This window comes from Chondrus crispus, genomic scaffold, assembly GCF_000350225.1.
Source record: "Chondrus crispus Stackhouse genomic scaffold, scaffold_306, whole genome shotgun sequence".
NCBI lineage: Eukaryota > Rhodophyta > Florideophyceae > Gigartinales > Gigartinaceae > Chondrus > Chondrus crispus.
The window spans coordinates 47073-114462 of record NW_005179191.1 but is presented as its reverse complement, the minus strand read 5'-3'; the positions used below and the strand labels follow the sequence as shown (position 1 = coordinate 114462).

The window sequence follows — 67390 nt, the reverse complement described above, 5'->3', positions numbered from 1 at the left end:
ACGGACCATGACGCCCTCCGATGGCTCATGTCACTCACCGAGAGTTCCGGAAGACTCACCCGGTGGCGGCTACGTCTGGCTGAATACGATTTCACCATTCAGTACCGCCCCGGACGCGTGCATCAGGTGCCCGATGCCCTGTCACGACTCGTGTCGCCGAAGGTCGCCGATGACCCTCGCCCCACCGTCGAGGTGGATGACGACATCCCCACTTTCGACGGGGGCACGACAGTTCGAGACGTATCGAACGAGCTCGCGGACCACTCTTGTACCGCCAGTTGTGATCATCAGGCCGTCCATGTCTTCGTAACGACACGGAACCAAGCCGAAGCCCGAACAAGGTCGCGCGCACGGACGCGCGACGAACCGAGGGGCGACGACGAAGCCCCCGCTCTCCAAGGACCCAATTCGTTTTGGGAGGAGAACGACGAGTTCGACGCCGCCGACATCCAGCGCGCCGAAGACCCCGAGGCTGGCGTGCTCGATGCCACGGTCGCCCCACCGCAGGACGACCTTCCGGCCCCTCTTACGATAGAGGAGATAGTCGAGGAGCAACGCGTGGATGACTTCTGCCAAACCGTTTTGGCACGACAGTCAGAGTCCCGGGACTCCGCGTTCTTCGAGGACCACCAAGGGGTGCTCAAACGGAGACACCCCTTCGACCCTGATATCGTTCAGGTGGTGGTACCTCGGACGCTTCGCGCCAGGCTCCTTCGCTTGTGCCACAACCCAGCCATCGCAGGGCACCCGGGCCAGAACCGTATGTACTACGCACTCCGACGCGAGTACTACTGGCCCCACCTGGCTGCAGACGTAGCAGCCACGGTGCGAGGGTGTCGAACCTGCGCGATGAACCGGGTCAAGCTGAGGAAACATCTCAACCGATTGAGGTTGTTTCCAGCTACGAGGCCCCTCGAGAGCCTCGCAATCGACATCTTGGGGCCGCTCCCCAAGACGAAGACAGGCAAACGATTCCTGCTCGTGATTACGGACCGCTTCAGTAAGCTGACACAAGTTGTTGCGCTCCGCACGATAACCGCATACACGGTCGCAGTTGCGTTCTGCGAATCGTGGGTGTTTAAGTACGGCGTCCCGCGCACGTTGCTGTCCGATAACGGACCGCAGTTTAACGCCAAGTTCTTCCACAGCACGTGCCGCGTTCTGGGGATAACGAATTTGTACACTTCGGCGTACCATCCCCAGACGAACGGGCAAGTCGAGCGATATAACCGAACAATCGCCTCGATGCTGCGGAACTACGTGGGTGAACACCAGGACGACTGGGATGTGTACGTGGGGCCGCTTACGTACGCGTACAACTCCCACGTACATCGCACCACACGCACCACGCCGTTTGAGCTCGTGCTCAGCAGGCCACCGCCGGAGTTCTCTCTCCGACGGGCGGACGGCGACGCGCCCCCTTCCGATAGGGGGAACCAACGTGCCGAGTTCCTCAAGACATTGGACTCGACTATCCAAAAGGCCTACGGGAGCCTGCGTCGGACGCAGGCTCGCTACAAGCGCGACTTCGATAAGCGCATACGACGTATTAATTCCGGGCTCCGTCCCGGAGAATACGTATATCTCAACCCCACCGATGGGGCTAAGACGTCGAACAAGCTCGCCTCGCTCGCTGTCGGACCCTACTGCGTGCTCGCCAATGACCGCCGAACCATCATGATCGATCGTGATGGGGTCACCGAGCGAGTCTCCGCCGACCGCTGCGTGTACGCGCCGTCTTCGATAGACGCGCCACGAGCAAGTACGACGACCCCACGGGACCTCGCCGATAAGGTCACCGCGGGAACGCAGTATGCCGTCGAACGGCTACTGAGACATCGAGTCATGGGAGACGGAACTACGGAGTTCCTCATCAAGTGGGCGGATTACGACACACCCACTTGGACTGCGCGGACTCATGTCCCGGAGGAGTTGGTGTCTCGTTACGCCCAACGCCTCCGGAGACGTACCGGCAGAGACCTCACCCAAACCGTGAACGCGGACGTTCACGCTTAAGGGGGGGGCCCTCAACCGCTCCTTCGCGGATTAACCGCAGCCTGCACGAACAGACTAAAAGTGGAAGCGAAGGAAGTCGTCGGACCCTATCGGAGGGTCACAGCCGGGGACGCGCTCAAGTCAAGTCGTCTTGACTTCTCGGACGTCAAGAACGCGAGACATAAGAACAGGACAGTACTAACTGCCTGAAAAAAATGTTGGGCCCTCGTAATGACCGACTTACGAGGACCGCAAAACCCCGTTCGGATCGGAAAAGTCGAACGACCCCCCCCCGAACAGGATTGCCGGACGATCCGTTAAGCCCAGCAACCACGGCGAGGAGGGGCGCACGACGAACGAGGCGATCAGCGGTGGAATCACGAGAGCCGTCGGTGGGCAGAGTAAGCGACCAGAATGCTCGTCACTTGTGTCTCGGAATATCCGAGAAGGTTGAGGCTCACTTCAAGGCCTCAGTCCGCATCAGGGTCCGATAACCCGACGGACGACGTGGTCATGACCCTATCGATAGGGATCGTGCGCGAGGAAACGCGCAAAAGGCGTTTTCAGATGAGCAGGCGAGTGAGGCTGCGTTCGCCTCAACAATCGCCAGGATATTTAGGGAAGGGGCGTAAGCGCGAGAGCAACTCGGTCGGAGGGGCACCAATATATGCGCACACACGTGTACTGTCAGCCCCAATTAGAACTTTTTGTCGCTAATCACGGCGCATGCCATGATTTAATTTTGGGAAGATTTCTTCCTCAGACGACAGCGCACCAATCAGGAACCGTGCTCTGATTTTTTGGCAGAAATTGTTTTCGCGGGAAATTATGACAATTTTTGGGATGATTTTCTGATTGCGCGGCGGACGGAAAAAGGTCGCAGTACACGTGTATTACGAGAAAAAGTCCCAATCCACGGCGCTGCACGGGGGTACAACGGGTACCAGCAGGAGGTACACACGTCCGCCCCCTGACCGGAAAGGGAGGCCGGCGGGAGGTTGAAGCGTACGCCCGCATCGACCGGGTGACTCGAAAGCCCGACGCGCCACAAGCCGACCGATCGGCCTTCCCTCCTGGTCCCCTCCTCACGCGGACCGCGGCACATCGGTTAAGCGAGTGGCCCGAGCCACCCTCCTGCAAGCGACGACGCCCGGTATGGCCACGGCTGAGGAAGGGACGAGCGCGAGTCACTCACGCGCTTTCGAGCCCTCGCTACCGAAGTGGAGGGGCACAGTAGGTTGCGCAACCGATGCGACTGTTCGCCGCAAGGGCGTGATTACGCCACCGCGTGCACTCCGCACGACGCGTCGTAGTCGCGACGTAGAGTGCGACCACGGATAAAGACGGTTCCGTGGCCGACCACGTCGAGCCGGGTACCCGCTTCGGGGTCTGCACCTCGAAAACAACGGAGTTCACATACTCAACGGACAACACGCCGCTGTGCGGGACTTCGACGGGGGTCTTCCCGAAAGGCCCTGTGCTCTTGCCCCAGACGAAGGGCACGCGATGTCCCCTCGCGGCACGACTGGCGAGAGGATCTCGTCACCTACGCTTTTCGCGGAGATGCCCCCAACCGTCGCGAGGGCGTATCCCGCACTAGAGAGAGTGACTGTCGAAATAAGGGGTTGGATACGGCCTCCCCGAGATAGCGTACAGAGAGAGAGCCGGCCTCGGAGAAAGAGGGAGACGCCTCACGAGGGGTGGCGGACGAAGACGGAAAAGGGAATACGGCTCCATCTATGCGAGTAAAGTAAGTACCGAAGGGTCAGGACGGACAGAGACAAGCCAACGGAACGAGTAATACCCGAGAAGAGAAAAGAAATCTGGAGTTATGAGGGAACACGGCCCCGCATCCGCAAATGGAGGTCTCCATCGATGATCTCTGCGGCGAGTCCAGCAACCCCCTTGAGCGAGACGGCGTGACGGCTCGCCCCGTACGAGAGTCGGGCCGTGGACGGTAATGAGAAGCTGCAAAGCCGCAGCAAGGAACGAATTTGTTGACGAAAGCGACCGACTCGCACCACCCCCTCACTTCCATTCTTTTTCGTGGAACCTTAATCTTTGGCGGGAAACGCCGCAACTCCCACCAAGAAAACAGTTGGAACCCGAAATCGTCCCAGCACAGTCCGAAAGAAAACCGTCGTCCGCGTCGCAGAAGCGCAACCACGCCGATTCGAGCATACAGAGACGCGCCAATTACGAAAACACCCAACGCTGTCGCGTCCCACCGTCAACGACGAGGAGCGACAAGTCTGATACGCTATGAGAGGCGGCACCAGCCACGGATGCCGAGACGAGCGGCCGTGAGTGCGTCCGCATAACGACAGCCACCTGTCCTCCGGTTAATGGAGGGAGTGGCGCAGACCGGGGCAAGGCAATTCGGCAGAGGAAGAAGGGGAAAACGCCCGAACCCACACGTGCTTCGTAGCCGAAGAATCACGAAAAAGATGGACCTCCGTAGGTCCAGCCCCAAGCCCCTCCGCTTCAGTTCTCATCGTAGAGGAGTGCCGACGCTCCTTCCCCTTTGAATCACCGGCCACCTCGTCAGCGTAGACCTCGTATCAAAAACATCGACCGTCCTCACGGACAGCTCGCGGTACTGTACGCGAGGCAGCCCGCCATCGCATGATGGAGCATCGGCGACATCGCTTTCCAATTTTTTGGAAAAATCTGGCTGGCAGATGACAGCGCACCAATCACCGCTCGTGAGGGGATTTTAGCCAAAAATTCGCCGAGGAATTTTTGGTGGCTAATTTTTGATGATTTATTTTCGTGATTGGACCAAGGGCACAGGACTGTGCACTGTAGCGGCGCATGCTCATGCCCCAGGCCGCTCTCGCCGTGAGCGCAGAACCGCGAATCGCCTACGCGCGCGGCACCGACACTATCCCCCTCATGGAGAGGCCTTCCACAGACTCGCCTACCACACGAAACGCCCCGACCTACCGCTACGTCGCGTCGTCCCCTTGTGCGTGTGCGATGTTATCACGAAGACCCCCGCTGCACGGGAAGCGGGAGGACACCAACGCCACGTACCAGAGCTCGCGGGAGGATTAGCGGAAGAGGCCCCCGGCTCCGACGAGAAAGAGGGTCGATGTGGGGAAGCAGGAAGGGGAAAGCGGACGGGTAAGTGTGGCATAACGAAGAGCCACGCACCATACGCGGTAAGAAGTAATCAAGACAAGTAGAGTGGTCGAACGGACCCCGAACCCAGGGGAGGATGTCCTCCCCCCACTTTGGCGTGCAGTACACCCAGGTCCTCCCTATCCGTCCGGACGCAAAGCGAGACCCCGACCGGCGTCCAGAAGGGACGGGGACGCAGTGTGCGCGAAAGTTCGAGGGCACGGCGCCCCCGCAGCGTGCGATCGCGAGAAGGAAATTAAGCGGCACGCCCCCGAAGGACCGACGAGTACCATGAGTGGAAATGCCACTTGTCCCCCCCCCGTCGCACGGGTCGGCAAATTGAGGTGGGGGCAATTGTGGGACGGCCGTACTCGTGCGAGAGTCATAAAGGAGACGGCGTGTACGGGGACAGGACAGCAGCGGATGGCTTGGCGTACGGACGTGATGTATCAAGAGAGTCGAGATGCTGTCGGAGGGCTGGTGCCAGGGGACCATGGCGATGACACGAGCGACTGGCTTGCGAGAAGACACCACGAACCCACATTTTGACGTGAGGCTCGTGGTGCACAGCGGACCCCGAGCGACCTCATGAGGGAGGTGTATGGAGCTCTACCGGCATTGTGCTGGTGAAGAAAGACACCGGCGAACCTGAGTTTACAATTACGGGCGGTTCGAAGAGGATTCAAGGGGAGCGACCATCAAGGAACGGATTGCGAAAATAAATGGAGATGGCAGGTACCGTGAGCTCGGACGGGGAAGCTGTTCCAGAGAAAAAAAAGGGGGAGCGTGCTCGCGAAGATAATTGCGAGTCATGAGGCGCTTACCGGGCCGGACCCAGCATACCATTCGTAGTGGACCGGCACGGGGTAAACTCTCGGTAGGGTATGGCGACGGAGACGGATCGGAGGATGCCAAGACAGATTGGTACGACGTAGCCAACATTATCGACAGGAGGGTTGTCACGTTGGCGGCCGATGGGACGATGAATGAAACAAGGTTGGATCACAGAAGGAACGCGAGAAGGCAAACGCGTAGAACACGGGAATTCTGTCGTGAGTTAAAGGCGCTCACAGGACGCGCGCAAGGGGGCGCGGGGCGGGACACGAAGGACACCGACCGGAGATCGGGATCGACGGAACGGACGGAACAGAGGGAACGGACCGCAGCAGCTACTCGGTCGGACATGGCTCTCTATACAAACACCCGTGGACGCGGACGTCCCCGCTTAAGGGGGGGGCCGTGTAGTATAACCCCCCTTGGGGCTTTATTTTAGATTAGATCAACTCAGAATCGGATCGGTTACTGTAGGGCTCGATGCTCTACAGTACCACCACGTGTACCCCCAAGTACAGGGGGCGCACGTGTACACGTGTACGCGCGGGACCGAAGAGCGCGCACCCACGTGTACTGTCAGCCCCGATGGCTGACAGTATTACAGTGTCGACCGACCACTACAGTACGTCGCTACAGTACATCGGTACTGTACTACTATGATAGGTGATTATGTACATTAAATATGGAGGGGACCGGCGGCGGTGGAGGAGGACAAGCACGGACTTGTGACCCACCGACCGTCAAGGTCCGACTTCCCGCTTATTCTAAGGTAACGCTCGCTAATTACCTTAGAGCGGCACCGAGCGCGGGTTGAGGACGCGCGCGGTACGCCCACGAGTCGGCTCCGCCTCCGCCCGTCGGTACTGGATCGTTACCCAGTACCGCGCCGGGGCGTCGAGGCGTCGAACCGCTCGCGCGTACCGGCGTCCTCCCCGTTCCCGCTCTACCACGCTACCCGGGCCCGCTGCCCGGTGCCGTTAGCCGGTGTCCTGCTTCACCCCCGTCTTCCCGATCGACAAGGGTCTCGGTCGAACTGCGCATACACCCCTATCGCTGGGGGTGTTTATGCTACAATGAGAGCCATTGCCTCCGACATTTCTGCGTTGTCGAAATTCTCCTTACACCTAGCCAAGAAGCTGATGACTTTGATCGGGTCGGACCCGTTAAACTTGTACTCTCCCATTACGACGAGGAGATATTGCACGCGCTTGCGCGTCGTGGCGTACACATTTGCATCGAAGGTGGGGTCTGTATTCACGAGACGGTAAGCTCGGTAATTACACGCGCCCCGGAAGCCGTGGTTTGTCGGTTTCCACACCGTGACACCCTTCGCCTTAGGGCCGAATGTCGGTAGTGGTACCGTGAATGCCTCGGCTTCGGAGTGCGAATCGGAGTCGGTCTCTGAAGCGGAGGGCGAGGATCCGCCCGAGTAACGGGAGAAATCCTCCGGGTCAGGTCGGCTTCCGTGGCCGGACTTGTGACGGCGGCCTTCGGTCTTGACCTTCTTGTCGCGGCACGATCTTGGCGACGGACGTCGGGCGCCCGCTAGGTCCGGAATAGGACCCCGTTGTCCCTCCATCGTCAGGGGATCGGGGAGCGGGATCCCGGCGGCCGTGAGAGCCGATTTGGTGACGTCGGCGAACAGTAGATTTTCGTCCAACGGTTGTAACGCATGTAACTGCGGGTTAGATCTTGGCTTCGACGCCGTCGACTCGTCTTGTCTACCGGGGAGGGGTCGTATTTGCGCCGATTCCAAGGCGAGGTTACGCCGACGGAGGTCGGTGACTTCCTGCGTCAGGCGAGTTACTTCCTCTCGTAGAGGAAGGAGTGTCTCGTCGACGATGGACCCGATGTCCTTCTGGCACGCTCGAGTGAGCACGCATTCTAACGCGGCGAGGCGATCACGTCCCTGTTGGAAGTGTACCTCCGCCTGAGCGGCGATCTTACAAGCAATAAGGCTGTCCATCATCACGCGTATCTTGGCGGTGTGCGAGTTGCGTTTCTCCTCGATTAAGATGAGGGAAAACCTCTCGGCTCACGGAGGCCTTCGCGACGGTTCCGCGTGATCCACGCTGCGACGGGCGCTGGGACGTCTCTCGAACAAGTGTCATGGGACAACTCGGAGCCGGTCACCATGGCGAATACACCTAACGGTCAGTGCGTGAGGGAAAGTCGCAGGGAGGAGAGATAAAAAGAGAAAGTAGGTCAGGGAAGAGGACACTCGGATGCACGAGAATATCGACTGCTTCCAGGTCGGGAGACCAAAATGTCGTGCACTGCAGCCACGTGTGGCGGTCTGTGGGCAGAGGGACGCGCGTTCGGACGCGTAAGGGGATAACGGGAGACCACCCGGTGGATGACCGGAACCGGGATCCGGGCGCGGCTTGCGCAGTAGAAAAGTAGAATTACAGTCAGAAATAAAGAGGAAGAATTAAAGGAAAAACAGAGCTAACGGAGCGGACAGCACAGTAGTTAACGTAGGGCTCGCGCGGTTGGGTCGACGCGGGCGGGGAAGGCAGTTGGGATTCTAGGGGTGTAGATGGCTCGGTCGGTATGGGCGAGCCAGTACAGAGTCGAGGCTACAACCTAGAATCCAGAAACCAAGGTAAAAAACCCGAGGCTTCGTGCCTCTTTACTTTGATTATCCGGTTGACTACATAGTCCCCGTCGCCGTAATGGCAAAGCAAAATTACACTATAAATTAGAGTATCTAGAACATACGGGTGTAGGCCCCAGATGTGGCAGAGGTATTACACGTGTCCACCGGCGGAGATCCGATCTAGGGACCGGGGGAGTGCACGCGTACCCAGGGTACACGTGATGGCGGTCCGGCGCGATTTTGGCTGGTAGGGACAGCTGTCCTGCTATAGGGTACAGTGCACTACATGCTGACAAAAAGGATGAATTGGGGTAGTCTTGGCGCTATAGTCGTGAGAAAAGTTCTTTTCTTGGTGTGGATTGCCAATGGAGCGGTTCAGATGCTCACCACGTTGCACGAGGTTGGTGGTGAACATAGAATTGTGAAATTGAGACCCTGCTCCGCAGTACCTCGACCAACGGAGCAAGGCCGAGGGAATTATTTGGAAACAAGAAGACAAAAGATGATACTTATTCCGACTGATATCAATGATTACAACACGAACATGGGCGCAGTTGACATAGCTGATCAGCAGCACAGCGCGTATCGCACGAACCTCAAACGTCTACTCAGCTGGCCGCCTGTGCTTTTCTGGCTTCGCGATGTATCACTGCCGAATTCCTACCTGGCAATGGCATCGAAGCACCCGGGCAAATGGTAATCAAAACGATCGGGGTATCGGGAGTTCCGCATTGCTCTCGCGTATTCTCTGATGAGCAGTAGACCCTCCAACACAAGCAGTACCATGCCGCCCGCAGGCGATCCTCCGACCCCTTCAAAGGCTATTGTGAATGGTTCCGTCCGGGCTTTGAAAAGGAAGCGGCGTCGCAGGAGCTCAGAGTTGACAGCGAGCGCTGGCAGACTAAACACTAGCGTGCAACAAATCGCCTCTTTAGTGGAAAATGCCAAAGAGCGATGCACTTGTGTTACGTGTGGCTCTCGGGACCAATCGCAAAAGATCTTTACATACTGCACTGGATGCGGAGAACGCACATTCCTTTGCGTTGCCGCCACGCTGAATTGCTTCTACGAGTTCCATACTATGCCAGATAGTCGCACCTTCAATGTGCAAGGAGGCAAGTTGCCTCTAGACTCGGACGGTGGAGATACTGATGACGAAATGTAGAGAAGAAACACGTTCTAGGGAAGTGCGCAGGCTGCCTACAGTCTATTCAAACGCCTCTCCCACCCGCATAAAGCTGTGTCATGATTGGTCGAGTCGTTTGTACCCTATTTAGAGGTTGCTGAATCCATCTAGCTTGATTTCGTTACTTAAATACGACGAGAACACTGAAGTATTCGCATTTGAATCTGTTGTCGGTGAAATGGGGGAGGCGGTTCTGGGGAGCGTGCCGTTCCTGGTGAGGGTTCGCCGAGTGTCGTCCCCCCTTCTCCCATCGCCCGTCACCCTCTCTCTTTTATTTCTACGAAAATCCTTCCAGAAGCGTCCACGCGTCCGGCCCGGATTCCGCCGGGCCGTACGGGTGCGCTTCTCTAAAATTCAAATAAAATCTCGGTCTACAGAATAAAATCTCCCTCTACAGTAAAATGCAAATATTTCCCTAAAAATATCTCACATGACCCCCTCGTCAGGGCAGACCACGGGGCTGCCGTTGCACGTAAATATACTGGCCCCGCTTCCTTGCGTAACCGCTCTGGCCCCCCCCGGCCACCGTCTCTCCACCTTCCACCGCACCAACTACGCCCGCATCGCTTCTTTCTCGCGCTGCCTCCGGCACTTCAACCTCAACTTCGGGCGGTGTGGTCTCCGCGTCGCCCGAACTTGTGGTTTTCGCGGTCAGCGTCACCGTAGCCCCGGGTCGCGTGGTCTCCGCGTCTCCCGGGCCTCCGGCCGGTAACCATCCCACGCCGTCTGAGCCTCAGGCCGCGTGGTCTCCGCGTCGCCTGAGCCTCCGTTTCTCGTTGTTCCCGTTTCGGGACTTCGTTGAAACGCGCCGCGTTCCGAGCCACGCACGAGAGGTCTGTGTTCCTTCGGGCGGTACTCTCTGTGCGACATGGCTCGGACCAGGCAGACGGCAAGGGCTTCCACTGGCGGGAAAGTCCAACATCTTGCGCTTGGTAGCAAGGCGGCCAGCGTTCGTCTCGCGTCGCCTTTGCCTCAGGCCGCGTGGTTTCCGCGTCGCCTGAGCCATCCTCAACGGCTACTCCCAGGCCTGACTCCCAGTGAAAGGTTTCCAGAACCAGATCGAGAAACAAGTTGGGCATGCTTTCATCGCCCTTTGGCTCGACAAACTCGTCATTTACGTGACGGTCGCATCAACTGATCAAGCCTACGACCTGTGGCTCGCATGCAAGGCTGCATGCGGTCAGAGATTCACCAACTCACGCATGAATTATGCACTAATCCATTTGAATCATACGCTGCCGTAGTTCCAGTGTCTCTCAGCCGCATATACACCGACGCGCCCTGCATGTAGACGTCTTCTGTAGTCGTTCCGACCATTCCGCCGCCCTCACAGCTCACAATGCCAGCCCTTGTGTCACAGTAACTCCTATATCATCGACGTTCCTTGATCGAACGGCCTCCTCTTTCCTCATTCCGCTAGAATGCACATTGCCCCCTCTCCATCGGACAACCTTGACTCCCGTTGAAGTCTCATTTCGACTCTTTCCGTAACCCTCAACAACTCTTCTCACAGACTTTAAAACGCACAGAGAGTCCAATCCCAGCGAAGTTTCTCAACTACATCGTCTCTGTCCTCCTACTCCTCGTAGTCATCCCCGTACCAGTCCATGGGGCAATTCCCCCATGCATCACATCTACATAAGATGTGCGGGTTTCTGAATAAAGGGGATTAAACGCCTTGCGTGTATATCCCGTCGACTGTAACGCAAACCCGGCGACACGAGTGTGTACCGCGGGTGCTTTGCCCGTACTACCCTGCAGGGGCCGTAGTACTTCGATTCTCCTAAAGGCCACTTCCGTAGCCCTCCCAAGGCTGTTCCTCTGGCAACCAGGACTTGATCGTGTACGTCGAACTGGCGTGGCGACATAACCGTCATTCTCTTGCTCCTCTTTTCCAACTGTTTAGCCGCCCTCGTCGATCGGAGCGCGAGCGTCGCTAACAGTTCCAAGTTGCGCGCCTCAACGCCGCCCCACCGGATTTGGTTCAGTTCGGTCTGGGGTTGCGCGGGCGGCTTTACTCCATACATCAGCTCAAACGGGGAGAACTCGTCCGACAGCCGGCGTCGGCGGTATCCGTACAGGATCTGCTTCAGCGCTGATTCCCACTTGTGGCTAGCGGCGCCCTGTCCCAACAGAGTCTTCCGAATTGAACGCTTGATGGTCCCGACCATACGCTCCGCTTTTCCGTTGGACATAGGAGCATAGGCGAGGACCGGTTTCCATGAAATTCCCTGTTGTACCATGAAGTTCTTCAACGCTGTCGCGCTGAAACATGTTGCGTTATCTGAGACTATGGTCCGAGGGGGACCAAACGAATGGATGATCTCCTCCTCCACGAACTTGACAACTTCCGCAGACGTAGCAGTCTCGGTTGCCCAAGCCAGGGGCCAACCAGTCAGATGTTCGACCGCTATCAGGATGTAACGTTTTCCGTTCTTCGTCTTGGGAAGGGGTCCCGCAAAGTCTATCGAGAATGTCTCAAAGAGCTGAGAGACTGGTATCACCGCCGTGCTCTTGTACGTCGGGATGGGCGCAGCCTTTTGGCAGCCTTCGCATCCACGAACGTAGGCGTAGATATCACCATGAACTCCCGGCCACCAGTACCTGTCAAGGACGAACTGCTTCGTAGCTGTAGCGTCCCAGTGGCCAATGTCGTCATGCAGCGACCGCAATATCTGCAGTCGAGTCCCCCGAGAAGGGATTGTTCTGATCTCATTCTTCATCCTGCGAAACAGCCTTCCGTTCCAGGCGAGGAACCGCCTGGAGTTCTTCTTGATTCTGCGCCTCTGCGCAGCATCTTGCTCAACCATCTCTTCTCCTTCGAGATAACGGTACGTGTCCCGCACATGAGGTTCCATGTCTTCCAGCATACCTCCTTTCGCAAAAGCGGCACCACATACCAGGTCCCCCTCATCCTCCTCGCGCCTGCCATCGTCTTTTCGTAGACGCGAGAGAAAGTCAGCGGCACAATTCTTTGAGCCGGGGCGGTACAATATCTCGAATTCGTACTCCGCCAGGAAATCCAACCAGCGGGCAAGTCTACCGTGGATGTCCTTCTTTTTGAACGCATACTGAAGCGCTTGGTGATCCGTAATCAACTTGAACTTTTGCGTTGAGAGCAAATACACCCGAAATTTCTTTAGCGCGAAGATCACCGCTAACGCTTCTCTCTCACAGGTGGGGTACTTCTTCTCAGTCTCCGTCATCGTCCTGCTGGCGTATTGTATCGGGTGAACCTTCTTGTCTTCCTTCTTCTGAGCCAGAACTGCTCCCACTGCCATGTTGGATGCATCTGTCTCGACCACGAAGGGTTCGTCAAACTTCGGGAGCGCCAACAGCGGAGGAGTCGTCACCCTCTTCTTCAACTCCTGGAAGGCGGTCCGCATCCCTTCCGTAAATTCAAATTCGACTTTGGTAGAAGTAGCAGCATGCAACGATGCAGAGACTTCTGCGAACTTAGGGATGAATCGGCGGTAATACCCCGCTAGCCCAAGGAAGCTTCGTAACTCCGTCTTGGTGCGCGGCTCGGGGGTGTCCCAAATGATCGATGTCTTCTCTGGATCCACCTCAATCCCCTTCTTTCCCATGACGTGCCCCAATAGCTTGGTCTGTGATTGCGCGAAGGAACACTTCGCAAGCTTCAACTTCAATCCACTGCGAGCAATCAGCTCGAACACTTCAATTAAATGGTCAACATGGACGTCCAAGGACTTTGAAAAGATAACCACGTCATCAAGGTATACTCGGACGAATGGCAGGTCTCTGAATACGCCATCCATCATCCTTTGAAATGTTGAAGGAGCGTTCATGAGCCCGAATGGCATCACTTCAAATTGAAAGGTCCCGTACCGACAGACAAACGTCGTCTGTTCTTTGCACCATGAAGCCATCCGCACTTGCCAATAACCCGAGAACAAGTCCAGGGTAGTGAACACTTTGCTTCCTTCAAGGTCGTCGAATATCTCTTCCATTTTGGGCAACGGCCACTTGTCGGCCTTCATCACCCGGTTAAGCGCGCGGTAGTCAACACAGAAGCGAGGTTTCCCGTCCTTCTTCGTTGCGATGACGACCGGAAACGACCAAGGAGCTACAGAGGGGGTAATGATCCCTGCCTTCTGCATCTTCTCGATCTCCTCGCGCACTACCGCGTTGTGTCTCGGAGGGAGCCTCCGAACGGCGTGCGAAATGGGTCTGTCGTCATTTAACTCAAAAGAATGTGACACAGGGACATCTGCCGGCCTGAGGTCGTCCAAAGACCATGCAGCTATTCCCATACTCTTGATAGAACATATTATGCGGTCGGCGTTCTCTCTGCTGATATGGCTCAGCTTAGACATGAGAAGTTCCTCCTTCTCATCTCTTTTCTCTTTCTCATCTGCCGGCTCGTACTCTGAGCCTTCCTCAGCTAGGTCCGGAAGTCCAGCATGAGGATCTTCGTCCTCAGTGACTGCTCCCGCCCAGGCAAGGTCTGGTTCAAACGGCACCCTTTCACGCAGCGAAAGGACGAAGTCTTCATCCGTGTCAGTCGAGTCAGCCGGCACGGCCCCCGAGTCTGACGTGAAGTCCTCACTGTCGGTAGCGGATCCAGGCTTCTTATGGTTTTCATCCATCTCAAGACTTAGTCGAATCGTCTCCGCACCCACAGTTACTTGGACATGCTGTTGCCCCAAATCAATGCACGTTTGGAGCTCCTCTAACGACGGCATCCCCACGATGACGTCGTACGGTGTTCCCGTAACGACAAGGAAGTCCATCATGCTCACCAGTCCCCCAAACGAGACGGGGACCTGGCGCAGTGATCCAACACAAGGGGAGCTCTTCCCATCTGCCACAGTGATGTGTTTCTTCGTACTCTCTGGCGTCAGAGAAAGTCTCCTCATGAGGTGCGGCGACATGATGTTCGGCACCGCACCCGAATCCAGTAGTGCTTGAGCATCAGTTCCATAAACTTGAACAGTAACTACCCGAAGACGCCTCGGGAAGACATCCGTGTGGCCCGCAAACCCGCGAGAACGCCCTAATCTCCTGGATAGAAGGCGCTTCATCTCCTTCCTTGCTCCTTCAGCGTCTCCACGGACAAGTTGTCCAAATGTTAGACCAGACGGCGCATTCGCCAGCTCTGATACGACGTTATACTTGCCGACGTGCTCCTGGAGTGCCGCCTTCTTTGAAACATTCTTCTTCTTCTGGCGTGCAGGCTTCACTCTCGGCACTCTTAGCGACTCATTCCAGGGGAGAGTTCCCCTAGGAGCTACTGGAGTGGGATTCAGCAGCCTCGGGATCGAAACTTCTTCACGGTTCTTCGACTGCTTCGGCAAGGCCTCTCCTTCGGCGTTGCGTTTCGTAGCTGCCACCAATTCTCCCTTGGTGGTCTCAGTTATGACCGTGACTTGCTTTGAGTCTCTGGTGGCCTTGTCACCGGCGTCGTTGGCAGAACCGCCTGCTTTGGGGCCATAAGCGCTTCCTGCGCCAGCGTTACCTTGAGGACGTGCATGAGCCACATTCTTTCTAGCAAAGCGGGACCAGCAAGTCTCCGTCGTGTGTCCAATCTTCCCACACGTTGGGCAACGAGTATCACGGTGTGGGTTGGAACGACAACGAGTCGCTGAATGCCCTGGTTCCTTGCAATAGGAACATGTCCAACTCGTATCACTGTCCCCTGGCGTCTGTCGTTTCTTCATCATTAGTGACAGTTCCGCCAGCTGGTTGGTGATGGCGTCTACCTTGTTCTCCAGCTTTTCCTGTCGAGGATCCACATCAGAACGCACCAGTACGCGCTTGGGCGTCACAGGTTCAACGGACTGCGCAGCAGTTTTCGCCGCCTTGAAGGCGTCACGGCCTGCAGCAAAGTCCTTCACGGTCTTCATCAGTTCTTCGTACGTCGTCGGAGAACGATAGATCGCGAACTGAGCAACATCCAAATGTGCCATTACGGCATTGCGAAGCAAGCCGTACTTTGCCTCGTCGTTGAAACCAGCCCTTCTGTAGAGCTTGTCCATTTCATCCATCGAAGTAAGCAAGTTCTTACCATCCAGTCGGCAACTCATAGCCTTCTGGATGCTTTCTTCTGGCCTCGGTGCCTCCGTAAAACGGTCAGACAGGGCGCTCTTCACACCGTCCCAGTTACTGGCGGCCTCGGTCAGACTCCCATTATGACTATACGTTTCATAGTAATAGTCGAACGCGGCACCCTCGAGGTGGCATAGGATAGCTCCTGCCTTCTCCTCGTCAGGCTTGCCGCGCATAATGATGTTCTCGTATACGAACAGAAACTTGGAAACATCTGACCCGTTCGACCCATCGTAGGTAACAGGGTTAGGGCCCGCACTTGTGTCTGCGTCGGCCCTCCACAAGAGTACTATGTTGTCGGTGAAATGGGGGAGGCGGTTCTGGGGAGCGTGCCGTTCGTGGTGAGGGTTCGCCGAGTGTCGTCCCCCCTTCCCCGCAGCGCCCGTCACCCTCTCTCTTTTATTTCTACGAAATTCCTTCCAGAAGCGTCCACGCGTCCGGCCCGGATTCCGCCGGGCCGTACGCGTGCGCTTCTCTAAAATTCAAATAAAATCTCGGTCTACAGAATAAAATCTCCCTCTACAGTAAAATGCAAATATTTCCCTAAAAATATCTCACAGAATCTTCAGCATTTACCAGGACGTGGCGTTTCCTGAAAATTTGATTAAAAATCGACGCTTTTTTAGTGGTCACATATGACCACTAACCCCTAACAGGGCAGGGGATAGGCCAAGGCAAAGTCTTTCACACGTAGAGGGTTGCCAAGTTGGCGACTACAGTCCACTACAGTACGGTATATGCTCGACAGGTGTTGCGTCCTGAATTAAACCATGTCCGAAATTGACCCTCCGAGAAGGGTAATGCTCGGTGTTATAAAAAACGCTTGTTGGCCAAATGACGTGCACAAAAGGGGATGGAACAACTGCGATGGGCACTGCCTGCTGCGCAGAGTGAAGAATACTCGCCCATTTATGATGATCATTATGAAAAGTCCCACTTCTGCGATTGGTTCGCATTTGGAGAGATGATATCTCATGGCATGATGACGACGTGCGGAACCCAGCCACAATTCACATTTGACTTTGCGCGGGATGCACTCCGTGACGGTCAAGTTGTACGGGTATGGCAAAGAGTGTGAAGTTACTTGGTGCGGCTCGAGGGCGTTTGCCTGGAGTGGGCCGGCCGACTGCTGACACACTAGCAGTGCTGGTGCTCTTCGCACCAGGAGAGCACGCCTGCACAATCGAGATGCAAACGCGCTCCCATGCGTACCCATCGTCTTCGCCACCAACCAATGCTACATGGCGCATTTGCTCAACCTTTTGATCACTCGCACAATGGCGCGGTGCATGACGTGTGCCTGTGCAACAGGAGAGTCTCCGCACATGGGTACCGTTTGCATGTTGGTCCGTTAGTGTTGCTGACTTTGACGAGGACATTCTGCAAATGCGTGTCGCTGTGATGGGCACGTTGGCTGCCGTTGACAGCCAGGTGCTCATCGTTTACGTCAAAAACTACAGCTATCCTTGGGCAGGGAACTGCGCAAATTGCATTTGCCAACATATCTGATCATGCTTCGTATGTCCAACGCAAGATTTCAACATGCAGACTAGGGAGTCGCAGCGTTCCAATGTGATTTGGATAGTCTCGTGCACGTAGAACTGATCGACGACAGAATATTGTGCGGCCCTGTTTCGGGAATGACACCCGCCGAGGGCGGACTCTCAACCGTGAGCACACGGTTATGCACAAGACCGCCTCCGTCCTCAGTGTCGTGCGCGACCCCACCGCCCTAAACTGCCCTCCCCTTCTCCCCGTACACACTACACACCCATCCCTTCCATCGCATGTCGAGTTCCAGTTCCCTAGCCTCGAAAAGTCCCCACTGGTCCCGCACACCTATCTACGCCACCCCTCCTTCCCATCCTCAAAACGCCCTTCTAGAGAGGTTAATGCCAGCCGTTCGTCTCGATGGCGCACTCACAGTTCCACCTCATGTGGAGCACACCGCAATATACGCCACACACACACACACCGCCAACGTGCTGACGCAAGGAATGTCACTTAGAGGTCATGCGATGACAACACTGCTTGGCGGGCAAAATAGTGCGGAGGATCCGCTGGTACTTTACATGGTTCTCATGGGTGGACGCAGATAGCTGCGTAAATCAATTCATACTTAGCGGCAAGCGCCTCGAAGAGCGCGACGTCCCTTCAGGACGGACAGCGTTCATTCTAACGAAGAGGAACAGAGGGAAAAGGACATTTCCGAATGGATAGTGCTACGGGACTGCTCTCTGGAAGGTGATAAGTGTTGCCCTCAGAGCTTTGAGAGGTGAGTCGAAAGGCTGCTGAGGTGTACGCTTTCGGAAATGGGGAGGGAATTTAGGCGCAACTTGCCGTTGCTCATGTCAGCAACGGCAAATTGCTAGAGAAGCCTTTGGAATCCGAAGTTTGGATAGGCGGGGTCACGTCGGTGCTGATGTCAAACCGGATTTCCTCCAGTTGACAGTTTGAACTCTCTCTTAAATGGTTTGTTAAATACACAGATAATCCTGCCGCAGGATTATCTGTGCATTTAACAAACCAGGATTCCTGCGTACCATGCCGCTGGCGGAGCATGGAGAGGAGAAAAGCCCCTCATGAGCATATATCGTGTTTTTGCAGATCTCTCCGCTCAGAGAGATTGAGCAAAACGAATCCAAACTTGCTCCGCTCGTGTTCTCAACGGACGTGTCATTCTAATAGCTCTGAATGATCCCCGACATAAAAACATTCCCCAAGTCTCGGGTAACTTTAAGCGTGCTTGTGTGTAGTATGCCATCTGTAGGCGAAAAGATAAAGGGGTTCAAGTTCAGCTCGCATCATGCCTCACTTGTTTCATCAACCTACCCACTCCTGCACTAAAGGCCCCGCTGAACTTAGCAAACCAATGCTTGAAGAAAAGTACTTGCCTAGGTTTTTTTTACTTCGATGCAAATGAAACTTTCAGTGATGATCGTACCTAACAGTAAACAACAGTAAAACCTTACGACGTGATTTTAACTTGAGCCTTCACCTTCTTCAACGTATTGATGTCATTGACTTGGAGTATTTCATCTGACATCGACCACAGATTTGTCCTACCAATAATGGCGTTTCTCCTGATGTTTGGTGTGTACGATCTCTCAATATTGTGGGTCACCCGCCCACGCTCCTTAATCCTAGTATCGGAGATCTCCAGCACAACTGCTCCAGTGAAAGTGCGACTCCCTGTGTACACACTGATCGGCATCACAGCCACGCCTTGCTGCTTCCAGTAGAGGAAAGCCCGGTGGTCCCATTCTGCATTCGAATAACTACCCCTCAATGACCATACCGAAAGCTCCTTGGGGTTCTTCTTGTCACTCACATCAAACAATGAGACCTTGGCGCCCAGCAACATCCCAGTATTTGTTGCATCTTGTCCAACACCCAGAATACGGCCCGGTGCTACCGGATGCAAGTACGAACTGAAACCAGGGATCTTCAGTTCTCCCAACACCTTCAGTTTCTTCGGATTCGACAAATCGAGAACATACAATGGATCAACCTCCCGGAATGTTACGATGTAAGCCGTATCTCGGATATACCTCACGGAGAAAATCCGCTCCCCAAGTCCAAGATTCCCCACCTCACCGACCTTCTTCAACGTTTTAGTCTTCTCATTCGGCTCAAATGCCGTCACCTTACTTTCGGTCAAGTCTCGGTTACTCCACCAACTCGCGCCATCGGTGGTCGCAATGTAAAACGTTCCCTGGTATTCATGCATGGCAAACTGGTTGATCACGCTACCAGTCACAGCCCCGCTAGCAATGTAAGATGCGCCGTCGTCGGAAAGACCAAACTTGTGGATCGAGGTACGATAGTTGGCACCCCAGCGGACATTATCATCAGATAGGTCACCAAAGCGGAACTCACTGGTAGTAACATACATAGCCGACTTGGTTGCATATATCGTTTCCGCATCAGACATGACAGTGGCGGAACTGCCCGGAGTAAGCTTACCTCCAACAGGCAAGGTCACAACAGTAAGGAGATTGAATCCTGAAAACACCTTTGGAGAATAATACACCTCTCCACAGGTCGCATAGACTCCTGTTTGAACGCCGCCGTTCTGCTCCAGGCGATAGGTGGGCAGCCAATTACCAGCTCGAGAGTAGCGAATGATTTCACGGTTCCACTTCTGAGTCTGGTGGCGCTTGGCACCGCGACCCGGATAGTAGAGCCAGATTGAGTCGAGAGGGTTGAATGATAGGACTAATCGAGCGACACCCTCGACCTCTCGGGACTTGACGTAGCGACCTTCCAAGTAGAGAGTGGAGACGAGACGGGGTTCGGGGCGAGAGACATTGATTTGATAGACCACTGTGGCTGATTCGCCAGAGGATGGATCCGTTTTGTAACGGACATAGACAGGGCGTTTGTACTCGTAGACAGTGCCAATAACGAGGATATAATCCCCTTGAATAAGCATTTCTTCCGGATAGGTCGGCAGTTCCAATCTTCCGACACGTCTTCCAGATGCGCCGTCATCAAGTACCCTGACATGAGAGAAAGTCGTACCGGTAATGGTGAAGACTCTCTTTCCATCTGTCTTAATAATGTCAGGTTCATCGACTCCCCTTACTTGGACATTTGTGGTAGAAAAATCGGTGCCCGCAACAGGCCCATCAGCATCTTCATCTTCAGTATCGGTGTCAATCCCTTCGGTGATATTGTTGAACTTGACACGTTTGGGATCACGGAGTATACGACGGAAGGGAAGACCAGCTGGCCCTCCGGGACGCTTGGGATAAAACTTGCCGTTCTTTCTCGGGGGAGAGCGGGTGTTTGTGTATGCGTTTGACGAGGTCAGACCGTTAGGGCCGACCAGAGGCTCGACAACCCCGATGTAGTAGTCGTTGAGAGCCGTGCATGAGTCGAAGTTGGAGATAAGCTGCGAGTGGGCGGTTTGGAAAGAGAAAAGGACGGTAAGGAGCAGGAGGAGAGGGCCGATTTTGAAAGCCATGGTGCGATAATCGGTGGGATACGAATGAGTGGCGAGAACGATGGAGAGGGAGAGGTGCCTTTTATAGATATGTGGGTGGGGCTGAAGGGTTCGAAGTTTGGAAGACTTTTTCAACCTCGCAAAGTAGATGGAGTTAGTGACAAAGACGACGATACTCGTGTGCTTGTGCTGCATCTAAATCTATTCATCCGACACTGGATACTATCCAGTGTGTTGCATTGAAGCAATCTGCTCAGGGAGCTATCCACTGGATATCCACTGGATAGCTCCCTGAGCAGATTGTTTCAATGCAAGTCCCGGGAATAACGCTCAACTACACATAGCATGACCATTTTGATCCAAGATCTGACCAACTACACGTGGACAGTGTAACGCATGCAACCGATGCAAGGTGCGGTATTTAGCCGATATCAGCATCAACTTCACCTAGTAGTGTAACCGGCCAAAATTTCGACTTCTACTTGTAGCTGGAGCCAGCTAGGACCATCAGGGAAATTGCTTCGTTGGACTCTGGAGTTCAGAGTCTGAACGGACCTAAACCACCCTATACGCTCCTGAAGTTCGGAAAATGGGCTGATTCCGATTTTTTTTATGATTGCACGAGCATATGATTCATGTGACTCATATGCTCGTGCGAGCTGGCTACGAGCTTGTGTGCCTGTTCCCGTTCATGTGAACAGGAACAGGCTTAGTTTACAGTTTGAGACGAGAGGAGGCATAACGATGTTAACATCGAGATACGACTATCACTGTAGTTTCAAGAGCGTTGCTTACCCGGTTTGTAGTAAGCAGGTCAGACGTTGGCCCTTGCCAAATAAGTAGAATGTAGGGTTGTTGCATTACTACGAGGACACCGCTGCGCCTTTAAATAAATTGAAACATTTCGGCTGTCATAGATACGGTTACAAGTAATTTTTTTATGACATGCTAGAGTCACAATATCGCAGGTTATTCTGATACGAATCGTAATACGAATCGTAGCTGCACTCATAAATATGTTATTTTAACACTACAGGGGGGGGTCGCGATATAGTGCCATCTTTGTTAGTGCCAGCTCCGATATAGTGCTACCCATCTAGGGGTGGCACGAATTTTGAGCCAAAAACGAAGGGTCTCCAGAGAGGCAAGGCAGTTGGATGGACGTACTGCCCGAGAGCCGCTGCCGCCGCGGCAAGATATTATGCAGTTGCTTACTAGAATAGAGACTATGGCGGAAAAAGGCAGGGTCGATGATGCAATTGGACATCTGCAAAAGTGTAGGCTGGCATTTATGGCTGCGAAAAAGGAGGGAGTCAATGCGACGGCTCGGCAGCTACTAATAACAGAAATGCTTGATTAGACTTGAGTCTGTAGTGAAGATGCGAAGTATGAGTGATGGCGTCCTGCGAGCGGTCTTTCTGAGCAGTGATGCGCAAGGGAGTGACTGCAAAAAAGGCCGTAAATCTCATTATCTTACAGTGCCTGTTTCGATATAGTGCCGTTTTCGGCCCACTGACACAGGGTAGCACTATATCGCGACCCCCCCTCTGTATAGTGTTTTCCATAAAGTACTGCTTGGCACAGAAGTTACACATCTATCGAGCCATGCCTCGCACTGCTGGCATGCACTGCATGCAATAGTCCTTGATCTCGAGATCACTTATAGTGAACTCCCGATAAGCATCATTCTCGATATGGATATCCTCCGTTAACGAATAAAAAATCGAGCCACATAAGAGCAAGGCAACCAGTGCGCTAAATTTCGAAATTTTAGAGATTTTCCCCTGTTGGCATGTCAACTGGTGCGCTAATCGCTTTTTTCGGTTGCTATCTCGAAGCACGTATCTCTATATTCGTTTCTTTCCTGGCGCAGGATAGAAATGGATATAGCACGCGATCGCTCAGAATTCATCGATATTTCATAATCACTATAACCAATCATCTTTCGAGTGCTATATGCGCCGTGCTTCAGACCCCTTGTCTTGGCGAAAAACTTGGGAAAAACTAATACTCGGCCCCTTGCGGGCCGTCACATATGGCGACGCACTTGTTGTGTTGCGCACTCTTTAGAGCGCTGCATGGCTAAAAATGTGCGCTAATTTAACAGTGCGGAACATAATTTGACAGATGAGTTGCGCCGAGAATACAGGGAGCCGAAAAATGCCTTATCTTATGAACCATTTTGCCAATGAAAGCCGTTTCAACTTCTACAATATTTAAAGCAGACTCCACTACGTCTTACGTCACAAAATGCCATGTACGAGAACAGAATACCACAAGAGATATAAGCCTCGGCGCCATGTGCTCAAATCGCCAAATTTCGTCGATAACATACTTCGACAGCAACCTGCCTGGTAATGGCCCGCAAAACATTTCTATTTTATCTACTATGTACTGTACCCTTCAAGGAGGGTAGAAGAAATGTTTTAGATTTTTTGAGTGCACCTACAGTGCAATTTGAGATTTTTAGCATATTTGAGTGCACTGTGAACGCAAATTGATGTTACTGTTGGCCACACAATTTCCTATTGGTGGCACTTGGAGTGCACCCAGAGGGCGGCATGAGTGTATGACAGTTCTGCACTCATACCGCCCTCCGTGAATGCTATGTAACCTGGAGTGCGAGATGAGTGCATTGTGCATTTCATGCGGAATCGCATTGCGTAGCACAGTGGTAATGCACTCAATCTGAACGCAACTGGCGTCTCAGTCCATAATTTAGATGGAGTTTGTAGGGGAGGGGGTGGAATTCGGAGCTCGCTCGAAACGCGCTTCGCAGCAGGCGTATATGGCGCAACAATTGTGCCCCAGGCTCATCACGACCATCGTCCCAGCAAGTTTTTTCAAATGCCCCCCATCCTGCCAGTCCCTCCTCGGCTGATAAGCCACCGCGTGGCCCGTCTACTCGATCCCTCTCTCCCTGCCGACCACCACCAGCACCTTCGTCTTCCAAATTGGACAGGAGAGCCGAATCCTCTCGCCGCTCATCCTTCATGCGCTGCTCATCGAACGCCATGTTTGAGTACTCGATGGCCTACCAAATTATGTCATTGCACACATAATCTACTCGTCGTCACCAGAATTTTCCGTCTTCACTGCGACTCGGGTCGGTCCTATCACCTGCTTTCTGATCTTGCCCCGAATAACCGCTTTACCCGGGCGGCCCGACTTGCTCTACTTTGACATCTACTCATGCCTTTTTATATGACTGCCAAACGGTAGTTCGTGACTCGCGCCCGCAAGATTTGTTTGGTTTTCTGCCAGTTTTCTACCAGCTCGCATAAGCGGGGTGGGTGCGCAAAGAGCACGATTTGCGCAATTTTCTCATCTCTTTGTGCAATGGTCTTGTGATGACACACCGCTACAAATACACACTACCTTTTTTAACTGTACACTATCTGCGGGAGCCAAGGGCGAGGAAGGTTCCGTAGTGGTCACGACAGGCGGATTTGGAAAGGCGGTGGGGGGAGAACTGGTCGTAGATGGTGGACATGGCAAGTGGGAGGGTGGAACGATGGGGAGGTGATTAGATCAGTAAGCAGTGACGTTTCATCGCACAGCCTTCTTCACACTTGCCTAACATGGCCGAACAGCAAGGCTACTATCTATGGCAAGGACCTGACAACCCGTCCAAGAGCCGCTTGAGAGTTCTCAACAGTTTTACTGGCCAGAAAGAGCCATTTGTACCACGCGATGGCGGCAATAGGGTCTCTTGGTACATTTGCGACCCTGCTGTGTATGACTCTGCTCATGTAGGGCATGCCTCCAATTATGTCCGCTTTGATGTTGTTCCACGTATCTTGATTGATTATTTTGGTTACGACCTTATCGTTCAAATGAATGTCACAGACATCGATGACAAGATTACAAAAGAGCCACCGAGCACAATCTACCTTTTGAGGTATTGGCTCATGAATTGAAACCGAGTTCATGGAGGACATGGATAGCCTGAACGTCAAGCGACCGGATTTTCTCACACGCGACTCGTCTGAGTACATTCCCGAAGTAATTGATTACATTAAGCAAATCATCCAAAATGGCTTCGCCTACGAAGCGCTGGATCAGTTTACTTTGACACGGGTGCCTTCACTGATGCAGGACAAAACTACGGAAAACTTGAACCTGGCTCAGTCGGCAATCAATCGCTTATCGCAGAGGGTGAGGGAGCACTCACAGCTGCAGACGCGTGCATTAGATCTCAAACGAAGGCTCCAGGTGACTTTGTTCTTTGGAAGAAGAGCAAGAACGGCGAGCCCACGTGCGAATCGCCCTGGAGGCCAGGCCGTCCGGGGTGGCACATCGAGTGCTCAGCCATGGTCTCCAACGTCTTGGGACCTATAATTGATATCCACGCCGGAGGTGTCGATTTGCGTTTTCCGCATCACTCAAACGAAGTAGCTCAAGCCGAAGCGTATCAGAGCTCACACAATTACGACGCGGACGATGCCCCCGTTGTCTTGTCCCCTGGCAACGCCGTTATCGACCTCGTCAACCATCCCTCAGACGGTGGCCCCGTCGGCTACTCTGTTGCTACCTCTGCGGAGCCACCGACTTCCGTGACCCCCAACTCACAACACGCACCCACTGGCGCCCGGCCCCCTGTGGCGGCCAATGCCGGTTCTAGCACGACAGTCGCAGCCACGCCCGTTACGGCACAAGTTGAGGCAGCCGCGCAGCCAAGTGCTATTACCGCCGCAGACGAGAGTCGGCAGACCACGTCACAGCCACAGTCTGCGTTCCCGCCCAAAACGCAACTCCAAACGGCAGGGCAAGACATCCCCACCCAAGTTGTTGCTCCGCAATCCTACGCTCCCATCGCCAGCTCCATTCCTGTACCACATAAAGTCTCCTCGCAGCAACCGCTCTCCTTACGATTGCACCTACAAATACCGTCACCATCCCCAGTACCACAACTACCACAGAAACGTCTTGGTCAAGAGCCGCCGAATGCTCACCAGATACGAACCGGACCCAACTTGCCGCCCTTCTCCCGTTCCACACCCAACATTCCTCAAACGGCGTCTGGGCTGAGCCCGTCTCAGCTCCGGGCGCCTTCCCGAACGCACCCATCCCTCTGGCACCAACCAATCACGGGGGGCACGCAAGGATGAGAATCGCACAATTTGCCTGATCGCTAAAGTGAACATGCCGTGTGAGAGCCGAGCGTCACCTTTGAGCGTCGAGCTATCTGGAAGGGCGATACAATCTGGTCTATATTTGGGAGCAGCACATTCCTTCGCGCGACCACTACCTGTCACATCCTCAAATCCTGCGCCAGTCGACCACGCCGCTGCAGTTTCTCAGACAAATCATGCAATCCCCTCGTGGCATTCGAAGCCAACTCCCGTCCTAATACTTCCCGGCTCTCCGGCTGCCGTAGTAGAGACTTAGCACTCATTTGGTACTAAACTGGAACCCTTTTTGTACTTGAGCATTGCAATCGAACTGAAACAGAAGTATTTTGTCTTTAGAAGCACCACACCACAAGCACGAAATTAAGTACAGTAGTTGAATTATGTTTCGACCTTTGCAACTCTTTCGAACTCAAGTATGATAAAACATACATTACAGGTCCGAACACTCTCACGGCAAAAGTGCAAGGGCCGCTGAGGGCCGAAACTGTGGGAAAATAGCATTTGACGGTGACGTTTTACTGTAGAAAATAAATACATCTCAACGAAATTATTAAAATGCACTAAACGGTTGCATTTAATAATTTCAGGTGTCAAAGAAGGGTGCATCCTCTCCTACATGGATTTTGTGATAGTGCAAACCGTAACATAGAGAGAGAATCGAGAAGGAAGGGAGTAGTATAAATACAGAGGGAGTCGAGGCAGACTAGCTGCCGAAGGAAGTAAAAAAACAAAACTGCCGGTTAACCTTATTGTTCCCCCTTTTCTCTTATTTTTTGCGACAGTCTAGTCTTTAAGCTTAATAGTTTTCTTTACAGAAGAAAAACCCTCAACTCATCTTGGAAGTGCTCAACGTTTTTGGAATCGCTGTGAGAGTGGTCTCCCCCCTCTTCTTCGATATTAACGCAGTATGTTTTATCAATAAAGGGGAATAGCCCTCATCCTTTTAAGGGTAACTCTCACTAAATATATAAAAAGAGAGGGTTCTTTATTTTTTCGCTATCTCTAAATTAGGAATCTAGTTGCCTAACTAATTTCTATCTTAGTGGTAATAAATTCACATCCAGCCGAGGAATCCGGGCACCTCACGCTCGAACAGAAGAAATAGAAGACCCCCGCCTCGCCAAACGGTCTCTACCCCGCTCGCCTGAGGTTAGTTGGAATATCGACGAGGAGGACTCCATGTACGTATTGGACCTCGTCGAGCTCGAAGCGACCCCGGCGGACCAACCCCGGCCGGAGGACAAGGTTCTTGGAGAAGAAGAAATTTACGCCCCTAGTTCAGGATAAAATTTACACGTGGATAACGCCGAGAACATTTTTAATGAAATTAAGGCACGCTCTACCGAAACTAAGCAAATTCTACTAGTACTACCGGAAGGCGTTAATAGAACGCTGCATCGCGTGGTCACGTCTCCCATCGCGAAAAAGCGCGCTCCTACGCCACTGTTGACTTAGGGTATGCAACAACACAGTCATAGGCACGCACCAACTTCTTCAACATCAAGGCGGCAAGGAGCATCTCGCACGTCAAGCGAGATATCAGCGCGAGGCGGAAGACCACTACTGCGAAATCTGCGAGAGGCTTTTTCCCTCAGCGCACGACTTGGCAACCCACCTCATCGGCGCCAATCACTGCCGCCGAGTCTTATATTTGCGCGAGCGTAAATTGACGCGCGATAATTAGAATGTTTAGTAACCAGAAAGTGTTTGTTTATTGACAGGGTGGGCCTGAGCGGATAAGGAATCACCTTATTCGGCCAGGACCGCTCGTAAAGTAGACAAGGACCCCTAAAGTAGAATCCACTTAAGAGAGTGGCTGTTCGAACGTATGCAGAAGGTAGTGGGTGGGTGGGGAAGAGAGAGGCATGCCGTTCGCTGTCGGGCGCGAGCGCCGCCGGCGCAATTAAGGAGAGGGCACGCCGTTCGCTGTCGGGCGCGCTCGCCGCCGGTGCAATTAAGAAGAGGGCACCGCACGCGAGCGGCCCGGTCGGTCCCTATAGCGGACCACCACTGGCCTCGAATCGCTATGCGTAAGGAAATTATTTCATCTATGAAAACTGCCCTTTTCACACGACAAAAAATCGATTCACGTTTCAAAACATCTTTCGAAAATTGAGATACAAGTTTACAAAACATGTCCGAAAACATTTGTTTGCTAGCTTTGAAAAATCTAATTACATTTGTTGCTTTGTGCTGCAATTGGCACCCCCACGTGGTACACTACATTCGTATTGCACACCTCCCACACGTGTGAACTATAACACGTGTGGAAATAGAACACTTTTAGCACGTACAAGTAGGCTCCGTGCGCGCTTCACGCGCCGAGCCAAGTCCGCGTGGAGGAGCCTTCATCCTTCCCCGCCACCACTATCGTCACGTTTCTCACGCTCTCCCGCGCCGCAAACACCACGCCCGTCCATGTCACCGCCCGTCCATGTCACCGCCCGTCCATGCTCCTCCCCCGTCCACGCCCTCCCCCTGTCCACGCATTCCCATCCGTCCATACCCTCCCGCCCACTCGCGTTGTACACCAGGGTCGCCCCGCACTCCTCCTCCTCCTTTTCCGCCTCGCCGCTCTCGCACATCGCGCAATCCAGCAGCAGCTCACACTAGCCCCTGCCCCGTTCCAGTAGCGCGCCTCCCCGTCCGGCATGGGCGTCTCGCACATGCCCGCGCCGGGGCACTCGACGGGCCGAAGAGTGGCGGCCTACCCCGCGCGGGCGTCGTCGCGCCGGTGGCACGCGGCGCAGAAGTGGGTCCTGGCGAAGCAAACGTAGCGCGCTCGCGCAGCAGTAGCGGCACGCCTTTTTTGTCTCTCAATACCTTCCCGTCTGCGCTTCCGGTCTCTGTCACTCCTCGAATCGACTGCCATACTCATACAGACCTGTCCTCCAACACCCCCGCGGGGACCCAACGATATCGCCACGCACCCACCTCTTCACGCCCTTGGCCTGCTGTCTTCTTCTATGCTATACTCATCGAGTTGAAATTCTCTCCGAAGACTAAAGCGCCGGCAGAGGAACAAAGATGCAGCATGTTCGTCGTGATGAGCCTCAACAAATGCCCGTGCAACCATTGACCAATTTCTTCTGCAGTCGTTCCCAGCACCTTCCCGTGCATTCCAGCAGGGTCATCACAACCCACCAAGCCAGCCTCCAGCACAGCCCCGATCCCAACATCCCTACTCACCACAACCGCGCCTCCACTTCGCTTCCTCCTATCCCCTCATCCTATGTACATCCAGATGCCCACAACCTTCATGCCCCACAACATCAACTCCGGCCGAACTGCCCCTTATGCAGCATCGCGTAGCTCCCGTTCCAGTAGTACATCATCTCCCCCTTTCCCGTGGTCCATCACCTTCTCCCTCCCGTTCCCATGGTCCATCACATCCTCCTCCTGGGCCCCCGCATTGCACCATTCGGATCCCGCGCCGCCAGCCTAACGCGCGCGCGGAGGGCGGAGGCACGTCCACCGCATCGTCCGCGGCAGAGGAAGGCGCCGCCGCGGCTCTCGACTTGCGCCTCCGCGAGCGACGGTCCGTGGAAATGACGTCGCTATAAAAGGGGTGGATTGAAGGCGGAGTCGTTTGTGTCGCATGCAGAAAGGGGCGGACAGGTGAGGAAGGGCGGGCCAGTGCATGTAGACCCGTTTGAAAATAAAAAGCGCGGCAACCAAAAGTCTAGCCCGACACGTGTCAACCGAGACGGCCTGGCCGCAGGCTAGGCCGCCCTGCGGCCCCACCCCGCCTCCCACACGTGTCTCTGGTGGCGGCCCCGTCCCACTCTCTCCACGTGTTCCCGTAAGTCGAGACCAATGCGGCCACCGAAGGATTGGCCTTGCGCTTTGTTCGTTGTAAGGGCGAAGCACGTGCGAATGGGGAACTGCGTACGGGTGAAGCCAGGGATGGGAAAGTTGTCGTCTCCTGGTCCGCAGGGCATTCGAGGAAGACACAGTCTGTTGCCTTGGTGTGACCCGGTGGTAACGTGTAGAAAGAGCAGGTTGTTGGTCATGTTCTCGATGACATATCGCGCGCCGTTGACGTGACCGGTAGCGGGATCGAGATTGCGCAGAAGCATGACGATGAAGCCTTTCTTGAGCTTGAGCTTGTGGTCTGGTAGAGCAGATCCGGCGGTCAAGGTGTTGGGCATTTCTGTGGGATAGATCAGCGCGTTGGTGTCTTCGTTCTCGACCTTGTCTGCGCTCAAATACGTTCGATACGATCCCGGAATCATGTTGCCGATGACCTCGTTGACTTCCTCGAGCGGCCTGTTCTTTGTGGTGAGTATAACGCGCTTGGTGAGCCAGGCAGGGTCGGCGTGATTGTCTCGAATGCCTTGGAAGACCTTGAGGCATAAATTGCGGATGGTGTGCTCGAACGCAACGGACTGTGGTAGTGAGATCCATTCCGGGCGCTGTTCGCCTTGAAGTCTGCCTTCCCCGACGCTGAGGAGGAATTCTGGAAAGTTGAGAGCCTCCACATCTGCTGCAGGGTCCGCTCGGAGAGCAGCAAGGCGCATGTTCTCGGTAAGGCGCAGGAATCGGCACTCTCGATACAGCGGGGAAGCCTTGACGCACGCACTCACGATTTGACCTCTGGACCCGCCCGGAACGACGGGAAGGATTTGTCTAAAGTCTCCAGCGAGCACGAGGAACTTTCCTCCGAAGGGCCGGTCGGTTTGCATCAAGTCTCGAAGGGAGCGATCGACAGTCTCAATGCAATGTCGATGGCACATGACGATCTCGTCCCATATGATGAGATCGACTTGTTGCATTGTACGGCCTGTGTCGGAGTTTGCGGAGAAGCTGCACGTGCTTTCGGCAGATACAGGAATGGGAATCTTGAACACGGAATGAGCGGTGCGTCCACCGTCGATCAGCACAGCAGCAACAGCAGACGTAGCGACAGCGATGACCTGCTTACGGCGCGTACGAAGGAAGTCTTGAATGGCGCTGAGCACGAATGTTTTGCCTGTTCCGCCAGGAGCATCGAGGAAGAAGAGACGACCACTTCGTGTCGGCATAGAAGGTCCCGCAACGGCGCTTAAGGATCCTTGAAGCAATGCAGAGACGGATACGCCTAGAAGCAAGGAGCCCACTATTTCGTCAAAGGCATGACGTTGATTTGTGTTCAACAGCGGCAACGACGTCTGTAGTCGCCCTTCCCACTGCTGCGCTCGTGCTTCGGGGGTCTCGATCTCGTTTTGCTGTTCCAAAGCGGGCAGGCTGTCATCGGGCAGTGGGAGTCCGAAGTTTGCGAGCGTCCAGTCGGATCGCACGGTCTGCAGAGCCTCCTGTACCTCTCGAAGTACGTAAGATGTGGCGTGGTGATCATCGCGAAGATGCTGTCTTCGAATGGGTTGTCTGCGTGCACGATTGCGAATATCGGTGAGAAACATGTCCAGGTGGTCGTTCCACAGCGAGAGAGGGTCCGAAGGCTGGCAGTGTGCCAGAATCGTAGCAAACAGATGAGAAAGAGGAACGAAGCTTGACCGGAATGAATCTCGGATTGCGTGCTTCCACTCGGCATCGTCGGCCAGCAAACCGAGTCGTAAGCAAGCTTGTCGGAAGCTGGTGCACTGCTCGCCGTCGATATTTCGCAAGTTCTCGAAGGATGTTGCCCCTGGCACTTGTGTGAGGAGGAGGCGAAGAAAGTAGCGCTCACCCTCCCTCGGACTGACAGTGTAGATTCGACCGACTACGTTGGCACCTGTACCACTGAAATCGTAGGCTTCCTCTTCGCTGGTGGCGTTCCGTCTTCCCAGGGTTGCTCTTGGACTCCATGACTTGGTGCGTGTCTTCCACGTAAAGTACCTTGGAAACTTGTGGTACCGAAGATGCCTCGCGCTTGGGTACTTCTCGTTGGCTTTAAACCACTCGGTCAGCTTCGTACCTGATGCTGGTCGAAGCGCCGCCTCCTGCTCTCGCCCTTCCTCAAAGTATACTGTATGGTGGTTGGGCAGATGCACCGTAAGTCTGACCACTGGAGGATTGCGATCTACAATGTCAAAGGAGAATAACCTCCATGCGGCCTCCGATGCCGAAACGTATCTGGCATCTTGGAAGTTGGAGATCTCGTCGTGGCACTCGTTCTCGGCAGTGATTTCCATGGTCACTCGGTCTTGTCCCTTGCAAACATACTTGAAGAGGTACTTGATTCCGCCAACGCGTGACACGCAGAGTTCCACATTCAAATGGCAAGCGAATGATCGTAGAAGCAGAGGACTGTGGGGAACGACCCAGGAGTTGTCGACCACGACGGATTGCTGTCGTCGGCCAACACGGGAGGGTCGCTCGATGGAGACGCCACCTGCAGAGGGGGACCTTCTGCGGTACGTGATGTAGTACTCACTGTCGGACTGGCTGGTTTCGTGTTTGAACGATTTCGGAAACCCTTTCCTGCAGTACTGCTCGCCCATGCACACGGCTGTTGGATTGCGTTCTCCACATGGATTGTGAATCATATGCTTGAGCACGACCTCTTGGAGTTCTGGATCTTGGGCAGACGGGATCTCGGCAGAGATAATGCGGTCGACGTTTTCGGGAGTACGCAGATCATTCTTGGAGACTTCATCTAGGAAAAATACAACGTGAGCGTGGGGAAGACCGCGTTTTTGAAATTCGATGACTCGTACATGGGCAACGACGGTTCCGAATACTTCCTCGTTGATGACCAAGGAAATGAGATCTTTCATTTTCAGACGAAACACACGTGCGCACAGGTCCGGTCTGTCCTGAGGCGTTTGGTTCGGCAGTAGGGGTCTTGTGATCTCCGGCCAGCTTGGATTGCATGTCATAGTGAGGAAGATGTCCGGGTGGCCAATTTGGTTCGATATAGCAATGATGTCGTGCATCTGCTGCCTCATGTAGCGGTCACCTCCAATGTACGTGGAAGGGAGAATGAACAGTCGTCCCGCACGCACGGCATCGGCTTCATCTTCAGCACGACCGGAGTCTCCTAGGCTGTCGCGCAGTGAGGTGTAGTCGGCGGCTCGAAGCTGTGTCTGGTTGTGGCGGAGATACGAAAGCCTTTCTGCCTCCACTTTGCAGAACTGGTCAACCAAGTATTGCTGAAAGAGTCGCGCTGCGTGCAAGATTGTGCTGAACTCGCCTGCTCTTTCGAACAAATGCCATCCGTAGTACATCATCGGAGTAATCTTGGTACGTCTGCCGTCGTCATCACTGGAGAATCGAAGCTCTGGATACCATCCATCTCTACCGTTCGGGAACAAAAGCACGTAACTCAACGGATCGTATGCACGATGACTGACTGAAATCGGATCCAGCACTTCGTTCCCGTTACTGTTCAGAGTCCCTCGCCTGCGCACGACGATATCTCTTCGCCCAATCTCTCCGTCTTCATTTCCAGGGACCAATGCTGCCACTTCAGAAGCTTCGGGACCATTGTACCGGCGCACGTGCTCATGACTTGGCCTGCGGTCGGCATGGATGACCATCTGGTACGGGGCTGGAGTGTTGGGTTGAGGGGATTGAGCCCATTCTCGCATACTGAGAACAGTCTGCACGTAGGGGTTGCATTCGTGCAGCATGTGCGTCAGTTGCATTAACAGTGTGTCTTCCAGTCGTGTAGAGGCTCCGCCAAGCCTTGTGCGCGTTTGAGTACCGTAGTCAGTGTCGTGAATGTAAACGGAAGCAAAGGAAGGCGCCCGCCCCTCGGATGGCATCATGGGACCCATGTAATGGTACATCTCGCCCTGCATCGTCATTGTGGGGTTAAAATTGGAAGTACCGGGCCCTCTTTTCACCCATTTGGCGACCACGGACGCCATAGACAGCGCTGAATTGTATGCTCGAATGTTTTTACGGAAGCGGCGGGCCCTTGGAGTATCATCGATGAGAAGAGAGCGCAGAAGAGCTGGCGGGTCGGTGAGAAGGGGCAGTGACAGCTTCCCCTTCCCACAGCATGTGGAAAACATGGGCCTTGCGGCAGAGCTGCTCACGATGCGTTCTTGGACGAAATGCAGAGCTTTGCAGTGCGAACACTCAATATGGACCATGCCGAGATCGCGATACGAAAGCGAGGATTCGGGTAGTGGGGGGAAGAGCTGCCGAGAAGCCGTTCGAGCCTGGCCGTCGGATCGTTGCCGGGCATTCCGAGTCGGTGTGTCTTGTGCATCCCTTGATCGTTGGGTGGATAGACGGTCAAGGTCTCGCCGCGCCTCACGAGCAGGAGTAATTTCCTCGGCTCTAGGTCCTCGTGTCGCATTGCGATCCGCTTCGCGCCGTGCATCTCGGAGGGGGGTATTTTCTTCCGCTCTAGCTGCTTCTGTGGATCTTCGGTTTGAGTCTTGACGCTCATGTCTCTCTGGGGTTGTCGCGTCAGCTCTTCTCTGTTGCATTGAGACACGAGATGCCTCCAATCGAGTTATGCGGTCAGGAGTGCTCTCAGCCTGTCTCGTGCGTTGCATAGATGCTCGATTCGAGGCTCTGGCACGTTCCGTTGCTGCTCGGAGCTTTGGAGACTCTCTGGGACCCTCTGTCCGTGATTGACCGGCTCTGCGCGCCCTGGTTCTCTCCCTGTTTCGACGAAGACGCTCTTCGCGCTGCTCAGAAGTCTCTGCTGCTCTTCGTGCTGCAGTACGTTCCCGGGCGGTTTGGCGACGCGCTTGAGCCTCAGATTCGGTGTGTTGTCCCCTCCGGATTCTCGCCCGAGCTCGACCTGCCTCACGACGTGCTTGAGCTTCAGATTCCGACTCTTGCGCTCTCCTTGCCCTTGTACGCGCGTTTCTTTGCTGCCTTCTTGCTTCTGCTACGTCTTCATCTGCTGGTACCGCCATTTGTGTTATGCCCAGCGCGCTAGTGGTATCTCAGCAAGTGCAGCTAGGGTTGACGCAAGTGCGAGGGGTCCGTTGTAGATCGCTATGAGTCGTAGCAAGCAGTCCTCAAAGGTCTAAACGCAACGTCAGCCAGCTAGGTCGTCCGCGAGAGCACTTAGCAAAAGAAGTAACAGTAGGGCCTTTATTGTCTTGTACTATCCCGTGATCGATTGGAGCTTCCTCTTGTGCTTCTTGCCCGCCAGGTGTCGCCTAAAGTCGTGGGCACTTGCCACTGTGCACGTACACACCTCGCAGCGGAATGTGCGGCCCGCTTGAATCACTTGAGCCACGTGCCCCTCGGTATGCGCATGCCCGTCCCACAGTACCGCGCGCGTGCAATGAAAGTTGCAGATGTCACACGTGTACACGGGCACACTCCGCAACACAGCACTGACAGCTGGGAACGCGCGCGCACGCGGACGCTCGATTGCACGTTGCACACGTGCAGCTGGCAACGCGCGCGCACGCGGCCGCTCGATTGCACGTGGCACACGTAGCCCACGAAATGTAGGAATGATAGGCGGGGGCAAACGTATAACACGTGGGACCGGAGCGCGTGGTACACGTGGTGCGGGTGCTGGCGCAGGGGCGCGTAGGAGCCGTGGCACACGTGGGGGCGGCGCGCGCGGTACACGTGCGGCGGGCGCGCGCGGAGGAGCTGGTTGTAGGACTGTGACACGTGTGGTCGCTGGCGGGGAATCGCCGAAATCGAGGCGGATCGGGGTCGCGGCGCGGCGCGCGCGGCGTAGTTCTTCTCTCTCTTCTTGCGTAGACACTGCGTAAAAAAACACACACCGTCAAATGTCAGTAAGCGTTCGCGTGCGCTCTAATACCGCGGGCGGCAAGCCGGCCGTAGCAAAGAGGACAGTTAGTAACTTACTGATTTCGCGTAGACGGTGTGCGCCGGGATCGCTAGCGAACGCGAAGCGGATCGGGGCTGTATTATTATTTTTACTCTACTGTAGTGTTAAATTTAAATTCGTAAACTACTGTAGTGCCGCATTGGTGCCCGTGGTAGCCACGTGTCCCAGTGGCGGCCTGGCCTGCGGCCAGGCCGCCCCCAGTCCGCACAGTACACTTGTTACTGTAGTAAAAAATGAAATTAAATCACGGCCCCGCCGCTTTCTACACGTGTCCGCGTGGCCGCGTGGCCTGCGGCCAGGCCGCCCTGCACGTGGCCGCCACTTGTCGCCGCAGCGCCCCCGTGCGCCATGCGGCCAGGCCGCCCCGCACGTGGCCGCCACTTGTCGCCGCAGCGCCCCCGTGCGCCAATGAGAACCCGTGCGGGAGCGCACGAACACACATACACAAACACACAGACAGACAGACACGGAAATTAGCATTCGCGGGGATTTTTCGCGCACAAAATCGGATACTGTCGTGCACTGGGGTCGCGGCGTAACAGTACCAGCCCTCCCATTGAAATGATTTCATAAATTTAAATAACTAAATACTTTACAAACGGCTTTTGGATGCCGCTCTTCGAGAGCTGGTTCCAAACACCACTTCCCATCCATCCCAGCACCAATTACATTGCAGGCTTCGCCTGGAACCGCCGCCCAAACGCTTGAATTCGTGTGAAAAGAGATGTCGAAAAGCCCATGGGTCGGCCCCTCAAATGAAACAGGATATCTCACAGCCAATCAATTTTATCTCATACAGTACCGCATTTTGCTCTACAAACGCAGAAGCACGCATCAACCAAGTGTAGAGAACCCTCATCAGGCCGAATTCCTCATGCTCTGCTCCTTTCCAGCGACGTAACTCTCCTTTTTGCGCCCGCTGCCGTGCGAAAACGCGACGCTCCTTCATCGAGCGCGGTAGCTTGAAAGCCTGTTCATAAACGCGCACACGATAGTGTAAGGCATCCAGTTCAAATTGTATGCGCTGACGTCGCTTTGCCTCATACACCGTTAACCACTTCTGCTCTTGGCTACTCTTTTTTAGACTTTCCCGTGCCTTCTTCGCTCTCTCAAGAGCTTCCTTCTGTCTCACCATCTCTCTCAAGAGCTTCCTTCTGTCTCACCATGTTCATGGCAGCCTCACTAGTTAAATTTAAACCAGTACTGGTATCCGCAAACCCGCGCCGTAACAGAGGAACTTGTAAAAGCATACCCCTTCGAATACTACGTCTCTTCTCTACTAACAATGACGCCAATGACTCAACACTGGCCATTGTAGATGGTGCCCTTTCGAGACAGGACGGGGGACGGACAGCAAATCCCCGGCACCAATTGGATTAATTCCTGTCATCTCAAAGGCAGACAGCATGTTTTCCCTTGTAAACGCCCGTTCATACGCGTCACGCATAAAAATGCAAAGGTCAAAGAGGTCGTAATTGGTACCATCGACAGACTTGGCGGCAGCGGTAATACTCTTTCGCATCAAATGTTTAAAAGAATTAAACACTGAAACTTCCAAGGGCTGTGTAGTTGCACTTGTGTGTGACGGTAGCGCATACGCAATTATATTGTTCCTCTTCAGTATCTCATGGGCTTTTAAGCTCATGTGACTTCTATACCCATCATACAGTAAATTGACTTTCTGACCATGTCTCGTTTTCGATCGACATTCCAGACCAAAGTCGCTTGCCCATCTCTCGAAACCGAATTTGTCAACCCCTGCCACATCTTCGCGAGTAGAAATGTAGCTGCCGCTCGGCAAACAATCTGCGAAAGACTGAGTCGCACGCACACCATTAACGTGAACAATTCGGTAGGATAACGTCCGCGCCTGTACTACAAACAAAGTTCGCCCGCACCCGCCATCTGCAAACACAACAGGCATCATTGTCACACGGCCCACATTCTTGAAATGTGCCGATCTCATTTGATTCTTACCACCCATCGCCCGCATGCTTCTCCTGATTGCCACTTTTCCTGTGAGCTTTCCCTTCGTATCGCGATTAGGGGTGACTCCTGTTCCGCCGAGATTTGCTATGTGTGAAGGTAGGATATTGTTTGTCTTAGTAATGTGCTCAACCGACGCAATGTGTGTCGCCAAGGCTGTTGCGTTTGTGGCTGACCACCCCTCCGCTTCTTGCCGTGAAGGTCCCCCGATAAAAATCTTCTTCATAATTCGCTTCCTAAATCTTTTCACCCATTTTTCGCCTGGGCGACCATTAACGAAGCGAAGTGACGCACGACGTTCATGAGACATCATGGAGATGATGATCTCTGCGGCATCTTTAATCTCAGAAATGCTGAGCGGGTGACCTTTGTCCGAAGGCTGAAGACAGAGAGATACAATGGTTGCTTCTTCATTCTCTGTAAATTGGGTGCGAAGGAATGTGGGCTGGTGGTTGAGTTTTTTATTACGGTTGATCGATGGTGGTATTTGTAGTAGAACGTGCTACGAGCCATGCCCACACGTCCCGCCCCGTCTGCGAGTAACAAGCCAGTCTCGAAGGCATCTAAAGCATTAAGCAAAGCCTGAAGTTGTCGTTGGGCGGAAGCCTGAGAGGGAGCCATGGTAAGCAGGGGTTTTTATGTCTCTTGGGGAGACCGTGGACGTAGGGATGGGGATGAAAATGTAGTGCAATGTGCCTGGCAGGTCGCGAACACAGTCCGACGGTCAAACAAAAAGAAGAAAAACAGCAACAGAAACAACCACTGCCAATGACACGCACTACGGAGCGTTCGAGACTCCCTTTCCCCTTGTGTGAGCTTGCGGCCCACGGTAGCTCCACTCCGACGGGGGTGTTAAGGAAAGATGCCCGGCCCGGGAGGATAATGGTGGTAGAGGCTTGTGAAGACTTCAGTGCTCGGCGAGTGCGGGTTGGGCTTGTGTACGAGAATGTAACCGCGGTTCGCTGGGTTGTAAGGCCAATGCTCGACGAGCGTCTTCAGCCCCTTGCGTATCATTCAAGGTCTTCGACGGTGGCTCGATTAGCACTACCCCACGGGAACGTAACTGTGTAGCAACGCTACGACCAACGTGTTGCTCGATGGCAAAACACCGACACCAATGCGATCGCAATCGCGGTTGGTGGTACCAACACTGTCTTGTATGAGAAGACCTTCGAAGGAGGCGTCGTTGCAACAGCCTTCCGACGGAACAGGACACCTTAGCAGCGCTACCACCTACGCGCAGCCCGATGGGAATCACACCCACACCGGATCGGTCGCGACCGACTCCAATGGAACCAACACAAGTAAGGGAAAAATAGAGGTGGAGAAAGAAAAGGATAGGAATTAGAGATAGAAAAGGGTAAAAGGATAAGGAAAGGGGACCCCGCGCAATAGAGGATGTCGTTAGCAGTGCAGAAGTGAAGCACGTCGCGTGAACGGAAGCGGTCTTCGACGAAGGCGAGATCTAACTCCGGCAACTCGGGTTACCTTTACTGACTTGGTGGTCAGCGGGCTAAGGTATATATTGCCTAGCCGGAGCAACTACAGTAGCTTGCGGCGCTAGATCCCAGATCGAATCTAATGTCAGCAAAATTAATGCCAACTAATTAACTAAATTAAATAATTAAAAATTAAAACTGTGCAATTATTCACACGTGTGTCCCCCAACCCGGACTACTTGTCATATCCAATTATTTTCCTTTCGTTCCACCCCCATGTAGAGCCCATTATTGCACTACATATCCCCCTTCTGAGCGCCCTTGTACAGCGCCAAGCCATCGTATAATCTCCTGCCGTCTCTTACCGTGTTTCCCAACCGTCAATCACTCTGCGCGGCGTTCTGGCAAGGGTAAGACGAAAATACCATGCTTCCTTCTCCGTCGGAACACTCGGACGATAGTGCCGCCCGTAAACGTCCGGGTGTGGGCTTTCCTCGCAAATCCGAAGTGCCCCGGGGTCTTCCTTCCATACCCTGTCTACCCCCTGTTACCAACCCTACCGAACCCGGATTCCATCCGGGCTACCATTCCTCTTGGGTAGCCCGCCGTCATCCTTCGCTCGAGGAGCTGCAGAACAAAACCATGCGCGATAACGAATCCCTGTTCGATTCTGCTCAATGGTTCTCCTCTGTGGGCATCCGCGACCTTGAAGGCATTGAAAACAATTTTGCCGACGACGCGGGCATGTTGCCCGGTAACCTCCCTTTGCAGGCCATGCCCACCTTTGATTGGCGCAACCGCATCGCTATACCCATCTCTATCCTACGTCACTCCTCCCCGCGCGGTCGCTCTTCCTTATCCCGGCGCTTCATGGACGCTGTGCTCGCTCGGATCGAGATTCCAATGGCCGACGCCCTCATACCTTCATGTTACCACTGCGACACTTGGCAATTTCGTACGGAGGGGGAACAACTCTACCTCGAAAACATCATCGACTGTACCTTCGGTGACCCCGTGTGCGAGGCGGACCGACTGTGGCGCAACCAACGCACCGTCACGACCGACGCCATGTTTTGGACCCAAGCCATTCTTCCCACAAACTTTCGTCATACGAAGCGCGGAGGTATTTTCTTTTTCCAAAATACTGTACGCTTTGAACGTCGGGTCCGATCGGACACTGGGTACTTCGTGGCGTACCAGATGATTGAGGCCCGTGAAATTTCGAGACAGCACTACACCAATCGATACCAACGAACCCCTTCCTGGTGGAGTCAATACGAGGTATGTCAGGGTTTCTGGGCTGAGTTAGGGCCCGTCCGGACATATTACGGCAGTCATTTACGCGATCCGCAGCACGGGCTGTGGACTGTGTTTCTCACGGAGTGGTGCGTGAAAGTCGCCGCTACCCTCCTGTGGGAAGTTTTCGACTGTCGGCGCTTGTGGCACCTCCCTTCGAAACTCCGCGAACAGATGCGTCTCCTCGATTTTTCTGTCCCCCTTGACGGGTCCGATGTGGACCGTGAAGTGCACGTCCTCCTCGACCTGATCGAGACGGTAGAGTGGGATTGCGTTCCTCCACAAAATTCGTCTCGGTCCTTTTCACGCCAGCGACCCTCTTTTTACCCTTGTAGAAATCATCCAGCTGCCGTCGAATACGTGTGGATCAACCCCTAGTCCTCCTCCCTCTGTTCTGCCTGGGAGGCCCATATGAGCCGCCGTTTCGGAAATTATCCACCAATCCCCAACGCTGTCACTGTTGTGAACGTGGATCCTCGAGAGCCTGAGATGTGCTCTCGACCTCCTGCTCCAAGTTCCCCTCTTCCTGCACCGGTCCGTCCCTTCGCGTCTGAGGCCCCTGTGTGCGTGGAGCTTCCTCCTGCGAGCTGCTCGACGGAAACCATTTCAATCCGGGGAGCGCCTCCGTCGAACGGGGATGCTACCCCACGTCCGGCTTCCCCTTCACCTGAGGGTCCCCTCCTCGCCCCTACCTCGGTTCCTCCATCGTCCACAATTCCCAAAGAAAATACCTCTACTGCTGCCGTTTACCATCGCCTTCTCATGGCTCATGGTGTGGAGGGAGAAGCTCTCCAGGGGGCGTCCCTAGACGACTTGCGAGTTCTAGCTCGGCTTGTCACCTCCCTTCCAAAGGGAAAATCCCTTGGGGCATAGTCTCGTTGAGACGGCGGCCACAGCACTTCCTTGCGACTTGTCCTTCTTTTCCCATCCTGCCCGCATGATAGTCGACTAGCGACTTTATCGTACGACCTTTGGGCGATAAAAAGAATCCACCTGCGAATCCCCTGTTATTTTCAACTTCCTCCTCTTTTTCTGCGTACCATCACTGCGGTCGTACCCCTCTTTTTACCAACTTCCTCCTCTTGCATTTTTTCTGATGATGCCGCCGTCCGTCTCCGGTCAAGCTATTTCGGAGCCCGGGGGTTCCCTCCTCAAGAGCGGAGTCCCTGACTCCCTCGTCCTCTGGTCCATGCCCTGACTCCACTGTAGACGTCCCTTGCGACTTCCCTCATCTTCATTTCTCAATTTACTCCTCTTTTCCGTGCATTGAGCAGCCCTCGGTTTCCTAATCCCTCGAAAACTGTCATTCTGACGATGAGCATCTGTACCACAACTCCCTACAACTTTTCTCTGTTGTAGTTGTCGGTTCGGCTCAGTTCCCCTGGACTCCCTTAGTCGTCCCCAATACATCACCCGTGTTCGCAACCTCAGTTTCTCCTTCGTCCGTTTAGCTCCCTCATCGAAGAACTACTGGCTCCCCTTGAGTCCCTGAAGCGGTCCGATTTTTCGGACGACTTCGCCTCAAGCGGTCTGTCCGCATGTACTTGAGTCATGGAGACAGTGGTCTTTTCCTTGGGGTGCTTCCTCGAAACTCCCTTGACCTGCTCTCGCAGAGCGGATCGGTCATGGATCAAGCCGAAAAATAGCTTGTCCTCTCGCCCGTGCGTGACACATCACTATGTCCAGCATTGACGTCCCTAGAAAAAAATCATGAAAGACTTTCGCCACTGAGGCTTCCGCATACCTTTTCCTGCCTCTCGGTTACTCTTTAGCTCAACACCCGACAATGGCCTTTGTCGGGTGTTGAGCTACAGAGTTCATCATTTTTTCTACCCCAAGTGAACCTCCTATTTCCTTCGGAAAGCCCACTTTTTGTTTGCTAGTGACGTCGTGCGTATACAGTTTTTTCTTCTGCTTCCTGCCATCTTTCTTTTCTCGTTGGGGATGGGAGGTGCAAAATTGATCGTCGTCTTCGATCTGCATCGAGCCCCTAATGGGGCCTCTGCGACGTTGACCATCCTGCCCACCTGTCCTGCACGTGGGCCTTTTCCTTCCCGTGAGCTTCCGCGAGCAACAGCTTGTCACGTCTTCATGGTAGTCATCAGCTTTTCCTCTCGTTTCACCTAGTTCGCCGAGGTGGAGGGGAGCGCGGTTGTCCTCTTCCATTTTTCTCTTCCGTGTCCGCCTAGCTGTAGGCTCCCGTCCGTTCTTTGTGGTGCACCCTCGTAGAGGGGCAGGCTCGGTTCCTCGATAGGGGATCTACTTTCCTATGTGTCACCGGTTCGGTGTGTTGTCTCACTCGATCTCAATTTCGTTCTCTCCGATCTGGATGATCCATGTCTGAACACTCCTCCCCGCTGGGGAATTTTTGGAGCCCTCTTTTCTTCTTGCACTTCAACTCCTCGGGGGTGATCCCACAACAACAACAAAACAGAAAATGATGGAAGGGTTATCACCAACGGTGGACATGCTCCGATACCATCGCCTCGAGAGTAGATACGTATGCCGTATGCATTCTGTCCGTATGAAATGCCTTAATCCTCCTTTGACGTTGTACTTAGGTTCCGACCCACTTCTCACTTGAGACGAATTTCTGATGAGCTATAAAAAGAAAGGGTTGATAACGAATGACTCAACAAAGAAAAACGAAGCGTGGCGCGCGACGGTGACTCGCCGCCGGCCATCATCATTCTCCTCGTCGCCGATATGCGCGTTCTGACTCTCGATTTAACGCACAGAAAGTTTAGCCCCGTAGTGGGACCGAGTTCTCATTACGAGCATGGTCTCGGTTATCGAGTTAGCTTTGGTCCTTCGGGCTCTTTTCCGTCTCCATTTACAGCACTGTCCTTATGGCGGGTGGACGAACTCTTGTGACTTGTCGTCCCTGTGCGACGGAAAACAAAACAAAGCAAGTCGCCCTCGGTGTGACACACCAAGTGATCACTTGACTTCGATTGTCGAGTCGCAGTTCGTAATTCGTCCTGGATCGTCGGTCTGCGTGTGTCACAAAACGTATTCGTCGTTATCCGCGGTGCGGGGTTCTTGTTCCCTGCGTCGCATCAGCGAAACAAAACAAAAAAACAAAAACACAAGGAAAAGGCGGAACGAAACGGTACAACCAAAATTTTCTGAGGAGGGATTACTGTGAACAATGGGTGAGTAAGTACTCGATGAGGACGAGTTAAACGTTATCACTGTCGATCGGAACCGGTACGCGGTGGTGGGCGTGGTCGCCGTCGCGGTATTCGCGATCCGACCGCGTGCGTATTTCGGGAACTTGCACTGTAACCTGGACGAACTTTTGGGTTTCCCAGCTCAGGGTTGCGTCGGGTCTCCTGTCATGCGAAGGATCCCTTTAACGTCACTCCCAACTTGGCATTCCATCCTTCCCGTGAGCTCCTACCGTCAGGCCTTTGGGTATTGTGCACAACCTCGCGGGCGGTACTTGTGCGTGTTTCTCGCACTTGTCCAAACATTAGTCGGCATCTTGTGCGCTCGTCGCGACACGTGTTCATTAAATTTGATTAAAAATCGCAGTGATGCTTCTTCTTCCGTTCAGACTTCGGAACGCCCTTCCGTCTGTCTCTTCTTTGACGAACTGTCCTTCTGATCTTTCTGTGTAACTCAGCTCTGATGAGGGCGCGTTACCGATCCAAACGTTATGTCGCCTACACGCGTCGGTGCCGCTCGTGTGTGTGCCAGTAGACTCATTACCTCATCCGGGGCTCTGCAGGAGTTCCCATTGCCTAGCGTGGCGTTGCACGCCGGTCAGGTCATCTGCGGGGGTTCTCCCGACTCATCTCACCTCCGTATTTTTTTTCAGCTTACGTCCTTGAGATTCCTGCATCTTTCCTCAGTGTCCACACGGCTGAATCAATTTATGAGAAAGGTCTTAGATTCAAAGGTGTGGTGAAGACATCTACCAAGAAATATCCGATGAAATATCTATCTCATCTGGAGATTGCTGAAAAGGGAGAGCACGTCACACCAGCTTCGAAGCCGGTGGCCGGGCCTCACCTTATGACAGTGATATGGGTGGACCGAGACCGCAGATACTTTATTAGTTCTGTCGGAACATCCAACGAAGGAACTCCAATCTACCGCGAGATATTCGCTGGTCCTCACGCCGCGCAAAAACATCACTCGCTTATCGTTGGCTCAAACTGCTTGAAGGCCAATCCGCAAAGCCGTCCCCTTTGTTCGTGTCGCCTCTTCCTTCCTTGCGTTCGGCTATATCCTGGTTGTGATTCGCCCATACTGTCCAGTAGCACTGCACGCAGGGAGCACGGAAGCGTCATGACGATCGTCGGTCGGGTAAACTACCACTGTGTACCATGATTGGTGACGGGTTGTCTCGGGTAGACTTCTGGTCCTTCCTTTGTTACTGCAGCTTTCCCTGACTTCACCGCGATGGTCGTTCCTTGACTCCCCTTTGCGTTTCCCCACGTCCAGGCCAGTCCATCTCTTTCTCTAGTTGTTTGGGGCCTCATTCCCTTTCGCGTACGGATATCCTCCTTCTGATTTTTCTCTTGGTCCTCGTAGACTTGCTGAGCGACCTCCACGGTGCGGGTCATGTCCTTGCCATCACAATAAAAACGAAAAACAAATAAAAAGAAAACGATTCAAAAAGCAAGCACAAAAGAACAAGGAAACAGAAAAGAGAAAGGGAAGTTATCGAAATCAATTTGTAAGTATACCGCCCCGGGTGCATGAAACGTATGCGTGCGACTGTGTCCGTCCGTATCCATCATGCCCAATGATAGTCTTCCTCGGTGTTGCCGTCGGCTTGTCTCTTGCACGATTTCCGATCTTACCAGGTAGAGGGCGGGCATCCCCTATATGGGAATGTGACGGTGCGGTTGCATGGGATCTCTGCGGACTCAGCGCGTTGACGGTCCATGTGGCCCTCTCTTTTCGCTCGTCGAGCATGGTCAAATCACGACTCTGCCGCAGAGCGGATCTGAACATGGGTGTCGCCGGCTGTGGAGCACAGCAACCAAAAAATGTCTTTTTGATTAAATGAAGTTCCACGAGGACGTACCGCTGATCCCAGTTGTCATTCCACGTGCGTCTAAAAACGCGTCGCGCGTGAATCCCTTCGCTCTCACTTTCCTCGGGTGCCAACCTCGCGTATCTGTTCCTTTCTCGAATTTCCAACTTCACCGTTGTCTCTAACGTACTAATTCTACTTACGATGACTATCCCAGTTGGGCGTGCGCGACTTGCTCTGGTAAGGGTTGCCTTTTCCTTCGGAAATATGTGACCACCGCGCTGCGGGGTAATTGATCAATAGGTTCCCACGTCGTGTCCTCTGTGCTATACCCATACCATTTGACCTTGAGAATTAATTCCTGTTCTTGGTGACCATGATCGATGATCTTTTCAATTACGTACTCCGCGTTCTCAACTTCTTGTTCGCGTTCGAGGTCACCCTCTTCCCCCTTCTGAAGATTCTACAACTCCTCCGGCTCGTCTGAATCAACGGTCTCCTGTAGGTCTTGTAATGTCTCCGCTAACAGCGTTTGACTAGCTAAACCCTCCTGGTCCTCTAACGTCTGCGCGCGTATGTGAGGATGATCCTCGTCCTCGACTACCTGTCCATCTTCGTTCCTTTCCGGCTCTCCCAGGAACTGTAGCGCTTGACTTAGGCCAGTTATCGGCACATAGTCCGTCGGGCTTGGGGCTAGTTCGACTCTATCTCGCGACATGCGCTCTTCTTGGTCGCCGATGGCAATGACGACCGTATTCTAAGTTGACTCCTTCACTTGATACGGACCCGTAGACACTTGTGCCAACTTCTGTTTCGGCTCGGTGGCCGTGCCTTGCTCCTTTCGAAGGAATACGTATGATCCTGAAGGGATGTCATACTTCGGCTTGCGGAGCCTTGCGTCAAAGTTTCGCTTGTAGCGCGCTTGTTCCTTCCGCAAGCTCTTATCAGCGCCTTTCATCAGGCTTTCCAACCACGACTGCCATTTCAGGTAGTACGCTCGATTCGAGCTAAATCCTTCCAAACTTGGCTGTGTTTGTAACGCAATGCTTCTCGGCGCCCGAGCTAACACCAGCCCGAAGGGCGCGATTTTCGTAGTTCGATGAACTTGCGTGTTGTATGCGAACGTCACAGCGTCGCTAAATAGGTCCCACTCGTTGGGATGCTCTCGAACATATTTTCGCAACGCGGAAGTCAGCGTGCGGTTAAACCTCTCAACTTGGCCGTTGGCTTGCGGGTGGTACGTAGTCGTGAACACATTGCGTATGCCGAGAATTCGGCAGACGTTCTGAAAGAACCGGACCCTGAACTGTGTTCCATTGTCGGACAGCAGCTCGACCGGCGGTCCGTACACGAATACCCAATGGTGAACGAAGGCTTGTGCGATGTGCGCAGCTGATATTTTCTTCAACGGTACGGTTCGTACCAGTTTCGAGTATCGATCGCAGATCACAAGAATATACCGATTTCCTCGTTTAGTTGTAATTAGCTCGCCGAGGATGTCGATGGCGACAAACTCCAGCGGAGCTTTGGGCGTGAACAGCTTCATTTCCTTCGTGTTTCTTCTTAACTTCACCCTTTCCCGCGCACATGCGGCGCAATTCTTCGCGACTGCATAGCAGTCTAGGGCCATCGTAGGCCAGTAGAAATATTTTCTCAATGTCTTGTAAAGTTTCCTGCCTCCCGGGTGGCCTGCCCATTTTGCGTGGTGTCTCAACCCTAGGACGCGGTCCCTTAACGATTGTGGTATCACCACTTGTACAAACTCCACCGGTACGGCATAGAGTTCCTTCGAGTTCCTCGGTCTCCATTCTTAACGTTCTCACCTTTCCGGCGTCCATTTCTTCCTTGATGCGGTTGCAGAAGGGGTCGACGGCTTGCTCGCGAATGAGCTCCTCCGGAGTGACAGCTTGGAAGTGATCGAGGCGATCAGAGGCGCTCCCCCTCAACAGCAAGGATGTCGTCTAACGCGTCAAAACTGTACTCGTCCTCCACTGTACCCGCGGCCGGTTCGGCCATAAAGCATGGGATTTCGTCGTCGATTTCGTCGACGGTTTCTCCTGCGGTCCGTAATCTTGACAGGGCATCAGCTTGGCTGCTAGCCTTGCCCTTCTTGTACTTGATTTCGAAATCAAATTCCGAGAGGCGGAGCCTCCATCGGATTAATCTCTCGCTGCGGTCGGTTACGTTCATCAACCACCTCAATGAGGCATGGTCGGTATGCACAATGAAGTGCTCGCCATATAGATAGGGTCTTAAAGTCTGTACGGCCCAAATTACAGCTAGACATTCTTTTTCTGATACAGAATAGTTTCTCTCGGCTGCGGCTAACGTTCTTGAAAAGAACCCGATGGGTTTACGTTGCGCATCCGGATGCGCTTGAAACAATGCAGCGCCGAATTGATAGTCGCTTGCATCGGTCTCTACCGAGTATGGTAGGTCCTTCTTCGGCAGCGCCAACACCGGTGGCGCCAAGATAGCGTCTTTGAGCTTATGAAAAGCTTTTTCGCATGGTTCGTCAAATCCTTCCAACTGGACCGGTTGTCCTTTGTTAAGTAGTTGGTTTAGAGAATGCGCAATTTTCGCATAATGCGGAACGAACCTGCGATAGACATTGAAAAGTCCCAGGAAGCTTCTGAGCTGTGTCTGCGTTTGAGGGTACCTCACTTGTTCCAATGCGGCGGTTCGCGCGGTGTCAACTTCGAGCGTACCTGGCCGAACGACGTGGCCCAGGTACTTGATCTTTTCGACGAAAAATTCGCACTTGCGAAGCTTGAGCTTCACACCTGCCTTCTCCAATACAGACAGTATTTCGTCAACGTGGACGACGTGCTCCTCCCAGGATTTGCTGAATATGATGATATCATCTAGATATACCACACAGCATTTCCAACGGAACGGAGAGAGCAGGATATCCATGGCTCTCTGGAACGTCGCTGGCGCGTTGGTAAGCCCGAAGGGCATTCTTGAGAATCGGTACAAACCTGAGTGACACGAAAATGCGGTTTTGTCGCGGTCGCTTTCGGGAATTGGCATCTGCCAGTACCCCGAGATGGCGTCCAACGCGGAGAAAACCTTGGTGTCACCAAGCGAGTCCAGACACTCGTCCATGGGCGGCAAAGGGTACGTGTCCTTCACCGTCACCGCGTTTAACCAGCGGTAGTCTACGCAAAAGCGCATTGAACCGTCCGGCTTGGGCACTAATAAAACGAGCGACGCCCATTCTGACTGCGCCGGATCGATGACTCCTGCTTCTAACATCTTCTGTACTTCTGCGTCTTCGACCTCCCGGGCCCTTGGACCGGCTCGGTAGGGAGCTTGTGCGATGGGCCTGGTCTCCGGGACCAGCTCGATCCGGTGGACGGTGGTATTAATTTCACCAAGGGTCCCATCCCACATCTTAGAGTATTTCTTCAACATCCGTCGGAATCGCTCGCGCAGCCGTTCCGGCACGTGGCTCAGGTCGAGGTCCTCCACATCCGGCGGTGGGGGCTCAATCCGCTGCTCCGGCTTCGAAGAGGCCGTCGCAGAGAGCCTACTCGACCGTTCTTCTGGCTGATCCTCGCGCGCTTGATCCGACGGTTCACATCTTGTCTCGCCCGTAGGCGTCTTGGTAGAATTAGGAAAATTTTCCTTCTTCCTTTCTTGAATCCCGAGAACTTCAATGGTGGTTTTGCTCTCAAGCACGGCCCTCGGGTGCGGTAATAATTCTGCCACCACTTGGCCTTTTTGCACCCTGATAGGGTACGTCCTAAAATTCGCAACGAGTAGACGAAATGGCCTTTCAGGCTCAACCTGAACGACACCATTCGTGACCGTCAACCCGTGCCTTTCGTACAACGACGAGTACGGCTGAACTACAACCAAGCGCGCCCTCTTCGAGGTGCATTCCACGACGCGTTGCGTCCCTGGCTCGATAGTCGTGGCTCTTGCCACTTTTACCTTAGGGGAAATTCGCTCCCCCTTTCCATCATTCTCGTCGTCTCCCGGGACGAGATTCTTCTTCCCTTTTCTCGTCGAGAACCGCCTAACTATCGGAACTTCCGAGAAATCCGCCAACTCAACCGTTTTCTTCCTTGGATAAATTGCTTCCACAAACCGGTCACAGTAGTCCGCGCCTAGAATCAGTGGGACTGCTAGTTTTTCGCATACAATAAACTCGGCGGCGGCCACAAATCTTCCAAGCCTCACGTGAGGCTAAAATGCCTGTACAGGCATTTTAATTGTGCCGAGAGTCCGGAGTGGCCTATTGTTCGCGTCGCCAATGTCTTGGGTCGGTCCGTAGGACAACAACATTTCCATTCCTGCCGGAAGTTCCGACCTTCGAACCAAATTCGGTCCGGCACCTGTGTCCAACACGGACAACACTCGACTCATCAATCCGACCGTTGGTCCCATATCCGCGTAAACTTTGTAGTTTTTTCGCGCGAGGACCAAGATCTTGTCAGGACATTCTTGTCGCTTAACCCTGTACCAGGGCCTACGAATTTGATCCATCAGACGATCCTTGTCTCGACTTAGAATTTTCTTGACAACAGTCGGCTCCTTCGGCTTACCCCCTATTTCAACTACCTCCTCGTCGAGGCCTTCCCTTCTTGCTAGAGACGGGGAACGGGAATGAGTCCCGGACGCAGTACGTTGAACCTGCGCCTCTCGTGACTCCCTCGAGATTCCCCTCTCTAGCTTCCCTGCGGCTGCGGGTTCCTTCTCACGTCCGACGACGCGGGCCCCGCGGTGGGCCCTCTAAGGGGTTGGTTCGACCTCGGCGTTGAAGCACTCGGCGTGCTCGCCGTCTGCGAATCGAACCAATTCTTGACCCTCAGATAACTCGTCGATGGTATCCCCAATCTCTCCATCGGAGACAACGCCTCATAATTTTCCAAAACTCGGTGCTCTTCCCGGAGGGAAAGAATGCACGTTGTCGCGGCGTGCCCCTTCTCGTAACAGTGATAGCACACCAGTCCGTGCTTCTTGACGGGATATTGCAGCGTCGGTCCTCCACGGGCCGGCGGCCTTCCTTGAGGTTGCGGCCTTCCCATCCAGCCTGGCCTTCGGAACGCTGTACTCTTGTCTTCCATCGGAATGCGCGGCGCCGGCGTGTGGCCGCGCCCTCGGAACGCTAACACGGGATCCGTGGCGTCCGAGTACGCACTTCCCGTAAGCGGGCGCTTCATTACTGTAGACGCCCCGCTCGGGTCTTCTCCTCCGTAGCCGTTTCCCTCCGATGATTCAATAAAATCGCCCTCGGCGATAAGCGCCCCTCCATAACCATTCTCATTTGGGTTAGGAGAGCTTACTTCTTCTGACCCAGAAAATTGACTCTGCCAGGTGGGCAGCGCCGCAAATTTTCGCGCGGCATGCGGGGAATTCTGCTTGCTCCCCTTCCTCAGCGCCGCTGGCTCTTGGATGGTGACCCTCTTGGACTTCTTTCCCTGGGCGCGGCTCGCCGAGCCACGCGCCTTCGCATAATTGACCAGCCTTAGGAAAGACAAGTCCCTATTGTCCTAACGATATTGGGACACCATTGGCTTGATACTCTCGTCGAGCCCTTTAATAAACATCGTAATTTGTTCCTCCATCGAGTAAACGTTTCTACATCGATTGCTTGCGTCCGTCAGACGGATATAGAATTCCATCTCGTCTTCGGACGGTCTCTGATGTACTTATCGCAAGGCGAGCACGGCTTGGCGGATCGCCTCATCGGTCGTGAAACTTCGCAATACCCATTGCACAGCCTCCGGCCAGACGTAAATTTTCCCATGGTGGGTTCCGGCCGTCTGTGACACAGAAGTGTACTGTCTTAGGGCTATTCCGCCGAGGAACTCCGGCAACAAGCGGATCGCTTGACCTTCGTTCATCTCTTGCGTGTCGAATTCTTGAACCAGCTTGGCCAAGAAATCTAGAACTAACACGCCATCATCGCCGGTGAACGTATTGTAACTCTTCACCTTCGGTGGTATGTCTCTTCTAATTTTTCGCACGGCGGACCGCCGGCCGCTAGACAAATACGTCTGCGGGTTCCGCAAGCGATACGTCCGATACGAAAGCAACTTCTTGAAGAGGTAGTTGGTCGGATTTAATTCCTCCAACTCCTGCCATCGCGGACCACGTCGCGTCGCGATATCTTCTGGCTCTGCGTCCACATCCCTTCGCGAGGCGGACGAAGTAATTCCGCCTCTCTTGTAGCTCTTCTTATTCGATGAAATTCCATTTCCTTCCGCTGATCGTCGGTCGGAATTTCCTGAGTGGTTCGACGAACCGTCGCCACCATTTCCTTCTGAACCATTCGACTCCGAATTTGAGTCGACTTTTTCACGGTCATCACTCCAGTGGCCTTTCTTCTTTCGGCCTTTGGCCGTCTTGGAACTTCTCATTTTGGAGTCCCTAATTCGGACAAACTTGTCCCTCTTCGCTCGGTCTTCAGGCCTTTCTTCGCCGGAGAGCGGCCCTTTCTCTAAACTCGGTCCTGACCGGCCCGAAGCCTGCTCAAGGTCCTTGAGGCGGCGCGCCGCGCGGTCAAATTTATCATCGATGCTGCCCCTTGTTTTGGCCAGAGTCTCCAGGGCTTGATTCGCGTCTCGCCGCGCTTCCTTGGCGGCGAGCTGCTGCGATTCGAATACCTCCGGCTCTCGGCCCTTGGTCGCATCGGTTAGCGAATTCTCGACGAGAACCACGCGAGCTGTCAGCTCTTCCAACGCGGCGTGGAACTCGGAGGTTTGCAACTCCAGTTGCTTGTGCACGAGGGCTAATTCAGCCTCGAGATCCTTCTTCCTCTCCTGGCGAATTTCGCCGATCATCTTCTGTAACCTGGTTTCGAGGTTATCCTTGTCGGCTTCAATCCCCGTCGGGGATTCTTGACCTTCGGGATCCGTGGCCGTATTGGCCTGGCTTCGGGTGCGAGGACCTCGCGGGATCCTGGACGCCCTTGCCGATCCGCTTCGGCTCGCCCCGGGACCGACGTCTCCGGGGGCGACTGTCGACATGGTCCGTCACAAATGAACGAACTTAAACAAAACAAAAAAGAGGACACTACGATACGTCAAATAAACTTACGTCACCGAGACCACTTATGCAGTCCGTCTCCACGCACGCAGTTTCTAGGTCGGGTCTCCTGTACACGAAATTCTAGGTCGGGAGACCACTTTTGTAGTGCAATGTGCCTGGCAGGCCGCGAACACAGTCCGACGGTCAAACAAAAAGAAGAAAAACAGCAACAGAAACAACCACTGCCGATGGCACGCGCTACGGAGCGTTCGAGACTCCCTTTCCCCTTGTATGAGCTTGCGGCCCACGGTAGCTCCACTCCGACGGGGGGTTAAGGAAAGATGCCCGGCCCGGGAGGATAATGGTAGTAGAGGCTTGTGAAGACTTCTGTGCTTGGCGAGTGCGGGTTGGGCTTGTGTACGAGAATGTAACCGCGGTTCGCTGGGTTGTAAGGCCAATGCTCGACGAGCGTCTTCAGCCCCTTGCGTATAATTCAAGGTCTTCGACGGTGGCTCGATTAGCACTACCCCACGGGAACGTAACTGTGTAGCAACGCTACAACCAACGTGTTGCTCGATGGCAAAACACCGACACCAATGCGATCGCAATCGCGGTTGGTGGTACCAACACTGTCTTGTATGATAAGACCTTCGAAGGAGGCGTCGTTGCAACAGCCTTCCGACGGAACAGGACACCTTAGCAGCGCTACCACCTACGCGCAGCCCGATGGGAATCACACCCACACCGGATCGGTCGCGACCGACTCCAATGGAACCAACACAATTAAGGGAAAAATAGAGGTGGAGAAAGAAAAGGATAGGAATTAGAGATAGAAAAGGGTAAAGGGATAAGGAAAGGGGACCCCGAGCAAGAGAGGATGTCGTTAACAGTGCAGAAGTGAAGCACGTCGCGTGAACGGAAGCGGTCTTCGCCGAAGGCGAGATCTAACTCCGGCAACTCGGGTTACCTTTACTGACTTGGTGGTCAGCGGGCTAAGGTATATATTGCCCAGCCGGAGCCACTACAGTAGCTCGCGGCACTAGATCCTAGATCTAATCTAATGTCAGCAAAATTAATGCCAACTAATTAACTAAATTAAATTAAATAATTAAAAATTAAAACTGTGCAATTATTCACACGTGTGTCCCCCAACCCGGACTACTTGTCATATCCCATTATTTTCCTTTCGTTCCACCCCCATGTAGAGCCCAATATTGCACTACAGGAGATGATGAGGGAGCTACATTGGTACTGTACTACCGCCTCTCAAATGATTCGCATGCGCCTTTGCGCCCTGCCTTAAAATTGGGCAGCGAATTCGAATCCGGGATCTTCTTGGCGATCGTATTTGAAGCCTGTCCAGGTTATGGCGTTCTAACTACTTGAAACCTGTCTTTGAAGGCAACTAAGCACCGTTTTCCAAATTTTTAATAATTTTATGGTCGTTTCACTTTGAGGGCGGTCGTTTGACTTTGAGGGCTGGTACTTTTATATCCTCAGGGCAGTGCACGCATGTTCGGAACGCGGGATGTACCGGAGACCACCCTGTGGTTACCGGCAACGGGTCTGGGCGCGGTAGGCGCAATTAGGTAGTAGAACGGAAGGTCAGAATAGGGGATCGCCCAGAGGGGGCGGAGCGGTAGGGACGTCTCTCGCTGTAAACCCGTTAGTATCCTCGGTAGCAGCGCGCGCGGTAGAGCGGTTGAGTCTCGCGGTCGTAGATGGGCTCGCGTAGTGTAGCACGGCTTGTGCTATACTGGCGCGAGGCTACTACCGAGATTCCAGAAGCTTGGGAAAAGAACCCGAGGCTTCGTGCCTCCTTTACATAGGGTCGAGCGTCGACTATATAGTAGTCGACGTCGTAATAATATTAGTTAATAATATTTAATTAAAACACGGTAATAAATACCGGCGTACTAGCATAGACGCTGTACAGTACGCAATACCCCCTGTATAGGATTATGATACACATATACACGTCGGGATCGACACGCATACACGTGGAGTGACAGGCTGTCTGTTTTTCGACAGGGCTTACACCCGGCCATGCTTGGGTGGGTAGTTACACGATTACACGTGGTATATGTACACGACTATACGTGGTATATGTACACGATTATACGTGGTATACACGTGGGATGCGCACCAGTTGAGAGTGGCATCCTGCGTGTGCCTCGCGATTGAGGGAGGCGTACTAGTGCACTACATAGCCCCCCTCGTAGAGTCGAGCGTCCCGCGAGTCATAGATTCAACGGAATCGTATCTGTCATGGTCGCGTACAGTACCCCGGGTGTGGGCCCAGCCTTGTACGCGCATCGGCGCGGTGGTAACTCGGCTCGGCGAGGATTCTTTTGGTACGCGGGCTTCGCAGCACGACCACCACGTACGCGTGCTGTTTTTCCCTGACGCTTTTCCTCTCTCTCATTTTTTCTGTGTCGTCAGTTCAAATACACCTTCCCTTGTCGCCTCGGGTGGGTTGAACAATTCCTCCGACCTTCCCGGAGAAGACGGAAGATCCCGTTGAGACGCAACCGACGCGCGTACGCAACTATGTTGGTGGGGCGGTACGCGCTCGACGGCGGACGTTCTCCTCAGCCCAGTGAGTTATGGGGACACACAATGACCAACGTCCCGTTATTGTTTGAGAGGGTTCCTTTCTCCGGAGGGTCTCCGCGATCCCGAGTTAATCCGGACATATGCGACAGCGTCTGGCGAGCTCCCGGGTGGACTCAGCCTTCAAGCTGTGTTCTCTCGCGTCCTCAGTCACCGGCTAGTAGTGGCAAGCGAGTAATTACGCCCTGAATACAGGCGGACGAATGCCGAATCGCGAGTGGCGTTCGTCAGCTTCCCCCAACAGCGTATCCGCCGTACCCCCTGCAGTCGTCCAGTCCCCCGTGGGTGGGACTTGGACACGTGGGCGTACAGGGAGGAGAACGACCGCGGTTACGTCTCGAACTTGCGCCATATCATGGGCGGACTCCGCGATCGGGAGGAAGAACCATCCGTGTCGATGATGGCCTGGGACACGCCTTTGATGTCGCCGAATTATGCCGTTGAGCTGGAAAGGCGCAAGCACCCGGTCATGCACGGGAAGCTCAAATTTGAGCTTCGCATGCAAAATCGCATGGGAGTCTCCATTGCATATGAATGGGTGGAGGTCACCTCGTTCGAGCGCGTGGTATTGCGCACTCGGTATCCGGACATGCCGACGTGGTTTGACCAGTACGAAGTGCCCGCTGACTTCCTGGCTGAACTTCCACCCTGTTTGGTGTAGCACGGTCTCAGCATGATACAGGACCCGCAATCCCCCAAGTGGATGGTTTTCCTCAGTGAGTGGCTGGCGATCCTATCCAAGCGTTTCATCGGGTCCACGTACGATGGGCGCTTGTATGTCCTCCCGAGGGCCTTCACGGAGTTGTTGCGCTGTCTCGATCTAGCGAGAGTTTTGGGGTCTGCCGTGTTGCAGGATCGTCTTCAATCCTTGCTCGATCTTCATGACAGTGTCGACTGGTCCCTCGTTCCCTATAACCAAGGACACAACTTCGACAATCCAAGAGTGAGGAACCATTCCCCCGGTCTACAATCCGACGCCGGTACCCGCTGACCGGCAACTGGGTCCGTATTGCGGCAGGGACGCTGAGCGTCATTCAGCCGGAGTTTCTGCTGGGGCAACCGGGGCCGACCACGAGGGTTAGCGGCAAGGTCGCCCGCGTGCGTCCCCGCGAGGAGATACCCGAAGTGGATGCTGAACCTCGCGCGCGCGAGCCGGTTCGCGTCAGGGCGAGACGCGGCGCGGTGGGGTCCTCAGTCGACGTTGGGATGGACGGGGGGACGGCGGTTGCGACGCGAGAGGCTTCAACAGCGGGGCCCGAACTAGCTGATTTAACTGACGCAAACTTGCGCGCGTTGTTCCAAAACCCGCGCATGAGGTCCAAGCTGCGTCAACTCTTCGCCGAGGGAGGATCTGGAGAAGAGACTCCAGTGGCGACAGTCGCGGGTACGCCCCCCTCCGCCTCCCTCGGGAAGGAGAGATCCCCCTCGCCCTAAGGGCGGGGTGCAGTCAACTCAGGTCGGGGGGTCGGAGGGAACAACTCCCGCTGAAAGGGAGGATGGTGGCGCTCCGGGCGAACCCCATGAGGAGGCACCGGAGGAGCAAGTCGGCGACTACGTGGAGGCGTAGCCGTCCCACGGGAGTCCCTCTCGTACTAGATTAACTAGCTGACCCATCTCGAGCGTGCGAGTCCGTCCCTTTCGTCTGACTGTCATTTGGTAAAATCAGTTACTTCCCTTACTCGTCATGCGGGTTAACAGTCTCGGAAACGCCGGGGATGGAGGTCTGTCCACGACGCACGCGCCGCTCCGGTGATGCAGTCCATTCCTCATTCCTCGACAAGCGAGTTGAGAGTCCTCTGGTGGCAAGGCGGTCGAAGCCTGATACCCGGTCGCCGAGGCATTAATTTCTCCCTCGTGCGTCGAGCTCACCAAGGTTTTAACCTCGAAACAGCCAGGGGAGCTCTCGATTGGTCTAGGCTACTATTTTTCATTACTCGACATGCGAGAAAACGCTCCTCGTTCGTCGAATTCGTTGATTGCTTCCACCTCGAGCTGGCGGGGGGGCCTCTCGCTTGGTCGGGGTCAATTATTTGACAATACTCGACATGCGAGGGAGTGACCATTGTCCGTAGAGTTCATTAATTTGATTTCCACCCTCGAACCAGCGAGTCTCACGTTCTTGCCTTGCGAGGCTATTCTTGGACAATACTCGACATGCGAGGAGAACGCCCCTCGTCAAGCGAGTTCGTTCATGTTCCACCCTCGAGATGGCGGATGGGGAGCCCTCGCGTGGTCGAAGGTAATAGCTGACTGTAGTCGACATGCGAGGGGGAGATCCTCGTCCGTCGAGTTCATTAATTTGATTTCCAACCTCGAACCAGCTGTAGTATAACCCCCCCGGGGCTTTTTAGTTAGATTAGATCAACAACGGGATCTAGTGCTGTAGAGCCCGATGCTCTACAGTACTACTGCGCGCGGCCACGTGTAACCCTCGGGTACAGGCTGTACACGTGTACATGTGTACGCGCGGGACGGAAGCGCACACACGTGTACTGTCAGCCCCGATGGCTGACAGCATTACAGTACGGTTCGATCTGTACTGCAGTAGTCCACTACAGTACTTCGGTACTGTAGTGTTATAGATTGTTTTGTATATTAAATATGGAGCGGACCGGCGGTGGTGGTGGAGGACAAGCACGGACTTGTCACTCGCCGACCGTCAAGGTCCGACTTCCCGCTATTTCTGAGGTAGCGCTTGCTAACTACCTTAGAGCGGCACCGAGCGCCGGTTCAGGACGCGCGCGGTACGCCCACGAGCCGGCTCCGCCTCCACCCGTCGATACTGGATCGTTACCCAGTACCGCGCCGGGGCGTCGAGGCGTCGAAGCGCTCGTGCGTGCCCGCGTCCTCCCCGTTCCCGCTGTACCACGCTACCCGGGCCCGCTGCCCGGTGCCGTTAGCTGGTGTCCCGCTTCACCCCCGTCTTCCCGATCGACAAGGGTCTCGGTCGAACTGTGCATACAGCCCTATCGCTGAGGGTGTTTATGCTACACCAGCGAGTCTCACGTTCTCGCTTTGCGAGGCTATTATTTGACCATACTCGACATGCGAGGAGGGATCCTCGTCAAGCGATTTCGTTCATAATGTTGTTTTCAACCTCGACACTGCGAGTGAAGAGCTCTTGCTTGGTCGATGTCAATACTTGACATTCCTCTACATGCGAGGGAGAGATCCTCCTCCGTCGAGTTCATTAATTTCTCATCCTCGAACCGGCGGACGACAGGCTCTCGCCTTGTCGGGGTTACCAGGTGACCTTACTCGTGATGCGAGTGAGAAATACTCGTTCGACAAGTTCATTACTTTTTCGTCCTTGAAACGGTAAGTCACGCTCTCGCCTTATCGAGGTTGATAGGTGACAATCCTCGACATGGCGATTTGTAGTTCCTCCGTCATCGGGGTTCATAGTCGCCCGTTCTCGCCACGCGAGTTAGAAGCCCTTGGTTTTCCAAGTACAGTAGTTGTCTGACCTCGCTTTGGCGAGTCATACGCGTCTGCCTCGCCGGAGCAGCACTTATCTCCTCGGCTACGCGAGTGTCTGCCACTCTCCTGTCCGGTCGATTAGTCGAACACCCTCGACGTGCGGGTTGGGGTGCCGCCTCTTTCGAGGTTACTTACCCGGCAACCCCCGCCGGGTGCGTCGGATGTCGACCAGCAACCAGTTCGTCCGCTAATCATCCTTGACAGACGAACCACACTGGCGACATGGTCCCGTGATAATTCTCGACTCGCGAGTTAGCGACAAGCTCTCCCGCGCTAGGAAGGTGTGACAATCCTGGGCGTGGGCCTGTTCCCCATTTCGGCGAGGCGGGGATATTCGTCTTCAGTGTTGCATACCCACGCTGTCAGGACGATCCCATAGCGAGCGTCTGGGCACCCGTAAGTGTTTGCGACGGCAGTAGCGCACCACCGTGTCGTAATCCACGTGGTGAGGTGGCTCCCAAATGTCGTCGTCCGTGCACGGACGTCCATTGGTACGGCTACTCCATGGAGTAGCCGTACCAATGGATGCGAAATAGAGGAACTCCGTCAGCCCCCGGGGCGTAACCGGAGAGCGAATCCACGACGTATTCCATGGGCAGGACTCCCGTAGCGGTCCGAGAACGCGAGGTCGCCGCTGGTGGGGGTTATTGTCGCGGGAGGTTGATAGCGTTGCTCGACGGGTTGCTGTAGTTGAGCTTGAACGTACACCACGCGGCGAGGGACGGCAGGACCTCCGCGATGGCCGGTCGGATGGTAATTCCCGTAGGAGGGGTTCCGAACTGGCCCAGTGTCTCGTGCGAGGGAGGATCCTCCGCCAAAGGGCGTAAGTTTTCCGAGGTATTTCTCGGAAGCGCGCGGTCGTCCTGGACGGCGCGACACGTGTCGCTGGAGGTAGCGCCTCGAGAGGGCGTTTGCGCGTCCCCAGGCAGGGACGGGTCCCTGCGGGTACTAACGAATTTTCCGCCGAAGCGGTAGTAACAGTCCCTCTGGTAGGGCGTCCCCCTATTGTCGCAGGGGGCCGGGGGGCGAGCCGCAATATGACTCGCTCTGGCCGTCCGCTGGTCATCGCATCCATTAGTCCTGGCGTGCGCCCGTCTAAGGGTGCCGGTGAGGGGGCGTCGTCATGCAGGTCGATGTCAGATCGCAGTTAGTCCATTGCTGATTCCGCAGTATCTTCCCCACGACGGGGGTTCACTCCGGACGACGGGGTGTCCCCGTCGTCGCGCTCGTCCGCCAATGAGAGCGTGGTGACCTGCGCCACGTTGCGTAGGGGCGGAGACTTGACGACTCTGTCTCGAGAAATCCGGTCCTTCAGTCCTGTCCTTCGAAGGACGGTGACTGTGTGGTCATCCACCTTCACGACGGGGAACGGTCCCTCGGTGCGCGGCGCGAGTTTGTTGTTTACCCGATCCTTGTTGGTCCGTTCCTCTGAGCGTAGGGCTGCTTGTCGATTAACGAGGACTTGGTCCCCTACTTGATATTCTGGCGTAGGGAGTCGAATGCGGTTGTCAAAATCGTTCTTGTAGCGTTCCTGTCCTGCGCGTAGGTTCTTGTCAGCCGTAGACATGAGGCCGCGCAACCACGCGAGGACACGGAACTTGAAATACGCCCGTGAGGCGGAAGGGGCCAACGTCGGGGTTTGTTGTAAGGACAACGGACTGGGCGTCCGGGATAACACCATCTCAAACGGCCTCATGCCGATCATGCGGTTGACCGTGCAGTTATAGCCGTAGGTGAGGGCATTCGTGTACTGGTCCCAGTCACGTTGATTATCGGCCAGGTAGTGCCGTAGACTTGAGATCAACGTTCTGTTGAATCTTTCCACCTGCCCATTAGTATGGGGGTGATATGCGGTTGTGAACACACTCTCAATAGAGAGGATTTTGCACACTGCGAAGAAGAACCTCGAAGTGAACTGACTCCAGTTGTCGCGGAGGAGCTTCACTGGGGCTCCGTAAACGAAGACCCCGTGTGAAATGAACGCCTGAGCCACTGTCTCGGCGGTGATTTTCAGTAAGGGTACGGTTCGGGTTAACTTGGAGTAACGGTCCATCATCACCAAGAGGTAAAGATGTCTTCTTGGGGTTCGGGACAGTTCTCCAACGATATTCACTGCGATGTACTCCAGGGGGCCTGATGGAGGGAATATCTTCAACTCTGAGTTGTTTTTACGATTTTTTTGCGGGCCTTGGCGCAGTCGGGACACATACGTACTGTGTAATAGGCATCGACCGACATGCTTGGCCAGTAATACCGCTGCCAGAGCGTGTAGAATAAACGCCGACCTCCAGGGTGGCCTGAGATGCCGTGATAATGCGATAAATACAACACCCTGTCACGGAGGGTTGTTGGGACGACAATTTGTTCGACACCATCCAGGTGGGCTTTCTGACAGATTAAACCTTCTGTGTTGATGAAGAACCGTGACAAACGAAGTTGGGCGGAACCCTCCCCCTTCACAAGACGGGAAGCCACCTCCTTCCACAGGGGATTGGAGAGTTGCTCACGCGAAAAATCGTCGTGCGTCAGCGCGGCCTTTGATGCCGGGGATTCGAAGGCATAACAGCCGGATGTCACGTCGACCTCAGGGCCGTCATCAATTCCTCTGTGAACAGAGTGTCGTCCTCAAGGTCCAAAGCTGAGTAACAAGGTATTTCCTCGTCCACCGGGAGGTAGTACCCCCCGAAGAGGGTATACAACTTAAAGCGTTGGCGAGACAATTCTTGATTCCCTTCACGTACGTCACGTCGAAGTCATATTCGGCAAGGCGCAAGTGCCACCTGGCAAGTCTACCACTCGCATCTACGATGTTCATGAGCCACCTGAGAGAATAGTGATCGGTGTTGACCGTAAACCGCTCGCGTTCCAGGTAAGGACGCAGCGTTCGAATCGCCCATACGATGGCGAGGCATTCTTTCTCGGTCGTCGAGTAATTGCGTTCCGCTGAAGATAGCGTGCGGGACCAATACTCAATCGGGTATCGGTTCCCATCCACATGGGTTTGTAGCAAGGTACAACCCAGTTGAGCGTCAGACGAATCGGTATCGAGCGAGTAGGGTAACCCGAGGCGAGGAAGCTTCAACACCGGGGGGGATATTAGACACTCCTTCAACGTGCTGAAGGCCGTGGTTTGGACCTCCGCGAAGGCGGGAAGGAGATCTATAGATCTCCTTCCCGCCAAGGGAGAACTATAGTTCTCCCTTGCGGAGCATAGCTGTCAGAGGCACCGCTATTTTAGCGAAGTGGTCGACAAATCGCCGGTATACATTACACATCCCCAAAAAAGAGCAGAACTCAGTTTGGGTCCGTGAGGTAGTCGCTTCGGAGAGCGCTTCGACATTCTTCGGGTGAACTTGCAGTTCACCCAGTCGAATGATGTGTCCTAAGTACTCCACAGAGTCTTGAAAAAACTTATACTTTTTGAGCTTAAGTGACAGACCCTCCTGTTGTAGAGCTTGGAGTATAACCTCAACATCCTTGAGATGGGAGTCGTAATCTTTGGAGAAATTTATTATGTCATCCAAGTAAATCAAGCAACTATTCCAGCGGTAGCCGGAGAGGAGAATATCCAACATTCTTTGAAATGTAGCCGGGGCGTTCATCAGGCCGAAGGACATTCCGTTGAACTGATACGTCCTGGCATGACATGTAAACGTGATTTTTGCTCTATCCTCCTTGGCTACTGGGATTTGCCAGTAGCTGGAGTTGCAATTCAAGGTATTGAACACCCTGGCCTCCCCGACGGAGTCTAGAAACTCGTCCATATGAGGAATGGGGTACGTTTCTCGCACGGTAAGGGCGTTTAAGCGACGGTAGTCGACGCAAAAACGGAGGCTTCCATCCTGCTTGGGGATGAGGACGACGGGCGACGCCCATTCGGATTTCGATCGGGTGATCACCCCGTTAGCCAACATCTCGTCAACCGAGGCTTGTTCCGCCTCTCGGGCGGGTGGTCCTGCCCGATAGGGCTGGCAACGAAACGGCCTAGGGCCGGGGGTGAGCTCGATGCCGTGGTTTGTCGCGCGAACCTCGCCCGGAGTCCCGTTCCACATGCCCGTGTACGGCGTAAGCATGGTGTGAACCTGCTTACGCCTGTGCGGCGGCAGGTGATCGAGGGGGACAACATCCATGGGATGAGAAGATTCCGGGGTTGAGGAGGTTGGCCGAGGGGAGTCGTCTTCCTGTACCGGCGGGCCCCCTCAAAAAACTACGCAGCAAGAACTGCGTCTAACGGCATTGCCGTGCGGATCATCGCACGGGGATGGGGAGGTACGAAACCAACTACTTGGTTCTTCGATAATCTGTTGGTGGCCGCTGAGAAATTGGCCGGCAAGACCCGAAACTCCTGCAACCGGGGAGAGGTGAACCACTCCGTTGGAAATGGAGACTCTGTGCTTCACATATAATTGCGGGCTCGGCTCTACGACCGAGAGTCAACTCCGTCCATTGGTGACGTAAACCCAAGTTTGGGTACCGGCGGGGATATCCACTGCACGGGAATCCTTAAGCTTGGGGGAAGTACGCCTTGCTTCGGGATAATACTCCTGCTCCGAAGGGAGCGGAGGATGGTACGCGGCACGACGAGCCGGTTTCCGAACGATGGGTTCCTTCGTACTGTCGCCCAACTCCACGAGCTTACGTCGGGGGTAGATGGCTTCGACAAACCGGTCGTTAAATTCACATCCCAGAATAACGGGGGCGGCCAATCGCTCACAGACGATGAAGGTACACTTCATGGTGCGGTCAGCTAACCGCACAGCCAGTGTTATTTGTCCGCTGATACGCAAGGGCCGTCCATTTGCGTCTGCGATTGTCGGGACTTCGCCCGGGATGAGGAGAGACTCCCATCCTGGAGGTAACGTGTCAGCCCTGACAAAATTAGATCCGCTCCCGTGTCGAGAATGGTGAGTTTCCTCAGCAATATAGCTGGTGTCAGCCCGAGGTCCGCGTAGACCTTGTAATTTCTCCGAGACAGGGTCATTACTATCTCAGAGGTCGGAACATCTATCGCGAGCACTGGGATGTTCCTTCGCCATGTTCGGCGTTGAGTACCGAGTCCTTCTGGATCGGGGTTATCCTGGCTAGTACCAGTATGGTTACGGCCGAGAATTCGGAGCCGCTTCTCCACCTTTGGAGGTGAGTCTTCGTCTGCCAACTTGGGCGACTGATCCGGGGCGAGGCCCGTGTTAACATTAACTGCTGCGGGCTGAGGTTCTCCAAGTTTTTCGCAGGTTTTCGAACGCCGTCTGGGGGCGGAGCGGTCTTCGTCCCTACGCCTATGCGCGGCAGCGGGTCGACCCTAGCAACGGGATTAATTACCCGGTTGGCCTCGTAACTGAGGAGAGCCACGGCACGGAGGTACGCGTCCGGGGGGACCCGGCCTTTCTGTGCCGTACTCAGCTCCTCGTGCTGATGAAGTATGAGGAAGACATCCTTCACCTTCATGTCACAGTCGGGGGCTATATGGTCCCCGATCTTGTAACAGGTGAAGCAGATCATCTGCGAGGACGGGGGCCCTCGCAGGTCTCTCTGATTGTTCCGGGACGGTCGCCCGAATGCAGGCCCGTGGGGGCCCACCGCACGCTCTACGGCGGGTTGGTACGGCTTGCGCCGGTCGCCATAGAAAAGCGAATCTCCATCGTTGAAGGAGGAGTCCTCCGTTGGTGGGGAAGACATCCCTCCAGCGTTGTTCCTTCTGTGGCGAAGTAATTTTCGGGACCCGCGGCCGTTTGGTAACTGGCAGTGCGGCTGGTCGTCGAAGACGGAACGCTATCAAGAGCGGCAAGGACCTGTTCACCAGGGCGTGGCTTGGCAAATTCCACCCGGCAACCCGAGACTTGCTGAGAGCTCGGAGGGCCTCCCCATGGGAGCGCGCATGAGCCACAGAATCCTCGAACGAGGATCGCGGACGATCCTCGCGAGTTTGCAGAACCAACGGCTTGATCGTCGGTGTGAGTCCCTCGATGAACAGCGTAGTCCTCTCGTGTGGCGAGTGTACGTCGCCACATCTTCCGAGGGCGTTCAGCATCTGAGTGGCGTACTCGGTCTCCAGTTCGCCCGGTTTTTGGCGTAATTCTCTCAGCACGGTGAGGGCGTGCTCGATTTCGAGGTTGGTCGCGTAGGTGCGCAGCAGCCAGTTTACGGCTGCCGACCTGTCCGCGATCCGTTGTGATTTGCAGTGTGACCTTCTCTGGGATTCGTACGCTTCTTTCGCAGGCGGGGATAACAGATGGGGGAGATCCATCAGGGCCATCGCCTTGGTCATGTTGGCGTTATCAAAGTTCTCCTTGCAACGCGCAAGGAAACTTATGACCCTCATCGGGTCCCCCCCGCTGAACTTGTAATCTCCCATCACCACGACGAGGTACTGTACCCTCTTACGGGTCGAGGCGTAGACCTTATCATCCACGGTCTGCCTCGTGTCAGCGAGGCGATACGCTGGGTAATTACATTTAAGCGGTGGTTCGTTGGCTTCCAGACGGAGACGTGCTTCTGTCTGGGGCCGAACGTCTGCAACGGGGCCTTGAGTGACTCGGACTCAGAATCCGATTCCGAGTCGGAGGGCGATGACGAGACGGAGCTCGAGTACGACGAGGAGGGTCCCTCGGATGGCGGGTAGGCACGCTTGCCCCCCTTCCGACGTCGAGAGTCGCGTTTCTTCCGGCTTGGCTTGGACTTTTTTCGTCGTCCCTCGCTATCGCCATCGGAGCTTCCCCCAGTGTCAGGGTTTCCTCCCGGGGGATTCTGGGGAGGTAATTCACCCTCAACGTGGTTCTGTCCGGCGAGGGCTTCCTCGGGGAACGCCCCTACCGGGACTGTTGACGCCGTTGGGTAGGCGAATAATTGGGGACCGGTCCCCACTGAGGGGTCGGGTATCCCCGCAGCCTGTAACGCCGGGATGGTAACGTTGGACAAGAGTAAGTTCTCGTTCAAAGGAGGTAACGCTCCTCGCAGGGAAGTGATTGGCACTTCGCCCGAGGGGGGTGTCGTGGGAGCTCCGGCAGTGGCCGGAGGCTTAACAGCAGCAATGGCTGGGGCGAGCGCCGCCGATCCGTCCGGGGTAACAGGCGCCGGATCGGGGCGGTACGTCTTGAGGACGGTTATTTCCTGACGGAGGGACTTGAGTTCCTCCGTTACAGTTGCGATCTCCATTTTTAGAGGGAGTGTCGTCTCCTTGACACCAGCATCGATATCGGCTGGCCAGGCCTTGGTCAATACGCCTTCCAGGGCAGAGAGTCGATCGTGCTCGCGCGCGGATTGAACATCCGCCTGCGTGGCGACGGCTTCCTCTACGAAGGAGTTGAGATTCTCTCGCAGCGCCGACGATTGCGCTGCGAGTTTCTCTGCCACCGTTGTGTAAACCTTTCGGCTTCTTGGAGCGCCTCGCGGCAGCTCCGAGTTATCCACAAGGCAACGGGCGCGGGAACGTCTCGAGGACGGGTTTCTCGGGAACTCTCCGACCCCGACACCATGTCTTGAAACATCTGTGAACGGTGGTGAGCACCTTCAAATAAAATAGAAAAGAGAAAGGGGTTAGAAACTCCGCAGACTTCTAGGTCGGGGGACCAAAATGTCGTGCACTGGGGTCCCGGCGTATAACCCTAGGGCAGAGCACGCGTGTTCGGAACGCGGGATGTACGGGAGACCACCCGGTGATAACCGGCAACGGGTCTGGGCGCGGTAGGCGCAATTAGGTAACAGAAAGGAAGGGAATAGGGGATCGCCCAGAGCGGGCGGAGCGGTAGGGACGTCTCTCGCGGTAGAGCGGTTAGTATCCTCGGTAGCATCGCGCGCGGTAGAGCGGTTGAGTCTCGCGGTCGTAGATGGGCTCGCGTAGTGTAGCACGGCTTGTGCTGTACTGGCGCGAGGCTACTGCCGATATTCCAGAAGCTTAGGAAAAGAACCCAAGGCTTCGTGCCGTCTTTACTTAGGGTCGAGCGTCGACTATATAGTAGTTGACGTCGTAATAATATTAATTAATAATATTTAATTAAAACACGGTAATAAATACCGGCGTACTAGCATAGACGCTGTACAGTACGAATTACCCCCTGTATAGGGTTATGATACACATATACACGTCGGGATCAACACGCATACACGTGGAGTGACAGACTGTCCGTACTTCGACAGGGCTTACACCCGGCCATGCTTGGGTGGGTAGTTACACGATTACACGTGGTATATGTACACGATTATACGTGGTATACGTACACGATTATAGGTGGAATACACGTGGGATGCGCATCAGTTGAGGGTGGCATCCTGCGTGTGCCTCGCGATTGAGGGAGGCGTATTAGTGCACTACAGATACGTGTCACACACTACTCTAGGTGTGAAAGTTGCACACTTGTTTACTTCTGTAACAGCTGTGAGCGTAGCACACTTGTACGCGTATTCAACTGGAACTACTGTGAATGGCGTGGCCGTACGTGCGGCACAGCCAACAAACGTACGCGCTGCCATCCGTCGACGCGAATGTCGCTGCGTGACGTGCCTCCTCTTCGGTGGGCCGAGGCACGGAAGGCGGCACGCGATCCCCTTCTCGACGGGAGATGTCCAGCTCTGCCATAGTGTGGTTCGGACCACCCGTGGCTTTCGGCGTGTGCGCGAACGCAGTCGCGTAGCCTCCAGTCGATCCCGTGGAAGCTGACGTGAGAGGTCGGCCTCCGGCCCGGTCGAAGCCTTGCGTAATGAGGACAGCGTCGGCCTGCCACTCATCTTCTCCACTGCGGAGGGTGGTCGCCGGCGAACTTGTTCCGTGCGACCTTGGAGTTCGGACTCCCTTCGCTGCCGGCTTCGAGTCCGGCAGGGGCAATCCGCGACGGGCGCGGTAGGTTGTTCCATCAGCCGTTGCGATACGGCGAATCGTTGAGAGTTCGGTCTTCTGTTGTCCGGGCAACCTTTTCATCGTCTCTGCCACAGCGGGCCGGGTCGCAGTGGACAACACGCGCACGAAGTAGTGCGCAAGGGCTTGTTCTGAGAACACGGCCGTGCATCGGAACGCGGCGGATTC

General features: G+C 54.5%; 5 protein-coding genes across 5 annotated transcripts; 3 read left to right on the top strand and 2 right to left on the bottom strand.

Annotated features, from left to right (window-relative positions):
* Positions 1 to 18774: 18774 nt before the first annotated feature.
* Positions 18775 to 20775, bottom strand: CHC_T00005656001 (hypothetical protein). The gene is made up of 2 exons (XM_005717201.1): positions 19980 to 20775; positions 18775 to 19916 (listed from the first exon to the last, which is right to left on the bottom strand). The coding sequence occupies exons 1-2, from the start codon at positions 20773 to 20775 to the stop codon at positions 18775 to 18777; spliced, it is 1938 nt and encodes a 645-aa protein (XP_005717258.1).
* A 2826-nt stretch (positions 20776 to 23601) lies between these two features.
* Positions 23602 to 23937, top strand: CHC_T00005655001 (hypothetical protein). The gene has a single exon (XM_005717200.1). The coding sequence runs from the start codon at positions 23602 to 23604 to the stop codon at positions 23935 to 23937; it is 336 nt and encodes a 111-aa protein (XP_005717257.1).
* A 398-nt stretch (positions 23938 to 24335) lies between these two features.
* Positions 24336 to 24674, top strand: CHC_T00005654001 (hypothetical protein). Its single transcript, XM_005717199.1, has one exon. It carries the CDS (start codon positions 24336 to 24338, stop codon positions 24672 to 24674), a length of 339 nt encoding a protein of 112 aa, XP_005717256.1.
* Positions 24675 to 24684: 10 nt separating this feature from the next.
* On the top strand, positions 24685 to 25865 carry CHC_T00005653001 (hypothetical protein). The gene is made up of 2 exons (XM_005717198.1): positions 24685 to 24940; positions 24970 to 25865. Exons 1-2 carry the CDS (start codon positions 24685 to 24687, stop codon positions 25863 to 25865), a joined length of 1152 nt encoding a protein of 383 aa, XP_005717255.1.
* A 3746-nt stretch (positions 25866 to 29611) lies between these two features.
* Positions 29612 to 34249, bottom strand: CHC_T00009132001 (ATP dependant DNA helicase). Its single transcript, XM_005717197.1, has 5 exons — positions 33400 to 34249; positions 31669 to 33240; positions 31169 to 31620; positions 31035 to 31071; positions 29612 to 30831 (listed from the first exon to the last, which is right to left on the bottom strand). Exons 1-5 carry the CDS (start codon positions 34247 to 34249, stop codon positions 29612 to 29614), a joined length of 4131 nt encoding a protein of 1376 aa, XP_005717254.1.
* Between the last annotated feature and the right edge of the window lie 33141 nt (positions 34250 to 67390).

Bases quoted from the DNA above. Each gene is read 5' to 3' on its own strand.
- CHC_T00005656001 (XM_005717201.1), bottom strand. From the start codon at position 20,775: ATGGCTTTCAAAATCGGCCCTCTCCTCCTGCTCCTTACCGTCCTTTTC. The intron at 19,917-19,979 runs GTCGCGGTGCCA...GCTACTCTCGAG, and splicing joins AATCTGGCTCTACTATCCGG to CTGGTAATTGGCTGCCCACC.
- CHC_T00005655001 (XM_005717200.1), top strand. From the start codon at position 23,602: ATGCCCCCCATCCTGCCAGTCCCTCCTCGGCTGATAAGCCACCGCGTG.
- CHC_T00005654001 (XM_005717199.1), top strand. From the start codon at position 24,336: ATGGCCGAACAGCAAGGCTACTATCTATGGCAAGGACCTGACAACCCG.
- CHC_T00005653001 (XM_005717198.1), top strand. From the start codon at position 24,685: ATGGAGGACATGGATAGCCTGAACGTCAAGCGACCGGATTTTCTCACA. The intron at 24,941-24,969 runs GTGCATTAGATC...CGAAGGCTCCAG, and splicing joins GCACTCACAGCTGCAGACGC to GTGACTTTGTTCTTTGGAAG.
- CHC_T00009132001 (XM_005717197.1), bottom strand. From the start codon at position 34,249: ATGCAACAGAGAAGAGCTGACGCGACAACCCCAGAGAGACATGAGCGT. The intron at 31,621-31,668 runs GTCCAAGAGCAA...GCGAAGAGGAAG, and splicing joins GACACGCACCAAGTCATGGA to CCTACGATTTCAGTGGTACA. The intron at 31,072-31,168 runs GTGCGATCCGAC...AGACCCCCGAAG, and splicing joins TACAGGAGGCTCTGCAGACC to CACGAGCGCAGCAGTGGGAA.